The sequence below is a fragment of the Myotis nattereri genome (genome assembly GCF_964212035.1).
Source record: "Myotis nattereri genome assembly, chromosome: 21".
Taxonomy (NCBI): domain Eukaryota; kingdom Metazoa; phylum Chordata; class Mammalia; order Chiroptera; family Vespertilionidae; genus Myotis; species Myotis nattereri.
In genome coordinates this window covers 9,547,022-9,607,969 of record NC_138097.1, presented here as the reverse complement: position 1 = coordinate 9,607,969, position 60,948 = coordinate 9,547,022, and the positions used below count along the sequence as shown (strand labels likewise).

Sequence of the window (60,948 nt, the reverse complement as noted above, 5' to 3'; positions counted from 1 at the left end):
CAAAATGGGTTTATTTGGGAAAAACAAAGAATTGCCATTCAGGACAATTGCTGCCTAGCCTAATAGCAAACCATTCGAAGTTCCAACAAAGGGAGGAAATTCTTTCGTAGAAGAGGAATTCTGGAAAGCTAAGATAAACAGAGACGTCTTCCCGCTGGGCTACAGGAACCCACGAACCCACGCCCTTTTAAATGAGTTCCTGTTTATTACTTTTAATAGAATCAAGACAGCACATTGCCACCCCCCCCCCCCCCCGCCCCGAGTGGGCAGGGCAAAGTGTGGATGTCTGCCCAGAAAAGCAAGTTGCAAAAAAGCTGGTATAGTCTGAGCCCCTTTTGTAAAATGAATGACATTTAGTAGTATTCACTTAAGAAAAAAGTCTCGACAGAAAATGCCACAAACTCTGTGGTGGTCATCTCTGAAAGTTTCACATTAGGGGAATTTTTAACTTCCTTTGTTGTGTGGGACGCCCAACCCACGTCAAATCTGAACTCTGCCCCGGAATTCCCCTTAAAATGAGAACTCAGGCTAAAGTGAAAGCACGTTGCACACAGCCTGTCTTCACAGAAAAACACGCTGCCGCCTGCCCCGGAGAGTGGCTTGTTTACCACAGATATGTGAGTAGGAAGAGGATCTTGCCTCTCTCCGTGCGGCTGTGTGTCTGTGTCTGCGTGTGCATGGGTAGCTGGGCTTCCCCAGGCTGCACGTGTGGGTGCCCTTCCACAGCTGTTGCTGCTCTTGTGTGCACACCCCTGGTTCTGTGAGCTTAACCGGGCTGCTGTTTGGATAGTGTAGGTTGCCACCCAAGGGGAAGAAAAAAAGAGGGAAGATATGGGGAGATATGGGGTCTCAGGGCTCTCACTTAAGGTGAGTTTAAGCCTATGAACTGAGCTTCAGTTAAAAAAAAAAAGAAAGAAAGAAAAAGGACAGTATTGGCTCTTGTAATCGAAAGATCAGACAGAGGCCGAAAACAAGGACTACAGGCTTTATTAGAGAAGACCTGCAGGGCTGTCTCGCAAGGGGAGGACAGCAACTCGTGCAGAGGTGAGCTCGCCTTTTGAGGGGCGGAAAGGGAAGGAATGGGGGCTTAGTATACTCGGCACGTGCTGATTGGTCGCTTAATGTATGTTCCATATAGGAACAAGGGCTTAGGGGATTTGGCAGGTGTTGATTGGTGGTTCAATGTATCATCCATATAAGGTACATGGTTAGTCGCTCAGGTGTTTCCAGGCTGCAGGTTAAGTCATACTCCGCCCACCAGTTGGGGGAAGGGAGGTACTATCAGTAATTGCAAAGTCCCTCTGGGGTAGGGCTGATTTCAGGTACAATTGGGTACAAGGACTAGAATGAAGTCTTCAGGACATTGTGTCTCCACCTTTCAGAGGTGGGACAGTACAATACAATGAAAATATCACTTAATGGCAATGGTGTTGTTTTTTTTTTTTTATATAATGTATTTTTATTGATTTCAGAGAGGCAGGGAGAAGGAGAGGGAGAGAGAGAGAGATGGAAACATCAATGATGAGAGAGAATCATTGACTGGCTGCCTCCTGCACGCCTCACACTGGGGATCGAGCCTGCAACCTGGGCATGTGCCCCTTGATCAGGAATCGAACCACGACCTTCTGGTTCATAGGTCGATGCTCAACCACTGAGCCACTCGGCTCCAGCTGGGCAATGGCAATGGTTTTAACCTATTGTGGGGAGCATTGAAAGCTAGGGCCTCTCTTCACAAAAATACCTGTATCAGGAACACCTATGTGCTACGCAGAATTCCTTCCTTCTCTTCCCTGTGCCGGGGGGCAGACTTTCTTCGCTTCTGCCTGGACTCGGGGTTTCTGAGAACTTGCCTCTCACAGGTTCAGAAGTGAGTGCAGGAAGGGATGCCTTCCTCTGTCCTTGGGGAATCATGGCCATGGCCCCCAGCCATGATGAGGGTTGAGTTCTGGGATGGTAGCAGCTATGCTAGTTGTCTGGTCCCCCCTGCCAGCCCTCTCCCTTCCCATCCCCTTCCCTTCCTCAGGCCCCTCCCTGGGTCCTGCCTGGCCTTCCCCCTTTCAGCTTTGGGCCTCACTCTGTCTTTCAGCTGGAAGGTCTGGCACATGGAGGACGACACAACAAGACCCAGAGAGTCTGTCTCTCTCGCAGCCGTGGCCGACATGGGGGATGAGCTGGTCTGTCCCCTTCCGCAGTCCCATTTTGGTCCCCTAGTGGGAAGGGCCTTTGTTCACCATATTCTTTCATTTCCTCCCCACACCTCACCTTGTTACTTCAACAATTAGGATCCCCACGCCCCCCCACCCCACTCCCCTGTGTGCTGGCCTCCTCAGTGCAGAGCAGCCCCTTATTTCACTTCTTAAACACTTGTTGTGTGCCCACCACATGCCAGTAGGGCCTGCCCTAGTCTGAAAGGTCAGGAAGGTCTCAACAAGGAGGAGCCGTCGGGCTGTGATTTAAAGGATGAGGAAGAGAAAGCATGTGGGGGTGGGGGTGGCATGGGGGTGAGGGTCCCTGAGGAAGTCTCAGCCTTTGAGGAGCTGGCAGGCTTGTCCTTGCTGTGGAATGGCCAGGTTGGGGCCCACCACCCAGAACTCTGGAGCCTAAAATGACACCCTCTTCCCTCCCCTAGTTCCCTCCCCTTCACCACTTGCACAACCCAGGGTGCACCTTTCACATCGTAATTTGCAAGAGTAACCCCGCTACATGTCAGAACCTAACTCCACAGACTGTGAGGTTATTTGTGTCCTGGGGCTGCGTGACCAGGAGGCCCTGCTTGGGACTCCCACCAGCCACAGCTCAGGCACAGCTGAGTGTCCCTCCCTAGCACAGAGCCCAGCACACAGTAGGTGCTCAATGCATGCCCTGCAGAATTTCAGTTGCCCTCTAATTACTTCCTGTGCAAAAGCCCACCCCCCACCCCAGCCCATTCCTGGTGGCAGCCAGGGCCTCTCCCACTATGGGCCCCCAGCTGCAGTTCTCACTTGGGGTGGCGGGGACACTGTGGTCACGCTCTGGTGGCTTTAGGAGGAAGGCCAGCCCCTGGGCAGCGACTTGAACCATGCGGAAGACAGGAACAATTTGAACGGAGCCAGCCAGGAGCCCCTCTCAGGAAGGTAGGTGGTCTCCAGGAGGGGACGCAGGCCGGGTAGGAGAGGAGGCCACCACAGGGAGCAGGGGTGGGGAGCAGGGGTGGGAGCATGCTCTCTGCCAGGGAGAAAGGCAACTCCCTGTATCTTTGCTGGAGGAAGGAGAAAACACGATTTAGCAAATGAGTGCGCCAAGCCCAAGGCTCCCAACCTGATTTGAAGCAGCCAGAGTGAAATCCCACTGGAAACCCCAAACTATGCTGCGGGGCTGCTCATGGTTTAATTTGGATGGGGCCCCCAAACCAGACTGGCCCCCCTCTTAGCCATTCAGTCTCTGGGTACCTTGGGAACCTCGAGGCTTAGTTTGAAAACCCCTGGACTTGGGCAGGCCCCCCTTTTCACATGGGAAGGCTGAAGGAAAGGGATGGGCCCAGGCCACACAGGCAGCAAGTAGGAGCCGAGAACTAGGCTTCCCAATACCTAGGCCCATTGGGGCCCTCACTGGCCAGTCCTGAGTTGAGGAGAACAGGAGGCGGGGGTTCCATCTGTCTGTCTTGGAGCGAGATTGGGGAAGATGCACTTAGGAGGTGGGAGATGGGACAGAGAGAGGGAAGAGAGGGTCCTTAAAACAGCAGCTGATGCCTAATGAGCTCTGAGTGTGCAGCCTGTGGGACCCCATCGGCTATTCAGATTCCAGCCTCTACTGCAGGGCTAGGCCAGTGACCAAATGACCAGGCAAGAACTGGCATTGCACTGGGCCTGGAAGGCAGTGGGGTCACAGCTGGAGCATAAAGAGGGCTGTCCCCATGTCTCCGGAAGGACTACTGACTCAGCGAGGAGTGTCCCGGGCCCCAAGGGAGTAAATGCAGAGGTGAGAGCCTCTCCACCTTGTTCCATGGGACAGGAGGGAGGCAGCCGGCATGATTTGTGCACGTTGTTTGGTAGCTGGTTGCTGGTAAGTTCTTCCTGTTGGCAGGTCATTCCCCTCCAGCTCTGCAGGCAGGGTTATCACTGGGGTGGTGCTGAGTAGCCTGAGCCTTTCCTTGGTTTGCTCTGGGCTGGGGTTGCTCTTCCTCACTGTGGGATGTCAAGGCCAGTGCCTGGCTCACCCCAGGTCACCATTTTATTGGAGCAGCTTCTACCTGGAGGTGCTGAGGATCCCCATGGGGACGGGAGTCTGGGGGCCACTTGTGGACCCTCTGGTCTTCTCCCTAGGAGTACCCTGCAGGCCGCCCTGAGAGTGAGGCGCTTCTACAGGGAGCACGCACAACTGTTCCGATGGATCTGCATAGGCCTGCTCTGCACTGGTGAGCCTGGGCCCAGCCCCACCCACCCCGCCCACCCATTTCAGCCATCTCCACCCCAGCCATCCATGTCTCAGGGCAGGGTCGTTCACTTACCCAGTAATTCAACAGAGCTTTGTTGAGCAACAGCTCAGGGCTGAGCATGCCAGCAGCAGGGCCAGCAGAATTAAGGCAGACCAGATGTTGTTCCCAAGGCACTCTGATCAGTTAGGGAGAGGACAGCAACTATGTCCACATAGTGCAGCTTGCCCTCTGGGAGCACCAAGGAAGGATGGGGTGATCAGGGAGGACTTCCAGGAGGAGGTGGCATCTGAGTCTCACAGGTTGGCCAGGTGGAGGGGAAGGACAACAAGGAGTGAGAGGTAGTCCATGCAGAGGAACCCCAGGAGCAAGAGTGAAAAGGGACAGGCTGTGAACAGGGAGCTGATCAACAGCCTAGTGTGGCCAGAGGGTAATGTTCTAGACAAGGAGCCAGAGGATGAGGCTGGACAGATGAGAAAGGGCTGATATTGCATCGATGTAAGAACATCCAAACCTGTAGAGTGTTTTTATGATACTTTATTTGAGTCAAACAGAGATATGCCTGCCTGCAAGCAAGATCTCCACGGACTGAGAAAAATACTTCTGAGACTAACAGTTTGCAGTTTCTTTTATGCATTTGAGATTAAGGAGGGAACGAAAGGACGATTACATAAATGTGGGAGAAAGCCAAGTGCAGACTCTCCAATTAGTCTGGTAGCAGAGGGGGTCGAGTAGAGCTTACACTTACAGTGTTTCATCTCACATCTGTTATCCAGTGGAAAGGCTACACGTATCTTCCCATTCTTCAAGAGCCCTGGCTTTTGAAACTCATAAGCCAGGGAGAGATATTTCCCCTCTATCTACTATCCACTATCTATCTACTATCTACTATCATATTCCTTTCTTTAAAAAAAAATATTTTTATTGATTTCAGAGAGAAAGGAAGAGGAAGAGAGAGAGAGAGAAACATTAATGATGAGAGAGAATCATTGATCGGCTGCCTCCTGCGCATCCCCTACTGGGGATCGAGCCCGCAACCCGGGCATGTGTCCTGACTGGGAATCAAACTGTGGCCTTCTGGTTCACAGGTCGATGCTCAATCACTGAACCACACTGGCCGGGCTCATATTCCTTTCTGGAGGCATAGCAGACTGGAACAGACTGGTTTAGCTCCTCGAAGGGGAGGAGGGCAAAGGGGGAGAAGGAAATTCCAGGAAGAAAATGTCACTGATTAATACTTCAGAAGGGAATCCTGGCACAAATAAGGGGACGCCTTCCTGGAGTATCTGACTCATTTACTCTGTCCTCATTGGAACCCAGTGAGCTCTGGAGCATAGCAGGCACTCTTTCGACGCTAGAAGAAGCCACACTGTCTAGCAGTCAATGATGGCGAACCTATGACACGCGTGTCAGAGGTGACACGCGAACTCATTTTTTTGGTTGATTTTTCTATGTTAAATGGCATTTAAATATATAAAATAAATATCGGGAGAACCAAGATGGCGGCATAGGTTAACGCCGGAGTTTGCTGCTTTGAACAACTACTTCAAAAGTGAAACTAAAAGACAGAACGGACATCACCCAAAACCACTGGAACGCTGGCTGAGTGGAAGTCCTACAACTAGGAGGAAAGAGAAACGCATACGGACACTCAGAGGAGGCGCAGTGCTGAAGTCAAATTCTGAGGTGCGGAGTGCGCGGAGCGGGCTGGCGGCGGAGGGTGCGGTTGGCGTTTTCAATCGGGAGGGAGTCGCAGACTCTGAACTCCAGATCCGGGCGAGTCTTTAGGGACCCAGACTCAAACGGGCGAAGCGGGACTGCCTGGCTTCGGTCAGAGCGAGTGCAGCTTTCTCTCCGAGCTTTGCAGCGGGTGCTGGGACTCAGAGAGGCAGAGCCCCTGGGGACAGGACTGAGAGCCGCCATCACTGCTCTCTCCTGCCCACCCTATTGATACTGTGCGACCCGCCCCGCCCAAGCCCTGCACAGAGGCATTTGCCGGATAGCCTCAGGCAAACGCCAGATTAGCACCTCCCTAGAGGACAGAAGTTCTCTCACTGCTGACACAGCTGATTCTCATAGCCACTTGGCCTGGAGGTCAAACCCTCCCTGGAATTAGCTACAACAATCAAGATTTAACTATAAAACCACGAACAAAGACCACTAGGGGGTGCACCAAGGAAGCATAACAAAATGCAGAGACAAAGAAACAGGAAAAAATTGTCAATGGAAGATCTAGAGTTCAGATCCACACTTTTAAGGTCTCTCAAGAACTGTTTAGAAGCCGCCGATAAACTTAATGAGATCTACAAGAAAACTAATGAGACCCTCGATGTTATATTGGGGAATCAACTAGAAATTAAGCATACACTGACTGAAATAAAGAATATTATACAGACTCCCGACAGCAGAACAGAGGAGCGCAAGAATCAAGTCAATGATTTGAAATGCGAGGAAGCAAAAAACACCCAACCGGAAAAGCAAAATGAAAAAAGAATCCAAAAATGCGAGGATAGTGTAAGGAGCCTCTGGGACAGCTTCAGGCGTACCAACATCAGAATTATAGGGGTGCCAGAAGATGAGAGAGAGCAAGATATTGAAAACCTATTTGAAGAAATAATGACAGAAAACTTCCCTCACCTGGTGAAAGAAATGGACTTACAGGTCCAAGAAGTGCGGAGAACCCCAAACAAAAGGAATCCAAAGAGGACCACACCAAGACACATCATAATTAAAATGCCAAGAGCAAAAGATAAAGAGAGAATCTTAAAAACAGCAAGAGAAAGAAACTCAGTTACCTACAAGGGAATACCCATACGACTGTCAGCTGATTTCTCAACAGAAACTTTGCAGGCCAGAAGGGAGTGGCAAGAAATATTCAAAGTGATGAATACCAAGAACCTACAACCAAGATTACTTTATCCAGCAAAGCTATCATTCAGAATTGAAGGTCAGATAAAGAGCTTCACAGATAAGGAAAAGCTAAAGGAGTTCATCACCACCAAATCAGGATTATATGAAATGCTGAAAGGTATCCTTTAAGAAGAGGAAGAGGAAGAAAAAGGTAAAGATACAAATTATGAACAACAAATATGCATCTATCAACAAGTGAATCTAAGAATCAAGTGAATAAATAATCCGATGAACAGAATGAACTGGTGATTATAATAGAGTGAGGGACATAGAAAGGGAATGGACTGACTATTCTTGGGGGGGAAAGGGGTGTGGGAGATGCGGGAAGAGACTGGACAAAAATCGTGCACCTATGGATGAGGACAGTGGGTGGGGAGTGATTGCGGATGGTGGGGCGGGAACTGGGAGAAGGGGAGTTATGGGGGGAAAAAAGAGGAACAAATGTAATAATCTGAACAATAAAGATTTAATTAAAAAAAATAAAAATAAAAAAAAAATAGAAAGAAGAAAAAAAAAAATAAAATAAAAAAAATAAAATAAATATCAAAAATGTAAGTGTTTTACTATGGTTGCAAATATCAAAAAATGTCTCTATGTGACACGGCACCAGAGTTAAGTTAAGGTTTTTCAAAATGCTGACACACCGAGCTCAAAAGGTTCGCCATCACTGGTCTAGCTTCTTCCGAACACATCTCCTCGCTCACGCTCATGTTGTTCAGCACTTTGCAGCTTGCAGAGCCCTTATACACCACTCTATCAGTGACCTCGGTAACAACCCTCAGCACAGGAGGGATGATTGTTGGCACTTCCAGGTGAGGAACTGAGGCTCAGAGGGGTTGGGTGAAGTTCCTGCCCTCCAAGTTCTGGATGGGGCAGTTGGAGCCGGAAGGCGGGGCTGCAGGGGCCCGCAGAGACCCATGCCATCACTGACCCCCCCTTCTTGTACCTTCCCCTCCCACTGCCAGCGTTCGGGGCCTTCCTGTTGACTGCTTGCATCCTGAATTTCCAGAGGGCCCTGCCCCTGTTTGTCCTCACCTGTGTGGTCCTGGCCTTCTTGGCCTACAGCCTGTTGAAGAGGCGGCTGGGACCAAACCTGCTGAGGTGTGCCACGCCTTGGGGGCATTCCCGCCGCCGGAGCCTCTGGTTTAAGAGGTGAGTGAGCTCACAGCCCCCAGGTAGGGCGGGGTGAGAAGGAGTGGGGCACATTGACTGAGGGCCTCTGAGTCAGCTCTGGGGGCACAGCCAGGGCTGGGTGAGCAGGGCCTCGGGCCATCCCACCAGCCAGTTCCTGTGCCATGGGGAGCATACTCCACCCTGCTTGCCTTTTGGAAGCCCCAGGGCAAGCTTCGCCGGGTGGCTTCAAAGGTGGCAGCAATCTTTGTGGAGATTTGCCAGTTCCTGTCTGGTCTCTGCCCCAGTTACTACAGCTGACTGACAGCAGAGAACAGGACTCAGCAGTTTCCTAAAGTAAGAGATCCCAGCTCATCCGGGCAGGGAGGGCCTATCAGATCATCAGGGGCCTGTGTGAGACATGTAGCTGCAGGGTGACCACCCTGGAGTCTGAATCAGCAGGCTGGGCTAGGGTCCAGGTGTCATTACTTTTAGGTAGCCTCAGGGGATTTTGTTGTTGTTAATAATCCTCACCCAAGGATATTTTTTCCATTGATTTTCAGAAACTAGAAGGGAGGAAAGGAGGGAAAGAGAGAGGGCAAAGGAAAGGGAGAGAGAAAGAGAAAGAAACATCGATGTGAGAGAGACATACACCCCTACTGGGACCAGGGATCAAACCTGCAACCCATGTAGGTGCCCTTGACTATGAATCGAACCTGAGACCCTTCAGTCCATGGGCCGATGCTCTAACTCATGAGCCACATCGGCCAGGGCAACAGAGAATTTTTTTAAAGTATATTTTTATTGATTTCAGAGAGGAAGGAAGAGAGAGAGAGAAATAAAAACATCAATGATGAGAGAGAATCATTGACCACCTGCCTCCTGCATGCCCCCTATTGGGGGTTGGGCCTGCAATCCGGGCATGTGCCCTAACTGGGAATCAAACCCTGACCTCCTGGGTCATAGGTCAGCACTCAACCACTGGCCGTGCCGGCCGGGCCTAACAACACGTACAGAGTGTATAATGGTGGGATGTGATCTCACTGTATTTAGTATTTAGTCCCCTCCCAACCCTGAGAAATGGGGAGCCTTTGGCCTCCTTTTCCCAGTGAGTAAATTAGACTCAGAGAGGTTAGGTGGTTTTCCTGAAGTCACACAGCTCTCTCCTCCCACCAGACCTGAGTGTGCTTTCCCTGGAGCCCAGGTGGTCTCCTGTGTGGGGTTGGGGAAGATGCTGAGGGTGATGTCTTTCTGCCTTTCCCCTGCAGGGGTCTAGCCCTCGCTGCTTTCCTGGGCCTGGTCCTGTGGCTGGCTCTGGACACCTCCCAGCGGCCTGAGCAGCTGGTGTCCTTTGCAGGAGTCTGCGTGTTCATTGGCATCCTCTTTGCCTGCTCAAAGCATCACCGTGCAGTGAGTGCTTAGTTGTCAGGCGTGAGTGGGGCTCAGCCCTTCCTCTCCCGCTGCCTCCTTGGCAATGCTACCACCCCAATATCAGGACCCCTCCTGGTTTCACAGTGTGGTTAACACCTCACCTCCTCCCCACTCCCCCCTCTCTCACCCCCGGCTCCAGCCAGGCCCCCCAGAGATCCTGATGCACTCCTGAGTTTGGGGATCACCACTAAAGAATCATTAAATGCTGAGAGGCATCCTGCTCCCTGCTGCTGGAGTGAGAACATTGACAGAGGGAGATTAGGGCAACGGGGTCCCTGCCTATGGAGGACGAATGGGGGGAGGGTCCAGGCAGACGAAGGTTACACTGAGGCCCGACCCTGAGGCTACAATTCCGCCCACCCAGTGATGACCTGGGACCAAGTGCCATGGCATGCCCAAAGCTGGTGAAGGCTTACATGGGTCCTCGGTTAGACCTGCCCACTCCTGCCTGCTGCCCCAGTCTCACTGCCGCCAAGGGTGTGGCCTATTATGAACTCCAGGAAGGATGTGACCACTGGCAATAGGTCCAACCCCTGGCTGGGTCCAGCCCTATCCTACAGGCAGGCTAAAGCGCCCGTAGCCCCTCAGAGCAGCCCCCTGGCCTCTGCTCTCACCCCACCCTGTCCCCGGTGGGTGCCCCCGGGGAGCTGAGCTCACCAGGACCTTTCTGTATCGCCGGCAGGTGTCTTGGCGGACCGTGTCCTGGGGTCTTGGGCTACAGTTTGTACTTGGCCTCTTTGTCATCAGAACAGAACCTGGATTTATTGCATTCAAGTGGCTGGGCGACCAGATCCAGGTGTGTACGTGGAGCCCGGCTTCCCAGGGCATCTTGGGTTGCCAGGGAATGAGACACCATTCTGTTGGGGGACAGTGGGAGGTGAGGCCTCAGAGAGGGATTGGGACCAAGATGGTTGGTGTGTAGTGGGCCCCAGACCAAGTGGGTAGCTGGGGGCTAGGCTGTGCAGCTGGTACTTCCCTCAGTCCTGGTGCCCCCGGACAGAGCAGTCCCCTCAGAGGCTGGGTCTGATACCGGAGAGAGGCATGCGGTCCTTGGCAGTCATCAGTGACGTGGAATGTATATTGGGAGTGCTTAGAATATTGCAAATTATTTACTTTGTGTATGTGTGTGTTTAAAGACAATGTTTAGTCTATTGAAGTTATACTTTCTAAATTTCATTTTTTATTCTAGTAAATACACGTAACAGTTACCAATTTAGCCATTTTTATTTTTTAAATATATTTTTATTTATTTCAGAGATTAAGGAAGAGGGGAAGAGAGATTGAAACATCAATGATGAGAGAGAATCATTGATCGGCTGCCTCCTGCACACCTCCTACTGGGGATTGAGCCCGCAACCCGGGCATGTGCCTTGACGGGAATCGAACCCGGGACCCTCCAGTCCGCAGGCTGATGCTCTATCCACTGAGCCAAACCAGCTAGGGCCCATTTTAACCATTTTTAAATGTCATTGAGTTTATTCACATTGTTGTGCAACCATCATGACTTACTTTGTAAAATATGAATTACGGCAGACAAAAGGTTAATCCTGTACTCAGCCCTGAAGGCACGCATTTCCACGTGCCCCGGAGGAGAAAGCCCTGTGTGTCCGGGCTCTGGCTCCGTGCAGGTGTTGGAGCAGAGGAGACAGAGCTGCTACTCAGGTCGTGTTCCCCATTTTATAGATGGGGACGCTGAGGCCTGGACAGGAGAAGTGACTTGTCCCTGCAGCCACAATGCAAGTTCCGGACCTAAATCAGGTCTTCTGTGGAAGTGTGGCCAGATTCAAACACCAAAGCCAAGAGCCTGGGGCAGGGACAGATGGGGGCTGTGCCCTTGGTCAGGAGGGAAGGGGTAGCAGGCCGGCAGGTGAGGCAGCCCTTGACAGCCGTCTCACCTCTCACTGTTTGGCTCCCTTTGTTGTTTATTTATTCTCTAAATAACTCTCATCTCAGAGCATTTCTTTAAACTTTATTGAAAGGGTGTATCTTTTGGAGAGAGTGGCCATCAATGGGGCTTTAACGACATACACTTTCACGTGGTGTCCAGCCCCTACAAGGCCAAGGCCTGGGGGCCTCGTCCTGGGACCAACCTGCCACTGTTTCCTCCCTCCCTCCCTCCCTCATGGGCTCACTCTGGATTTCATTTTGTTTTGTTTTCTACTTTCAGACCTTCCTGGGCTACACCAAGGCCGGCTCCAAATTCGTGTTTGGGGAAGCTCTGATCAAGGATGTCTTTGCCTTTCAGGTCAGCTGACTGTTGGCCCACAGGCCTTTAGCAGCCTCTTCCAGGCACCTCCAGCTAGTGGGGAGCCCGAGCCAGCTGTGTGGCCCAGGCCTGGGCGGGGGTTCCAGAAGCAGCTGTATGGGCGGGGGTTCTGGGCGGGGGTTGCTGGGAGGGGCCCTGGCAGGAGGATGGCTTGGCTTAGCGGTTTGCTTTTAGTTCTGTTAGCTGCATCCTTGCTCTTTTCTCCCTTTCTATAAGAATGTGCACAGACCTGCAACTTGCATCTCTCCCCTAAGCACCCTTCAGAACCATGAATTCATAGCCCATCATAGGCTACGAGGATGCTCAGCGATCTTGGGCCTCCCTTTATACTACAGGGGGTCACCCCAGAGGAGCAGTGACCTGGCCACAGTGGCCCAGCAAGTTAGGGCAGAGCCAGGCCAAGGGCTGGAGGTTTAGGGAGAATATGCAGGGGGTGATTCGGGTGGTACATGCCCACCAGGTACCATTTGGGGTCACCACATACCAGGGGGTCCTGGACCCTGGTCTCTCCGGAAGTCGGAGTGTCTGGTTACAATTTTCTGCATAGGGGGAATCGGGGAGGGAGTAATTGGTAGGTGCGATATACAGCCCAGCTCTAGGAACGTAGCCATCCTCTGTAGTCCCGGAACGTAGTCAGTGACGTCATGCCTCCCTTCCAAAGAGCATGCCTAATCGCAGTAGAAATACATTTAAATCATATTCATGGTTGCTAAACATTTTGAGATTGGATGTTGTGTTAAGAGAGAAAAACCAAGGGAGGGAGGGAGGTTTATCATTAACCAGCCTCAGCATTTTCCTGTCAAACAATAACTGTTTCCTGGCCGCTGTGAGGCCCTATCCTTTGGACAGACTGTCAGTGGATTAGCCAGGGCTTTCTGAGCAAAGATGGGTCAGGCGAGGGAGGACTTCAGACAAATGCCCCTTGGCCACAGAACTCCCTCTCTCACAAGATTCACGAGGCACAAATTTCCCTCCTCCCTGCATTATGCACACACACACATAAACATATACATGCACACATGCATACATGCACATGAACACCCACACTTGCCAGGCTTGGGACTTATCCTCAGTGTAGGAGTGGCTTTGTTGCTGAGTCGAATAGAAGACTCAGAAGCTTTCTTTTGGTTCTTTCCATGAATCATGTGGACCTGGTCCAAGGCCCTTGGCCCATGTCAGCCTGGGGAAGTCTTCTCTGGGCTCGCTCAGATTTTTAGAATCCAAGCTGCTTCCAGCTGGGCCACAGTCCAGCTCATCACTCCTCCAGGAAGTTGAGCCCCTGCGGGAGGGTCCTTCAGTCCCCACTGCCCCTGGCCTGGAGTCCAGCACAGTGGAGGTGGCAGCCTGGCTGGATCATTTTGATTAGTCATTCCACCTTGGCTCTATTTCCCTTCTGGTAACTTTCCACCCACATGATGGCCTCCCCTCAGGGTCCCGCATCCTTCCTGGGTCTGGCTGAGCTGGAGCACACGTCCGCTCATCCCCTCACTAACACTCCAGCCTCTGGAACGTGCACCGCTTGCTAAGCTCAGCAGTGCTGCTTACATGGTCTTTCTGAGAAAGCCCTAGGGAGGTGGTTCTCAACCTTCCTAATGCTGTGACCGTTTCATAGAGTTCCTCATGTTGTGGTGACCCCCAATTTCATTGTTACAAATTGAACTATTGTCTAGTATGGAACGGACTGAAGGGGTTGGAGGATGACAAAGCCCCTCCCTTCGGTGGGTCCAGAGGGAAGACAATTGGCCTCGGGGAGGCAGGGGCTCTGGGTCAAGAGCTGGTGGTGTGGCCTGGGCCTGAGGCCGGGGCTCACCCAGATCCGAGCTGGGGGAGCATGGGGGGGGGGGACAGCTAATGGGTTCTTCCTGCTCTCCCTGAAGGACCGGGGGAGCCTTTCCCTTCTGGGGCCCAACCAAAAGAATTGTCTGTCTCTGTCCCGATTTTCCCCTCGGGAGGCATGCCCTCATCTACCGGGGTTTCTCGGACAATACGTCAACCCAAACCCAAATATAAGGAATTTGATCAGGATGCCCTGGGCGCCCGTATATGATATGATGGACCCGGTAGGCAGTGGTCAGATCGAAAGACCCTGCATCCGGCCACCCCACCTGGAAAGTGGGCCACTCCCGTTCACAGAATCACTGTAAATCAAAAGCATTAACATCATATCCGTAGTCTCCGGCTCTCTTCTTGAAGTCCTGAAAATTCTTAAGACAACATTGCAGCGGGGAGCACACAGAAGCAGACAACGACTGTCCCATTTTGACAACAAACACCAGACAGACAAGTCCTGTGCAACCGAAAGTCACACTTGTCAGATGCCGTGGTCACCGTCGTGGCCACCGGCTGGAGTCAGGAGGTAGTGCTGCGTCCAGCCCTCCCCTTGACTCCCCTGTGAGATCTCATCCAGACGCCTCCTGTCCTTACCTCCTGCAGGATTTTTCAGTAAGTCCTCGCCGCTTGCCCGGTGATGGATGGGAGAGAGCCTCCTGCCCTAGAGAAGGGGGCCCTCTCACCCCTGTCGGTGGGTGAGAGCCTCCTGCCCTAAAAAGGGGGTCCCTCTCACCCCTGCCAGGTATCTCACTGTGGCCTCCAAATGTTGTGGACCAACATTTGCGAGAATAAGACCACCGACTCCAATTAGGTCTTAAACAGCAAGTGAGGATTTATTGAGCTGGCCAGCGTCTGCCACAGGCCCCTCCTGTAACAGCCCCGAGCTTTGTGCTCGACGAGCTTTTATTCACAGAAACCACAAACGTCCTGATTGATAGTTACAAGTGTCTAATCAGGACCTTGACGTGCAGATGTCTAGGAGTGGGAGACTTGGAATTATGCCTGGTTACCTATCCTTGACCCCCATCCTTGTTAAAATTTTTTACTGACATTCAATTCATCACAGAACATAATTAAAGCATAGTGATTAATCACAAAAACAATATGTAATTATAGATGTGTTTTCCGATGGTCTTAGGCGACTCCTGTGAAAGGGTCATTTGAGAACCGCTGCCCTAGGGAGAAGGAAATGTTCTCATTTCCCAGGGGTTTCAGGTGTCTGCCTGATGCAGCCTCTGCAATCCCCAATGGCCAGCAGTGCCACATTTTGGGGAAAAAAAAAAAAAAGATAGTAAGTAAGACAAGGACAAAAAATACCCCAAATCAAATAAGGACTGAAAGGTACCATTGGATTGCCCGACTGCTGTGGCTCAGTGGTTGAGCATCGACCTAGGAACCAAGAAGTCATGGTTCAATTCCCTGTCAGGGCAGTTACCAGGTTGTGGGGGTCTATCCCCAGTAGAGGGCATGCAGGAGGCAGCTGATGGATGCTGTTTCTCTCTCGTCAATGTTTCTATCTCTCTATGCCTCTTCCTTCCCCCCAACCCCCCACCTCTCTAAAATAAATTTTTTAAAAGCATATTTTTAAAAAAGTGCCATTGGATTTAGTAATGACCATGTTCAGGGGAGGGGCTGGGAAATAACTGGAGACCAAGTTGGGATGCAAAGGAGGGAGTTGGGACCTCTGAACCAGGAGAGCTCTGAGAGAGTGAGGCAGGGGCAGGGTAAGGAGTGGGTGTGAGGTCGGCAGGAAGTCAGGAGGCATGTCCAGTTTATCTGCTTTTCTGTCAGTTGCTGGGGTTGCAGCAATCAGCCTGAGGCATCTTCTCACTTTGGGTCATTGTGGTTCCTCGCTGCCTGGGGCTGCAGTGCTTGGGCTTGGGGGCTGGGGGTGTAAGGTTTGCTCAGCTCTCTCCAGGGAGAGGAAGCAGCAGGGCTCTGTCCAAATGGGTTCAGTCCTGCCTTTGGAATCTGTTTCCCGGTGAGGACATGACATCTGCTCAGAGGTGTGGTCCTCAGAGGGCGGTGTCCAGATCAACAGCCCCAGCAGTGTCTGGAGAGGCCCACTTTGGACAGGTGGTGGGGGCGTGTTCCTCAGAAATTGCATTTCTAATGAATTCTCAGGTGGTGCTGCTGGTCCGGGGACCACACTTTGAGAACCATTTGCTGAGAAGAGCTAGAAGTACTTCTCCCTTGAGTTATGGGTGAACATTGGTACTAGCAGGCACAGCATGCTCTGAGTTTCCACAAAGCGGTGGTCAGGACTTACTGGGGCAGCTACACCCTGGGCTCAGGCTACCCTTGGAGGGGATGGGTGCTGCCCCCGAAACAGGGAAATGAGGCCCCAGGGCTCGCACAGAGCAGAGCTCCTCAGGGTCACGCAGGGTCTGGGCAAACTGCTTGGTGGGCAGGGGGTATTCTGTCTCTTGGCAGGTGTGTGACCTTGGGCAGGTAACCAGCATCTCACAGCCTCAGTGTCCCACTGGTGGAGGGAGGTTTCCTGGCTGGGAGGTCCTATTGGCCTCAGGGACCTTGCTTAGTATTAAATGTCCCACCTTAGAAAGATCAGGCCCATCTCTCTTCTCTCCCATGCATCTTCCCTCCCTAGACAGTCACCATTTAATCCAAAACACAGCCTCCCTTCCACCATCGATTCCCATCTCTCAGAGAGAAATGTCTCTGATTGCTGCCCCGAGAAAGCCATTCTGCAGTTGGGTCCAGCGCCCTGGGCACCCTCCTTCCTGGCTCCTGCCTTCTCCGCAGCCCTGCCAACCTGCAGAGCAGTCGCCTCGCATGCTAAATTGGACAAGCTGTCTAGACAGTACGTGCTCCTCCGTGCATTTTACTCCAAGGGTACGGCAGAGTGATGTCAGCACCCCTCGTGCTGAGGGTGTGTCCAGCACCAGGCAGTCACAGGGAGTCACGGGGCAGGAAAGGGTTTATCCAGACAGTGCCCGTGTTCCCTGTCAGGCGACATCCCCCACGGCAGTGACGCCGGTGACAGATGCCAAGTGGAGCAGGTCCAGATAAATCCCACAGCCTCCTTGGGAAGGGAAGGGAAGGGAAGGAAAACCCCTCATCTTGTCTGGTCTCCAGGGGAGCTGCCCGGGGCAGTCTCTGTTCTCACAGGGCCATTCTGTCATCCCCGTGCATTTTGAACCAGAGCCTGATTCTGATTGCTCAAGATTCTCTCTTCTTAAAAACAACAACAACCCTTCCTCCACCCCTCTCTGCTCCAGCCCCTCTTCCTTTCCACATAGCAGCTTCTCCGAAAAGCTTTTACCCTTGCTGTTTCTTTCTCCTCCTCCCCCCTCCTCCTCCTCCTCCTCCCCCTCCTCCCCCCTCCTCCTCCTCCTCCCCCTCCTCCTCCCCCTCCTCCTCCTCCTTCTCCTTGCTGTTTCTTTCTTCTTCTTCTTCTTCTCCTCCTCCTCCTCCTCCTCTTCCTCCTCCCCCTCCTCCTCCCCCTCCTCCTCCTCCTCCTTCTCCTTGCTGTTTCTTTCTTCTTCTTCTTCTCCTCCTCCTCCTCCTCCTCCTCCTCCTCCTCTTCCTCCTCCCTCTCCTTTTCCTTTTCCTTGCTGTTTCTTTCTTCTTCTTCTCCTCCCCCTCCTCCTCCTCCTTCTCCTTCTCCTTGCTGTTTCTTTCTCCTCCTCCTCCTCCTCCTCCTCCTCCTCCTCCTCCTCCTCCTCCTCCTCTTCCTCTTTTTTAAATCCTCACCCGAGGATATTTTTCCATTGATTTTCAGAGAGAATGGAAGAGAGAGAGAAAGACAGAGAAGTATCGATGTGAGAGAAACACATCAAATGGGCCAGGGAGGTGCCTGCAACTGAGGTACGTGCCCTTGACCGGAATCGAACCTGGGACCTTTCAGTCCGCAGGCTGATGCTCTATCCACTGAGCCAAACCGGTTTCGGCTGGGTGAACTGCTTTTAATGTTTTCAATGGTTGTGATATTCCAACTCTCCCACTTGCCATTTTATCATAAGAATGCTCCCGTGTTGTTACCAACTCTGCCCGACTTACTATTTTAAACCTGTTTGGAACAGATCACACATTCCAACAGAACAAAAGGGGATATAGTAAAAAGTGGGTCTCCCTCCCACCCCCCCAACACCCCCCCCCCACCCGCCCCCAAGTCACCCGTTCCCTCTGCAAGGCAGCTGCCATCCCAGGCACTCGCAGATCCTTCTAGTGATACTGCGTGCCCACACAGGAGCGCACACAGTGCCACCCACCCTTTTCTACACATAGAGCAGCACCCTGTTCTCCACCTTCCCTTTTTATTTAACGACTCTCTTGGAAATGATTGCAGAGAGAGCTGCCTCGTTCTCGCTTCCCAGCCTTAGTGCTCCACTGTGTGGCCGTACATCAGGTTATTAAACTCCCCCTCCCCTGAGACACATGTGCGTTATTGCCTGTCCTGGTGACTAGAAATCAGCCTGCAGTGAGGCAGCCCTGGGGTGGGGCCCTGGGGTGGGGCCCTGGCCAGGAGACGGGGTGATGGATGGGAAAGAAATTTTGAAGGAAGAATTGGTGAGGCTCAGAGTGAGAAAAGAGAAGTGACAAGCTTGGGAATAGGGAGCGAGGTGACAGGAGGAAACGCTGGTTGCAGGTCCATGAGGAGTCTCATTCTGAGCCAGATAAGGGGCTCCTAACTCGGGCCCAAAGCACAGGAGGGAGGTTGAGGCCAGAGTCATGGGCCAGGGAGTGAGCTCATAGCCAAGGACAGACACTGTGCAAAGAGAGAGAAAGAACACTAGCCATTTCGGCTCAGCAGATAGAACGTTGCCCTGAAGACCGAAGGGTCCTGGGTGTGATTCCGGACAAGGGCATGGACCTCGGTTGCAGGCTCCTCCCCGGCCCAGGCCCTGGTCAGGGCTCGTGCAGGAGGCAACCAATCAATGTGTTTCTCTCACATCTGTATTTCTCTCTGCCTTTCCCTCTCTCTTCCACTCTCTCTGAAAATCAATGGAAAAAATATCCTCAGGTGAGGATTTAAAAAAAAAAAAAAAGAGCGAGAGAAAGACATCTTATGCTCGTTTTACAGGCCATAAAAAGTGGTGGACTCTTTCCTGCCTCTCTACCACAACGCAGGCCTCGTCTGTGGTGAGGGGAGGAGGAGGGATGGCTGGGCAGATGGTCAATATTTATAGGGGACAGACGTGCCTCTGGAGAGGCCACATATGTAATCCCATGCACTGAATGCAGAGCTGCTTCCCTGACGCTGTCAGGCCTCTGAGAGGCAAGGCCTTGGGTGGAGAGGCTGCCTGGTAGGTATCCCTGAGGCCCTGCCTGGTCCCAGCCACCCACCTGCCCCTCACCCGGGGCCTCCGCTCTTCCTGCAGGTTCTGCCCATCATTGTCTTCTTCAGCTGTGTCATGTCCATTCTCTACTACCTGGGCCTCATGCAGTGGCTGATCCTGAAGGTGAGTCCCAACACCGTGGCCTGGGCTCTCCCAGAGACACCTGCTCCGGGGGTTCACACTCTCCCAGAATGCCTTGCTCCCATGGCTCAAACCCTCCCCCAACCCCCTAGCCTTTCTCAAATCTACTGCTAACCAAATATCTTTTCACAGAGTCTGTTGTCATGATACTAGGCAGACATGGCACCACAATCCAGGGTAATCTTTGTGGGAGGGAAGTTTGTAGAATTGAGGGTGCATTGAGAAGAAATGTTAGAGGGGAAAAAATAATTCATACCAAAAAATCTTGTGAGACCGGAGCAGGGGCCACATTGGCCAGACTTAGCTGGTGTAAATGCCAAATCCTGTGCTTATGTTCATAATATCTGCTGCACAAAATCAGGATGCAGGAGACAGCATTGCACCAGGCCAAAGATTATGAGTTTTTAGCTGATTGAGCTCAGAATAAACCAATACCGTCAGGTGACTGCCGGGAATGCAGAAACCGCCTGCGATTATGTTAAGAGTTCACAGAGTGTGGCATGAGGGAGGCAAAGATGCCTCCGTTTGGAGAATGTGTTTAACCAAGGGGCTATGACAAACTGAACCATCAGAGAGAGTGTGCAGGGCCGAACATACGCTCCACGGACTGGATGGAGGAGGTAGGGATGATGGGCCTGGGAAAGAGAAGGCCCGGGTGGAGGAGGTTGTGTATAGGATAGCTGTCTCCAAACATGGAGGGAAGGGGCAGTTTAGGAGGTACCAGCAGTGAGGAGAAATTCCAGAGAAGCAGATTTTATCTTGATTGAAAGGAAGAACTTTCTAATATAGCATTTCCAAAGCCTTATTCACGAAACTCTGGTTCCATAGCAGCTTAATAAATGCTACTAGGTAAAGGGATCCCACAGTAAAATGGTTTTGTGGTTTTTGGGGTTTTTTTTGATGCTAACAAATTTAAACAAGTCTTGTGTGGGACTTGTCAGAGCCTTTACTGAGCTAATATGTAGTAATCTCCAAGGTGTGTGTGTGTGTGTGTGTGTGTGTGTGTGTGTGTGTGTGTACAGTAATTCTCAAATATATTTGACCAAGGAATCCTTTTTTCATGGATGGGAGGTCCCCATCAATGGAGGTTTGGAAGGGGAAGATGAATGGACCTTTTGGAGGAAATGTAGGGGAGGGGGCTTCTGCGTGGGTTGGGAGTTGGAAGGAAGCCTCGTAAGGTAACTCCTGACTCTCTCTGCCTCTGGGACTTGCTGATGCCAGCCCTGCTTGCTCCTAGATTGCCTGGCTGATGCAGGTCACCATGTGCACCACCGCCCCTGAGACCCTGAGTGTGGCTGGAAACATCTTTGTGAGCCAGGTGGGTCCTGCACCTCCTGCTGTCATGCCTGTCAGCAGCCTCCCCATGGAGACCAGCTGTTCTGGGTCCCTGGAGCTCTGATTTAGTCAGTAGAAGAGCCATTGAACCTTCTCCCGGGGTCACCAAAGACGGCTGCCTCAGGACGCACATCTGAGTCATGCCAGGGAGTATGCTATCTGGCACCTCCTACTCCTCTGGGCCTAGGCTGCCTTCATCAGCTTAGAGACGCACAAATCCTAGAGATGGAATCTACCTTTCCCCTTTTGTACACGAGGAAACCGAGGCTCAAGGGTAGGAATGACTGGCTAAGATCCAACAAGATAAGCCAGGACTTAGAATCCCATTGTTTTTAGTTCCTGACCAGGGTTCTTTCTACTACATCCTTTTGTCTTTCTTTTCCCTTCCTCTTTCTGAAAATGTATTTTTCATAGTAAGTGTGACTCTGAAGGCACAGTTAGTCCTGAGTCCCTCCCTTTCAGAAGGCCTGACCCTCCTGAGGGCGAGTCTCTGCAGACCATTCCAGGATCCAGGCCCATCTGTCACCAAAAGACATACTTGCCTTTCTTTCTGGCAACCCCCAGGCTTCACTGAAAGCTCAGCCTGGCTGGCATGATTCAGTGGTTTAAGCATCAACCTATGAACCAGGAGGTCACATTTCAATTCCCAGTCAGGGCACATGCCCAGTTTGTGGACTCGATCCCAAGTGTGGGACGTGCAGGAGGCAGCCAATCAATGATTCTCTCTCATCATTGATGTTTCTTTCTCTCTCTCTCTCTCTCTCTCTCTCTCTCTCTCTCTCTCTCTCCCTCTCCCTCTCCCTCTCCTTCTCCCTCTCCCTTTCTCTCTGAAATCAATAAAAATCCTATATAATAAAAGGGTAATATGCAAATTGACCCTATCAGCAGAACAACCAGAACAACTGCTGGACCAGTCACTCTGGGGCGCACTGACCACCTCTTGGTCCCTTTCCCCAGCCAGCAGGCTCCAATCGCACGCTGGCCACCTGTGGCAGGGGCAGGGCTGGCAACTGGGTGGGAAAAGCTGACCTCTTGGTCCCTTCCCCCAGCCGTCAGGCACCGATCACCTGATGGCGAATAGGGAACGGGGGGGTGGGGGGGTGAGAAAGTGGCAGCGGGGGGCGGGACCGGCTGCGGGCAGCTGGGGAAGATGGCCCTGATCGCAGGTCAGGCTTCGGGACTGTATCCGTGCATAAATTTCATGCACCGGGCCTCTAGTATATTTAAAAAAAAAACAAAAAGTTTAGACCCAAGTTACATCTGCTCCTGGCCCTTTGCATGAAAAGAGGTCATTCTTTGAACCTCTCTTATCCTCTATTTGCACTCATGAAAAAAGGGCATGATGTCTTCCTCCTCACAAGGTTGTGAGTAATAACTGTGAGGTGCTTGGACGTGGTAGGAGCTCGACACAGGAGCATTATCAGGCCAAGTGGCAGGGCTGGGGGTCCTTGTACAGAGCCAGGCCGACACGGATGTTCAGAGCGATTCAGTCAAGTACAGACGACAGTCTTCACCCCACCTGCTGTCTCTTCCCCTGGGACCCCCAGCACTCACTGGGAGCTGCCCACTCCAGTGGGGAGGGAACTCCCCAGGTTCCTGTGCTGGCCCGGCCAGTTCTGTTTGTCTGATACCTTTCCTGCTTGCAGACCGAAGCTCCTCTGCTGATCCGGCCCTACTTGGAGGACATGACGCTCTCTGAAATCCACGTTGTCATGACCGGAGGCTATGCCACCATTGCCGGCTCCCTGCTGGGTGCCTACATCTCCTTTGGGGTATGAACACACTCCTGAAAGGGAGTGTAATTTGCTGTCAGTTTTAAAATACTTTCCCTTGATCCAGTTAGAAATATCGGGATACAGAAATATTTTCACAAGTGGTCAAATATGCAAAATTCTATTATTATTTGCAATAGAAGAACAAAACAAAACAAGAAACAACCTAAATGTCAAGCAGTGAGGGGATGAGTTGGGTGAATTTATCCATACAATGCCATGCCACAAGCCCCTAGAGCAGCGGTTCTCAACCTGTGGGTCGCGACCCCTTTGGCGGGCGAACAACCCTTTCACAGGGGTCTCCTAAGACCATCCTGCATATCAGATATTTACATTACAATTCATAACAGTAGCAACATTACAGTTATGAAGTAGCAATGAAAATAATTTTATGGTTGGGTCACCACATGAGGAACTGTATTTAAAGGGCCAGAAGGCTGAGAACCACTGCCCTAGAGTGAGGTGGGCCATGGTCTGCCTTTCACTGTCCCTGATGCTGTGTATGTTTGAGTCGAGGGATGACAGAATGACCCCCACTGTCCTCTCCTCTGGTCCCAAATTCCACCTCTCATCTCTGTCCTTGGGGGTGGCCAAGGGACAAGCCAGACTGCCCCTCAGCACTTTCTCCCTCAGGACACTGGGCTGCACCAGTCAGCTCAGCTCCACACCCCACAGAGCTGCCTGGGCAGAGAGGTGGCTCTGTGACCTCAAGAAGTTCTCTTGTCTTTGTCTTCCGGCCTGGCACCCTCCCATCTAGAATTTTCGAGGTCACCTGCTTCACACTGAGGCTTAGAGAAGGTCCATCAGAGCTGGTGCACCCCCCACCCGCTCTACCTCCAATTGATTTAGGAAGGTGTTTGATATTTCAAAACTGGAAACTCGAAACTGTTCCCGAAGCTTTTTTTCATGGTGGCGTATTAGGGGCGGGAATGCCATAATATTTTCAGGACTCATAATATTTTCAGGACTTAGGGCCTTTGACTGTCTTCACCTGGTTCTAGGTTTCGCAGCCAGTTAAAAGAATGGTCTTCTGCCGAAACCGGTTTGGCTCAGTGGATAGAGCATCGGCCTGCGGACTGAGAGGTCCCAGGTTCGATTCCGGTCAAGGGCATGTACCTGGGTTGCGGGCATATCCCTAGTAGGAGATGTGCAGGAGGCAGCTGATTGATGTTTCTCTCTCATCGATGTTTCTAACTATCTCTCTCCCTTCCTCTCTGTAAAAAATCAATAAAATATATTAAAAAGAAAAAAAAAAAAGAATGGTCTTTCTGCTGCATCCATGTGGCTGCCCTTACTTCAGGCTAAAATCCTGGAAGAACTCTGTCCCTTTTCCACCTGCCTTACAACTCATGCTGCTCTCCTTCCCCTTCTCGGGCAGGAGTCCAGGGCGGCCCCAGGCAGCAGGGGCCTGGGTGCCCACTTGCCTGTAGCTCTACAGAATGTGCAGAGGCTGCCAGGACCAGCCAGATGACCAGGGCCTCCATTCACAGCCTATATCTGGCAGCCCCCAGGCTACCGCCCAGCTGGCCCAGGTGAAAAGCACCTACTAGAGAAGTCTGGTATCAGAGAAGCTCTCTTCTGCCCCCACCTGGCTCTTGGCCGCCACTGCAGCAGCCTCGGACCTTCTCCCACAGCCCTGCCTTCTTCCCACCCTCTCCCCTCTCCTTTCACTCCCTCCTCAAGGCACTTCCTCACTGTATCCTTGCTCTGCCCTCAGCCTCTGACTTACAGGAAGATCCCTCTTGTTCTCTCCTCCTTTCTCATTGTTGCTCAGCTTCTGGGTCCCTCTGTCCTGCACCTTCCTATTGCTAATATCTGGATATTTCTAGACCCGCATTGTCCAACCCAGTAGCCATGAAGCCACACATGGCTGGCTATGGAGCACTTGAAGTGGGGCTGGTCTGAAATGAGATCTGCCCTGAGACTTAGTATGGAAAAAGTCCATATGTCGTATTAATAAGTTTAATTTGATGACATGGGTAGAGAGATAATATTTGGGATAGAGTGGGTTAAATAAAATGTATTATTAAAATTAATTTTACCTGTTTCTTTTTAATTGGCTACTAGAAACTTTAAAGTCAAAGATGTGGTTCTCACTGTATTTGCCTTGGACAGTGCTGATCTAGACCTTCTCTCTGGTCTGGGACCCTAGGGTTACTTGACTGAATTATTTCATGGTGGCCTGCACATGGTACATCTCCCTCTTCACCATATTTTCCAAAACTCTAAAGCAGGCACCCACTCTCTTCACTAATCCTGGGAACCGGTCTCTCTACCCACCCCTCTGGTTCAGGAGCCACCGCGAGAGGAGATTAAGATGTGTACCAGGCCGAGACCGGTTTGGCTCAGTGGATAGAGCGTCAGCCTGCTGACTGAAGGGTCCCAGGTTCGATTCCGGTCAAGGGCATGTACCTGGGTTGTGGGCACGTCCCCAGTGGGAGATGTGCAGGAGGCAGCTGATCAATGTTCCTCTCTCATCAATGTTTCTGGCTCTCTATCTCTCTCCCTTCCTTTCTGTAAAAAATCAATAAAATATATTTTAAAAAAAAGATGTGTGCCAGGAGCTGTGGACACGGCCGGGCAGGGTGACACTGAGGAGCGGGCAGTGCCACTGATGCCCCTTAGTCAGTTGTGCAAGAGTTGGGCACAGGTCAGCGGGGTCCTGAGTGAGGCCAAGTGAACATCCACTACTTAGTTTTAACACCTGTAAAATGGGCGAGATTACTGCCCACCGCACAGCAGCTTAAGAATTAAATGCGATATCATGCAATTAGCATGATATTGAAGACATGGTAGTTACTTCTCTGACATAGTAGGGTCAGAAATACCTCCTCCTGAAGCAGGCCAGCGTCATGCTCTGTAGTTGTCTGGATGTATTTTCTTTCTCAGTAAAGATCTTTCTTAAAAAATATATTTTTATTGATTCCAGAGAGGAAGGGAGAGGGAGGGAGTGATAGAAACATCAATGATGAGAGAGAACCATTGATTGGCTGCCTCCTGCACACCCCCTACTGGGGATCCAGCCTGCAACCCAGGCATGTGTCCTTGGCCGGAATCGAACCCGGGACCCTTCAATCCCCCGGCCGATGTTCAGCCACTGAGCCAGGGCCTCAGTAAAGATCTTTTTGAAAATTCAAATGGAGAGCTCATGCCCTGTATCCCTCTCTGACCTGGGCCTTGGGGGTTGGAACAGAAGGCATTCCTGCCCGGGTATCTGGGATGTCATGGACCTGAGAAGCAGCTGGCCTGGCGGGGGCCGGGGGTGGGGGGGAGCGTGTATGGGCTGGCCCAGTGGCCCAGGGAGCCCTGCCTGGGCAAGACTCACCCCTTTTCAAGATGAGCAGGACATGTCCAGCTGGGGCCTTTGAGGCTGTGGCCACGACTGCCTCACAGCATTGCGGCTTAAATTTACCTCCCCTCCTTCTTGTCCTTTTTATTTAAAATTTAAGAACTGCAGCCCTAGCCGGTTTGGCTCAGCAGATAGAGCATCACCTGCCGACTTAAGGGTCCCCGGTTCGATTCCGGTCAAGGGCATGTACCTCGGTTCCAGGCTCTGGTGTTAGGCAACCAATTGATGGGTCTCTTTCACATCGATATTTCCCTCTCTCTCTATCTCTCCCCCTTCCTTCCACTCTCTAAAAAAATAATAAAATAAAATTTAAGAACTGCAGTTGACTTATTATAAAATTTAAAAAGAAGTCTATTTTACTTTTCTGTTTATAAAAGCAATATATATCCTTTTGAAATTTTCAAAACACACAAAAAAGCAGAAATAAAAGAAAATCACCCTTGGCTTTCCAGGGGCAGCAAGAACTGGTTGGCACTGTGGTGTCTTTCTTTCTGGTCTTATAGCTCCAGAGCCTGCTTTCCCACATCATTGAGGTTATGCTCTATATGCAATTTTGTGGTCATTTTCCCTGTGATTGTGAAGCTTTGGTAACCATTGTTTTCTATGGCAGCTTGACAATGCTTAGCCACTCCCCATTGTTGTGTGTTTGGCTTGGCTCTAATTTCCCCATTTGGTCAATAACACGGTGGAAGAGAACAGGGAAGCAGAGGGGTTGGGGCCACCACAAGGATAGAAATCCAGGAAGGGACAGTCCTGGGGCTCAGGTGGCTCTGCCATCTTGCTGGGAAGGGTTTCGAAGCATGGCTCCAGAGACATCAGGACCCAGGGCCAAAGGGTGGCTGTGGTGGGAGGTAGATTTCCTGAGAAGAGCTCTCCAACCCAGGAGGGGGTGTGATGGGCTCCCTTGAAGAGGTGAGTATTCAAGAAGCAATCTTGCCGCCCTAACCAGTTTGGCTCAGTGGATAGTGTCGGCTTGCGGACTGAAGGGCCCCAGGTTTGATTCTGGTCAAGGGCATGTACCTGACTTACAGACACTCTGGGGGAAATATGAGCTCTGTACTCTAGCCTGGGGCCCGCTGCACATAAAAGGAATTATAATGGACAAAGGTGGCAGCAGTTCTGACAATAATGACAGCCCAGTGGGGCTGAGTACAGTGGCCCCTGCTGCCCTGGGCCGCACTGCTTGGCCCCCACGTCCTCCTGTAACCCCCATCTCCCTCTTGCAGATCGACGCCGCCTCTTTGATTGCTGCCTCTGTGATGGCCGCCCCGTGCGCGTTGGCCCTCTCCAAGCTGGTCTACCCGGAGGTAGAGGAGTCCAAGTTCAGGAACGAGGAAGGAGTGCAGCTAAGCTCCGGGTGAGCACAGCAGGACTCATGCTGGTGGGGAGGTGGGGACAGGAGCAGAGGCAGGAGACAGCAGTGGGTCCCGTGTTCTCTGCCCTGCCACCAAGCCCAGGCTCACCTCTTGCCTTAAACTGCCCTCTTTGTGGCTTCGCTTAGAAAAACGGGAGCTCCAGTTCTTGCATCTCAATTTCCATCTTGGAACAGCAGGAAACAATGGGCTGGTCAAGGCATGGGAGGGTCTTGTGTGGTGAGGAGGGTCTCGCCACCTTCTCCACAAACCTTGAGCTCTGACCACCAGTGTGTCAATCACATATTCACTTACTGAGCGCTGTCCCGGATCTCACTCACCTCCTAACACCTCTTCATCATGTTCTTAACAGCTGCCGAGTAACATCTATCCTTTAAAAATGTTGAAAAGGGTCCTAGCCAGTTTGGCACGGTGGATAGAGCGTTGGCCTGCGGACTGAAGGGTCCTGGCTTCTATTCCGGTCAAGGGCACATACCCAGGTTGTGGGCTCCATCCCCAGTAGGGGGCCTGCAGGAGGCAGCCAATCAATGATTGTTTTTCATCACTGATGTTTCTATCTCTCTCTCCCTCTCTCTTCCTCTCTGAAATCCATCAAAATATATTTAAAAAATAAATAAAAATCTTGAAAAGATATCACTTTTGACAAATGAGCGTGGGGATACAGTATGCTCACAGCGCCCTGAAGGTCGAGAGCAGCACTGCCCTATAGAAATATGATCTAAAATTTTCTAGTTGCTGTCTTTTAAAAAGTAAAAAGAAGCAGGAGAGTTTAATAAAATACTTTATTAACCCAATATATCCAAAATATTATCTTCTCAACATTTTTATAAAATGATTTGTTTTCATATTGAATATTTTGATACTAAAACTCTAAAAACCTAGTGTGTGATTTCCATTTACCACACACCTCAGCTCTGAGCAATCTCCTTTCAAGTGCTCCGAAGCCACATGTGGCTCGTGGCTCCTGTCGTGGTCTGCTTTGCCCTGGAAACCTGGGTCTCCTTCTGGTGCTGGGACCAACCCTTCTCTCTGTGTGTGTCAAAGGGAAAAAACAAGGACCTTCGGCTCTGAACTACATTGTCCAGGGTTCTTCTCTGACCCCAGAGGACAGTGATGGCGAACCTATGACACACGTGTCAGAGGTGACACGCAAACTCACTTTTTTGGTCAATTTTTCTTTGTTAAATGGCATTTAAATATATAAAATAAATATCAAAAATATAGATCTTTGTTTTACTATGGTTGTAAACATCAAAAAATTTCTATATGTGACACGGCACCAGAGTTAAGTTAGGGTTTTTCAAAATGCTGACACGCCGAGCTCAAAAGGTTCGCCGTCACTGCCATAGGATGAGAGGCCTTGCTGTGTGTGGGGTCAGGCCAATAAGATGACTCTTGATCCCAACAACAGAGATGCTCAGAACATCTTAGAAGCCGCCAGCAGCGGGGCCGCCATCTCTGTGAACGTCATTGCCAACATCGTGGCCAACCTGATCGCCTTCCTGGCCGTGCTGGACTTCATCAATGCTACCTTCTCCTGGCTGGGGCACATGGTGAACATCCAGGGGCTCAGCTTTCAGGTACAGCCCCAGCCGACCGCACGGCCTGGGGAGGGGGCAGTCCTGGGCAGTGGGTGGTGGTGGACATTCAACAGAGCCCAGGCCAGCCTGGGTCCCAGCAGCTCCCCTTGCCTTGTATCTCAGCTCATGTGCTCCTACATCCTGCGGCCGGTGGCTTTCTTAATGGGAGTGGCCTGGGAGGACTGCCCGGTGGTGTCCGAGCTGCTGGGGATCAAGCTGTTTCTGAATGAGTTTGTGGCCTATGAGAAGCTCTCCAAGTACAAGAACCGCCGCCTTACTGGGGTTGAGGAGTGGATCGACGGCGAGAAGCAGTGGATCTCCGTGAGTGTCTGGTCCCCTTCCTGAGGCAGGAGCATGACCCAGCTCCATGGGCCCTGCGTTCCACCTCCCACATCCTACTGACCTGGGCCCAAGACGGCTTCGGGCCTCACAGCCATCACCTTGGGTCCTCAGGAGGCTGAGGTGCATTGTGGGAGATGTGGGAGATCTGGCCGTAGATGGGCTACCATCCTGTGCGGCCTTGGGCCAGCCGCTGCTCCTTGCCTCTCTAGAAAAACTGGTGTAACACCTGCTATATCTACCCCGAAGGAATAGGTATGAGCCTCCAGCGAGCCCTGAGGGTGAAGTAGGGAGACCTTACCTCTACAGCCGCTGTCAGTACATTGCATTCAGTTCAGGGGTTGGCTCTTTCTGTTAAAGTTTATTTTTAAAACTATAAAAGCTATAAAATGAACCTTTGTAAAAGAATTCAAGCTCCATGTCACATCATCAGGAATGAAAAAGTTACCAATCTCACACCAGCCTAAAATAATAGCTATTGTTGTATACAGTTTCTTCTGTTCTTTTAAAGATAATTTGTATAGTTTTCATTTTAGTATTCAAACTCTATTGTAGCCAGCTTTTCTCACCTACTATTATGACATAAGCATCATTTAAAAAGTATACTGTATATATTTTTGTATTGATTTCAGAGAGGAAGGGAGAGAGATAGAGAGAGAGAGAAACATCAATGATGAGAGAGAATCATTGATTGCTACCTCCTGCACATCTCCTACTGGGGATTGAACCTATAACCCGGGCATGTGCCCTGACCAGGAATCAAACCATGACCTCCTGGTTCATAGGTTAACACTCAACCACTGAGCCACACTGACTGGGCTAAGCTTCATTTTTTTAAAAAAAAAATATTTTTTATTGATTCAGAGAGGAAGGGAGAGGGAGAGAGGAATAGAAACATCAATGATGTGATAAAGAAAATAGAGGGAGAACCAAGATGGCGGCATAGGTTAACGCTGGAGTTTGCTGCTTTGAACAACTACTTCAAAAGTGAAACTAAAAGACGGAAGGGACATCACCCAGAACCACTGGAACGCTGGCTGAGTGGAAGTCCTACAACTAGGAGGAAAGAGAAACGCATACGGACACTCAGAGGAGGCGCAGTGCTGAAGTCAAATTCTGAGGTGCGGAGTGCGCAGAGCGGGCTGGTGGCGGAGGGCGCGGTTGGCGTTTTCAATCGGGAGGGAGTCGCAGACTCTGAGCTCCAGATCCGGGCGAGTCTTTAGGGACCCAGACTCAAACAGGAGAAGCGGGACTGTCTGGCTTCGGTCAGAGCGAGTGCAGCTTTCTCTCCGAGCTTTGCAGCGGGTGCTGGGACTCAGAGAGGCAGAGCCCCTGGGGACAGGACTGAGAGCTGCCATAACTGCTCTCTCTGGCCCACCCTGTTGATCCTGTGCGACCGCCCCGCCCCGCCCAAGCCCTGCACAGAGCCATTTGCCGGATAGCCTCAGGCAAACGCCAGATTAGCACCTCCCTAGAGGACAGAAGTTTTCTCACTGCTGACACAGCTGATTCTCATAGCCACTTGGCCTGGAGGTCAAACCCTCCCTGAAATTAGCTACAACAATCAAGATTTAAATATAAGACCTCGAACAAAGACCACTAGGGGGTGCACCAAGGAAGCATAACAAAATGCAGAGACAAAGAAACAGGAAAAAATTGTCAATGGAAGATCTAGAGTTCAGATCCACACTTTTAAGGTCTCTCAAGAACTGTTTAGAAGCCGCCGATAAACTTAATGAGATCTACAAGAAAACTAATGAGACCCTCGATGTTATATTGGGGAACCAACTAGAAATTAAGCATACACTGACTGAAATAAAGAATATTATACAGACTCCCGACAGCAGAACAGAGGAGCGCAAGAATCAAGTCAATGATTTGAAATGCGAGGAAGCAAAAAACAACCAACCGGAAAAGCAAAATGAAAAAAGAATCCAAAAATGCGAGGATAGTGTAAGGAGCCTCTGGGACAGCTTCAGGCATACCAACATCAGAATTATAGGGGTGCCAGAAGATGAGAGAGAGCAAGATATTGAAAACCTATTTGAAGAAATAATGACAGAAAACTTCCCTCACCTGGTGAAAGAAATGGACTTACAGGTCCAAGAAGCGCGGAGAACCCCAAACAAAAGGAATCCAAAGAGGACCACACCAAGACACATCATAATTAAAATGCCAAGAGCAAAAGATAAAGAGAGAATCTTAAAAACAGCAAGAGAAAGAAACTCAGTTACCTACAAGGGAATACCCATACGACTGTCAGCTGATTTCTCAACAGAAACTTTGCAGGCCAGAAGGGAGTGGCAAGAAATATTCAAAGTGATGAATACCAAGAACCTACAACCAAGATTACTTTATCCAGCAAAGCTATCATTCAGAATTGAAGGTCAGATAAAGAGCTTCACAGATAAGGAAAAGCTAAAGGAGTTCATCACCACCAAACCAGGATTATATGAAATGCTGAAAGGTATCCTTTAAGAAGAGGAAGAGGAAGAAAAAGGTAAAGATACAAATTATGAACAACAAATATGCATCTATCAACAAGTGAATCTAAGAATCAAGTGAATAAATAATCCGATGAACAGAATGAATTGGTGATTATAATAGAATCAGGGACATAGAAAGGGAATGGACTGACTATTCTTGGGGGGGAAAGGGGTGTGGGAGATGCGGGAAGAGACTGGACAAAAATCGTGCACCTATGGATGAGGACAGTGGGTGGGGAGTGAGGGCGGAGGGTGGGGCGGGAACTGGGAGGAGGGGAGCTATGGGGGGAAAAAAGAGGAACAAATGTAATAATCTGAACAATAAAGATTTAATTAAAAAAAAAAGAAATATAAAGAAAATAATAGAACTAAAAGCATAAAAAAAAAAAAAAAAGAAACATCAATGATGAGAGAGAATCATGGATCGGCTGCCTCCTGCACACCCCCCACTTGGAATCAAGCCCACAACCCAGGCATGTGCCCTTGACTGGAATTGAGTTAGGGACCCTTCAGTCCACAGGCCGACGCTCTATCCACTGAGCCAAACCAGCTAGGGCTAAGCTTCATTTCTGATATCTGTATTCTCACACATTACACATATCAAAAATGATATTGATTTATCGTCAGTTAAGGTGAATTCCGTTATTTGGCGATCATGCACAATGCTGAAGGGGATAGGTTTGTTTACAGAACTTTTCCCTGCTCTCGGATCATTCCCTAGGGAGCTTTTCCAGATGTGGGATGACTCAGTCAAAGGGCGTGAGTCCTGTGGTTGCTGCCAGTAACTTTCTCAAAGGGTTATAGCAACTGAAATCACCCCCAGCTGTGCCTGTGAGCAATGCCTTCACCCCACACTGAGTCGCCTCTTAAAAAAAGAAGTTCTAGTTGAATGGGCAAATAATAGCTCATGGTGTTCATTTATGTTTCTTGGGTTACTAGGAACTTTTAACGTGAAATATTCTTTTTGTCTTTTAATTGTAAAGGAATGTACTCTTTCTAAAAAAAACTTTATATGGAGTAAAAAGCAGTTTCCCTCTCACTCCTCATCCTCAGCTCCTCTCTCACTCTCTTCTGTAGAGATAGTGGATGGTACATTCCTTCAGGACCATTTTAAAAAATCCTTACCCGAAGATATGTTTATTGATTTTTTGAGAGAGAAAGGGAGGGAGAGAAACATCGATGTGAGAGAGAAACATTGATCTGTTACCCCCACACACACACTCCCCCTGACCGGGGATCGAACCTGCAACCTTTTGGTGTATGGTAAGTATGTACCCTGGTCGGGAATCAAACCCACAACCTTTTGGTGTATGGGACGATGCTCCAACTGAGCTACCCAGCCAGAGCAGGGTCATTTTTTCATGAACTTCATTCCTTCAGCAAGTATTTGTTGAGACTTCTGAGGTGCCATGCATTCTGTGAGGTACCAGGAATAGAAAGGGGAGTCAGACAGATCCTGGTGTCATGGAACTTATATCTAGTGAAGGACACAGGTAAAACAAAAGAAAGCAAAAGAATAAAAAATAAAATAACGACAATTCATGGTTTTATGAAGGAGACACCAGGAGGAAATGGGGGAGAGAGGGAGGTCTTTATTGGCTGGTCAGGAAAGGACTCTCTGCAATATGGAATTTAGGCCAAGACTTGGAGGGAGGAGAGGGGGCCAGGAGAAGCTGGGCAAAGCATTCCCGGGAAAGAGGTATGTGCAAAGGCCCTGAGGTTGAAAAGCACTTGTTTAGAGAACTGAGAGGAGAGAGTGCAGGTAGAGAAGGTGGTAATCATAAAAGACAGTGGAACAGGCCAAGGAGCAGTAGGATATTACTGACAATTTGACATTTCACATTTTAAGAGTACTTGGGCTGCTATATGGAGGGTGACTATAGGTGAGCAAGCAGGATGCAGGAGTCTTAATATTTATTATTTTTTTAAGTCTGTTTTTTAAAAAGTATATATGAATATATATATATGTATATATTGATTTCAAAGAGGAAGGGAAAGGGAGAGAGAGATAGAAACATCAATGATGAGAGAGAATCATTGATAGTCTGTCTCCTGCACGCCCCCTACTGGGGATCAAGCCCGAAACCCTGGGCATGTGCCCTTGATCAGAATCGAACCCGGAACCCTTCAGTCTACAGGCGGACACTCTATTCACTGAGTCAAACCAGCCAGGGCAGTAATGGCAAACCTATGACATGCATGTCAGAGGTGACACGCGAACTCATTTTTTTGGTCGACTTTTCTTTGTTAAATGGCATTTAAATATATAAAATAAATATCAAAAATATAAGTCTTTGTTTTACTATGGTTGCAAATATCAAAAAATTTCTATATATGACACGGCGCCAGAGTTAAGTTAGGGTTTTTCAAAATGCTGACACGCTGAGCTCAAAAGGTTCGCCATCACTGACTGCTAGGGCTATATTTTTTATATTAATTTTAATAAACTCTTTATGGTATAAAGACATTAACCGTTTTCTGTTACATTGTCTACATATATTTGCCTCCCCCCCCCCACTTTATTTTGTATTCAGTGATTTTTCTTTTATCACACATTTTACACCAAATCTTTTCCTTTGGAATTTCTTCTAGTATTTCTAAACTTAGACAGTTTTCTCCATTCCAGAAATCTGCTAATTGTTAAATTTCTGGAACGTCATGGTGTTGTTAAAAGCATGAGCTCTGAAGGCAGAACTGAGTTCAAAATCTGACACAGCCGCATTCTTGCTATGTGGACTTCCTCAGTTACCTAACCACTCTGAGGCTCGGCTTTCCCCTCTCCAAAATGAGAGTAATAACACTACATTGTAACTATAATAATTATCCTATATTTTGCATTATTTGCTGTTTAAAATATCAATATTTATCTACTTCAATGATCTAGAATTTATTTTTTTATATGATATGAAGTATGGGTCTAAGCCAATCCCTGTCCCCTCCTCTCAAATTGTTGCATTTTGACTCAAAACACCTCTTTCCGGAAAATTAAGTAACTGTGCAGAGCAAAAGAGAAGAATTACTTTGCTTAAATTTGTACTGTGTGCCTGGTGTTTCCCATAGATGGTACGATCCTTCCAAGCTGGTACTGTCTTCCCCACCCTCCAGACGGAGGAACGAAAACATAAAGAGGCTATTGACTTGCTCAACCTGATCATACCTGGGGACAAGCCTGGAACCCAAGCTGGTTGGGTTCCACGTCCCTCATTCTCTTCACGAGGCCACAATCCCTCCACCCTCAAAGTTCTCAGCAGAAGAGTCCACAGGAGTCAGGAGTGCAAGACTGTAGAGTGTTGGGAAGGGGCCAATCACCCAAGTGCCCCCTGGGTGCAGAGCTTGGTAGGACTGAGCCCGCCTGAATCACGTCCAGAAGGGCTGGTGATTAAGCTGAGCAGAGCGAAGGGCGCCTGAGGTGGTGCAGCTTGACCTGCCTTAGAGGTGGGTGTGCAAGGCCTGGCGGGGCCGCACCGAGTGTTCCCAAGGTCAAAGACACAGAACAGCCCAGCAGGTGTAACTCAGTGGCTGAGCATCCACCTATGAACTAGGAGGTCGAGGTTCCATTCCTGGTAGGGGCACATGCCAGGGTTATGGGCTCAATCCCCAGTGTAGGGTGTACAGGAGGCAGCCAATCAATGATTCTCTCTCACCATTGACGTTTTTATCTCTCTGTCTCCCTTCCTCTTTGAAATCAATAAAAATTTATCTTAAGAAAACACACAGAGCAAGTGGGTGATGTGAAGGCCAGGGAGCCGGGTGGTGTAGGGTGCTCCCATCCCGTCTGAGGGAGCCCCTCGTCACTCATCCTCTGTAATTCCAGGTCCGAGCAGAAATCCTCACGACATACGCCCTGTGTGGATTTGCCAACCTCAGCTCCATTGGCATCATGCTGGGAGGCCTGGGTGAGTCTTGGGGGGCATCCCGGGCGTCCTGGACTGTCGGGGACCTGGGCTCTAGTCCCGGCTATGAAACAACTTCCTGGGGACCTGTAGGTCTCAGTTCCCTGCCTTTGTCTAAGGCGAGGTCTGAATGAGATGGCCATGGAGGTTCCTCCCAGCCCAGGAATTCCATGATTTCTTGGCTTCTGGTGCGGCCCAGGCCGAGCCTGGCTCTGGGATCTGGGGAGGGACCGGAAGCACGGTGCTGGTCTCTCTCCCCTGAGACCCTGGCCTGCCATTTCCCACTCCCAGTGGACAGGCAGGCCTTGGGCACCCAGGGAGGCAGGCTCTGCCCAGCTCTCAGCTCTCTGCAGAAACCCCTTCCTTCCACTCTTCGCAGTCCCCCTGCCTGGGCTTGTAACCACCCCATTTTACAGAGGAGGACACGGATTCGTGGAGAAGTGAAGTGACAGCCTAAGTCACACAGCTGGCCAATGGCTAGGCCTGTATTTAATCCCAGGTCCTCCTGACTCCAGACTCAGGTTCTTTTCCTACATCTGCCTCTGGTGAGGTGTGTGGAGAGGTGTGGGGTGCTACCTAGTGGCCCAAGTCAGGCCAAGGACTCCCCAACTCAGCCAGTGTCAGGAGGACAGTGTCCATCCCTGGCCGCCTAGAAGAGAAAGGGGAGTCAGCAGATGCAGCAGTGGTGCAGAGCGTGGGCAGAGAGGCCCTCGGCGTCCTGGCCCTGAGCGTTCCTGTCTCCTTGCAGCCTCCATGGTCCCCCACCGGAAGAGCGACTTCTCCCAGATCGTGCTGCGGGCACTCTTCACAGGGGCCTGTGTGTCCCTGATGAACGCCTGTGTGGCAGGTGAGTCCCTGCCTGGCAGAGCCCTGATTTCTCGCTGGGCTGGGCACTGGGCTCTGGACTCTTCGGAAGTCCCCGAGGGTGGGAAGTGAGGGGATAGACCCTGCTTGCCATCTGCTTTCTCTGCACAGGGATCCTCTATGTGCCCAGGGAGGCCGAGGTCAACTGTACGAGCCTCCTGAACACAACCCTCAGCAGCACCAGCTTTGATGTGTACCAGTGCTGCCGCAAGGCCTTTCAGAGGTGAGGGCCAGGGGATGCCATGGGCACCTGGGCAAGGAATAGAAAGGTCATGGCCATGGTTGATGTGGCCAGGGGAGGAGGAAGTGGGGCTTGAGGACCAAATTTGGGGAAGAAAGATGGACCAGAGACATGGAGCAACTTTTCCAGGGTTGCACAGCCTGTAGGGGCCAGCAGAGCCAGTGCTGGGGGTCAGACAAGCTTTTGCTTTCTTTCAGCACCAGCCCGGAGTTCAGCCTGGACAACTGCTGCCGATTTTACAACAATACAATCTGTCCATAGTGGGGCAGCATGACTCGGTGCCTTCTGGGGGCTGTTCTTCCCCAGGAGGCAGCTGACCCCACCTTTCCCTCTCCAGGCCTGTCCTCGGGGAAGCCCACTGGGAGGGAGCGGTGGCGTGAGTGGGCGGAGGCTGCCTTCTCTGTTCTCCCCTCCACATCCAACAGCACCCTGGTCTTTTTAGTCCCTTCCTACCATGGATCTCTCCCACGCACCCTTTCCTTCTCTTATGGCCTCTTGCCCCTGGCATCTAGGCCCCCATCTTCCCTCTTCTCTGGCACTTGGGGCTTACTGAGGCTTACCCCTGACCATGGTTTCTCCTGAAGGCCCCTTCCCCTACTTCCACAGACTCCCCACTGCCTTCCTTCATTGCACTCCCCAAACTGGGGTCCCGTGGAACACTCCCACAAGGTGTCCAGAACTTCCATGGTCCACCAGGTTTGGGAAACACTAGGCTAAATAAAGTTAGACAGGGGTTTTTTTTTATTGTTTTATTGCTTAAAGTATTACAAGGAGTTATTATATATGTCTCCTTTTTTTTTCCTCCCCTTGACCTTCCCCTAGCCTCCCATACCCCCTGGAGTCTTGTGTCCATTGGTTATGCTTATATGCATGCATACAAGTCCTTCGGTTAATCTCTTACCCACCCCCCCAACCCTCCCTGGCCTTCCTGCTATAGTTTGACAGTCTGTTAGATGCTGCTCTGCCTCTGTATCTATTTTTTTTTATCAGTTTGTAATGGTCTTAATTATCCATAAATGAATGAGATCATGTGGTATTTTTCTTTCATTGACTGGCTTATTTCACTTAGCATAATGCTCTCCAGTTCCATCCATGCTGTTGCAAATGGTAAGAATTCCTTCTTTTTTACAGCAGCATAGTATTCCATCATGTAGATGTACCACAGTTTTCTAATCCATTCATCTGCTGATGGGCACTTAGGCTGTTTCCAGATCTTAGCTATGGTGAATTGTGCTGCTATGAACATAGGGGTGCATATATCCTTTCTGATTGGTGTTTCTGATTTCTTGGGATATATTCCTAGAAGTGGGATCACTGGGTCAAATGGTTTCATTTTTAACTTTATTTTATTTTATTTTATTATTTTTTTTATTGCTTAAAGTATTACAAAGAGTATTACATATGTCTCCTTTTTGTTTTTTTCCCCGCCCTTGACAATCCCCTGGCCTCCCCTACCCCCCAGTGTCTTGTGTCCATTGGTTATGCTTCATTTTTAACTTTTTGAGGAAACTCCATACTGTCTTCCATAGTGGCTGCACCAGTCTGCATTCCCACCAGCAGTGCAAGAGGGTTCCTTTTTCTCCACATCTTCTCCAGCACTGTCAGAATGGCACCTCATTGTTGTTTTGATTTGCATCTCTCGGATGATTAGTGACTTTGAGCATGTTTTCATATGTCTCAAGGCTTTCTGAATGCCCTCTTTTGAAAAGTGTCTATTTAGGTCCTTTGCCCATTTTTTGATTGGATTGTTTATCTTCCTTTTGTTAAGTTGTATGAGTTCTCTATAAATGATGGAGATTAAAGCCTTATTGGTGATAACATTGGCAAATATGTTCTCCCATGCAATGGGCTTTCTTGTTGTTTTGTTGATGGTTTCTTTTGCTGTACAGAAGTTTTTTATTTTGATGTAGTCCCATTTATTTTCTCTTTAGTTTCCAATGCCCTAGGAGCTGTATCGGTGAAGAAATTGCTTCGGCTTATGTCTGAGATTTTGTTGCCTTTGGATTCCTCTAGTATTTTTATGATTTCCCATCTTACATTTAAGTCCTTTATCCATTTTGAGTTTATTTTTGTGTATGGTGTAAGTTGGTGGTCTAGTTTCATTTTTTTGCATGTATCTGTCCAATTTTCCCAACACCATTTATTGAAGAGACTGTCTTGACTCCATTATATGTTCTTGCCTCCTTTGTCAAATATTAATTGAGCATATTGGTTTGGGTCGATTTCTGGGCTCTCTATTCTATTCCATTGATCTATATGTCTGTTCTTGTGCTAGTACCAGGCAGTTTTGAGAACAGTGGCTTTGTAATACAGCTTGATATCTGGTATGGAGATCCCACCTACTTTGTTCTTCTTTCTCAGTATCGCTGCAGCTATTCGGGGTCTTTTTTTATTCCAGATGAATTTTTGGAGAGTTCATTCTAGGTCTGTGAAATATGCCGTTGGTATTTTAATGGGAAGTGTGTTGAATTTATAGATTGCTTTGGGTATTATGGACATTTTAATAATGTTGATTCTACCAATCCATGAACATGGTATGTTCTTCCATCTGTTTATGTCTTCCTCTATCTCTTTTTTCAACGTCCTGTAGTTTTCTGAGTAGAGGTCTTTTACCTCTTTGGTTAAGTTTATTCCTAGGTAGCTTAATTTTTTTGGTGCGATGGTAAATGGGATTGCTTTTTTAGTCTCTCTTTCTGTAGGTTCACTATTGGTGTATAGAAATGCCATAGATTTCTTGGCGTTAATTTTGTATCCTGCTACATTGCCGAATACATTTATTAAGTCTAATAGTTTTTTGATGGAGTCTTTAGGGTTTTTTATGTACAATATCATGTCATCTGCGAATAAGGACAGTATTACTTCTTCTTTTCCAATTTGGATGCCTTTTATTTCTTCTTCTTGTCTAATCGCAATGGCTAATACTTCCAGTACTATGTCGAACAGGAGTGGTGAGAGTGGGGATCCCTGTCTTGTTCCTGTTCTTAGGGGAAATGGTATTAGTTTTTGTCCATTGAGTATGATGTTGGCTGTGGGCTCGTCGTATATGGCTTTTATTATGTTGAGGTATGATCCTTCTATTCCCACCTTGCTGAGAGTTTTTATCAAAAATGGGTGTTGGATTTTTTCAAATGCTTTTTCTGCATCAATTGATATGACTATGTGGTTTTTTTCTTTCAATTTGTTTATGTGATGTATCACGTTTATTGATTTGTGGATATTATACCATCCTTGCATCCCTGGGATAAATCCTACTTGGTCATGGTGTATGATCTTTCTGATGTACTGCTGGATCCGATTTGCTAAAATTTTGTTGAGGATTTTGGCATCTATGTTCATCAGCAGCACTCACCTGTTCAGTCCCAGTCTGCCAGGTGCTGCTTCTGCTCCCTCAGTGTCAGTGCTTTACTGGACAACATTGGCTTTGCTCCTTGCAAGCCCCACAGGCTAGCCTGGGGTCCCTGACCTTAGGGTCGAAGTGCTTCCACTTAGCTCTGTATAGTGGCGTCTGGGCCTGATTCTCATACCCCATGGCCAGATCCTTGCCTTACTCGTTGCAGTCCCCCACTTTGCCCCTATCCTTCCCCAACTCTCCTCGGGCCGTCACGGGACATCCTGCTGATGTGGACTGCGCAGCTGTCTCCCAGCATTGGACCCTGGTCCCTTTCCTACATGATTATGGGGTCATGAGCTGCCTACGGGCCCCCTGCCCTCCTTCCCTCCTTCCCTGGACTCCCTGCTCACTCAGCACATGGCTGGTGTCATTCCCAGAAGACTGTAAGCCCCGGGAAGACAGGGCTCAGTACCCAGTACCCAGTACCTCTCACAGTACCCAGCCCAGTGCTGGGCCCAGGAAATGTGCTGGGTAAATGCTCGTGGAATTGAATCGCACCTTCTCTCAGAGCCAACAGCGTATGCACCATCATAGGAAACAGAGTGTAATGTGGTGTTACAGGGAATCGAATTGTGTCCCCCCAAAAATATCTCCAAATCCTAACCTCGGTACCTGTGAATGTGAACTCACTTGGAGATAGGGTCTTACAGGTGCAGTTAAGCTAAGTATTGCAGGATGAGATAATCCTGAATGTAGGGTGAGCCCTAAATCCAATGATTTATAAGAGAAGGGAGAGGGCGATTTGAGACAGGCACCGAGCGTACAATGAAGGCCATGAAGAGATGGAAGCAGAGACTGGAGTCATCCGCTCGAAGGCATAACTCCACGTGGGACGCCAGGAGCCGCCAGAAGCTGGAGGAGATGTGGAAGGATTCAGATGGAGACGCCCTACAGGTTTTGGACTTCCGGCCTCCAGAATTGTGAGAGAATACATCTTGATTGTTTTAAGCCACTACGTTTGTGGTAATTTGTTCTGGCAGCCCTGGGAAACTTATATGGGTACTTTGAATGGGATCCTGAAATGGAAAAAATTGACATCAGTGGAAAACTGATGAAATCCAAATTAAGTATGGCATTTAGTTAGTAACATATTAATATCGGTTTGTTAGTTGTGAGAGTGTACCATCGTCATGTAGGATATGAACAACAGAGGAAACTAGGTGTGGGCTATATAGAAACTGTGTATTATTTGCCCAGCCTATTGAAAATGTAAAACTATTCTAAAATTTAAAAGTTAATTTTAAAACTGCATGGGAAAAATCTGCATTGACACAGGTGGAGTGTAACTTGCAATTCAGCCAGTGGGTGGTTCTGTCCCACACACTGTGTGTCTCAGTAGGCAACCTGCCAAGGCCTGTGGGTTGCCCAGTGGGCTACGTCTACTCCCTTCTCACCACTTCTTCCCACGGCCTTGCCCTCACCTCTCCTGTCCCCTCACTTACTTTTTTTTTTTAAATCCTCACCCAAGGATATTTTTCCATTGATTTTTAGAGAGAGTGGAAAAGAGAGGGAAAGACAGAGAGAAACATAGATGTGAAGGAATCACATCAATTAGTTGCCTCCTGCACGCGCCATGACCAGGGCCCGGGCTGGGGAGGAGCCTACAACTGAGGTACATGCGCTTGACCAGAATTGAACCTGGGACCCTTTGGTTTGCAGGCTGATGCTCTATTCTCTGAACAAACCAGCTAGGGCTCCCGTCCCCTCACTTTAATTCAAGTGTACACCTTCAGTTGAATAGGAATCAGTCCTGACCTCTTTATAACCCCATGAAAAACATCATCAGCTTGGAATTATTTTTGACTCAGAATGAGTGAGCCCTGAGTTTGGACAGGACCCTAACCATCATTTTGAGGGTGTCTGCCCCTCCCAACTTTTCTGAGAATTTTTACCCCCACAGCATGGGTGTCTCTGTCACCATACTCTTATGTTTGAATCATGACACTCCACCCCCATGACCACCACTGATTGAACCAGGACTGAACGCCTGACTCAGAGGAGGCCAAATCCAAAGTCTTGCCAATGGCCTTCCAGATTCTTGGGAAAGAATATGAACTAAAAAACACCAGAATCAGAGCTGAGAGCGGAGTCACCACGGTGGGGCTGGCCTGGAGCTGATCTCATCCCCTCCCCACCCCCCGCCCTCCCCTACCCTCGTTCCGCAGCCAAGTTGCTCGGGTTTTCCTTGGGTCCAGTGAGAGCTAACTTCTCTCCAGAAACCCCACCTAACCTGAGCTGCCGCGAGAAGGCCACTCTTACTTTGTAACCAAAAGGACACGGGCTGGGAGAGCCACTCTGTTAAACTCCCCATTCCGCTTGGGATCAAGTAGTTGTGGTCGTTCGCCATTTGCTTGAATACCATTAGAACAAGAATCTCACTTCGCCACGCAACCCGTTTCGTAGTGGACAGCCCCGCTTCTTAGATGGGTCTTTTAGATTTTGCATCAAGAAGTGTTCCTTTTCGTCCCAGTTTTGCCATTCTGGGTCCTTTAGAACAAGACCCATATTGTGTGTCTATCTTTATTGTTCTATTTTTTATTTATCAAAGTAATACTTGGTCATGGTTTTTAAAAAGTCAAATCTTACAGAAACCACCCTAGCTGGTTTGGCTCAGTGGATAGGACTCCTCCTGCAGACTAAAGGGTCCCGGGTTTGATTCCTGTCAAGGCACATGCCTGGGTTGCAGGCTCGATCCCCAGTAGAGGGCCTGCAGGAGACAGCCGGTCCATGATTCTCTCTCATCATTGATGTCTCTCTCTCTCTCTCTCTCTCTCTCCCTCCCTCCCTCCCTCCCTCCCTCCCTCCCTCCCTCCCTCCCTCTCCCTTCCTCTCAGAAATCAATAGAAGTATATATTTTTTAAATCTTACAGAAACCTTGCACAGGCATTCTAATCCCTTTCCCACATGACAGCCCTTCCAAGGTTTGATGACAGTGACCATGCAGCCTTCTCTCTGAGCTGGGAGCCCTCAATTCTTTCCTCATTTCTCACTCAGTCCACAGTAATTCCAGATTTTGCCCCAGGTCTGATTCTCGGTTATTCTGCAGTCAGCCAGAACCCAGGGAGGTGAATATGATCTCATGTGTGTAAATCAAGATGTTGTGCTGAGACTAAAGATTGAATACAGCCACGGGAGGGTATTTGAAAGAGGCAGACCAACGAGGAAGGAAGAGTGTTAAGAAGCTGCATGCCTGCTTCAGGAGGCCTCAGAGCTGAGGGTTTGCATGTTAAGGTTGAACCATGAGGAAGAATTGTCACTGAGGGAGAGAATGTGAGAAAGTCCTGGCCCGGATCACAAAGGCGACCAGCGGTAGGATATGGCACGAAAGGAGGGGGTGGGACCTTACCTCTTGGGACTCCTGCTTGGACTCCTGCTCACCCCCCATCCACAGCACAAGTGCCCAACTGGCCTGGGAGGTGCTTTCCATTCTCAGAGTGAAGGAACATTTCTGCTTTGGACCCAGGCCAGACAGAGATGTGGGATGGTGGAGTGGACTAATCACGCCAACAGAGGCCGTGCCTGGGAGTGAAGGGGCGGCTGGCACAGCCAGGCACTTGTTCTGCACTTGCAGACAAAGGCACTCAGGAAGCAGCCTCTGAGAGTCAGTCAGCTCTTGAGTGGAACTCTGGTTCTGATGTGGCAAAATATCCCAAGGAGGAAAGGAAAGCACAGGTGACAAAAGAAATCAACGTGCTGTAAATGCACACAGGAACCCGGCTTAAAAGCTCAGAATTTTAAAATAGCAGGCACCGCCCCAGCTGGTTTGGCTCAATGGACACAAGTGTTGGCTTGCGGATTGAAGGGTCCTGGGTTCAATTCCGGTCAAGGGCACATGCCCAGATTGTGCGCTTGATCCCCAGTAGGGGACTTGCAGGAGGCAGCCAATCAATGATTCTCTCTCATCATTGATGTTTCTATCTCTCCCTCTCCCTTCCTCTCTGAAATCAATCAAAATATATTAAAAAAAAAATAACAGGCACAAAATCTGGCCAAAGGATACATGATCCAGAATAGGGAAGATAACTGGTTGTCCTGCAAAAGTCATTCTCCCTTTTTCCCTTCTAGAAATAACTGATCGTATACAGATGGGCCACTGGCCACCTAGCACAAAGACTACACTTCCCAGCCTGCCTTGCAGCTAGGTGTGTCCACGTGACTAAGGTGTAGTCAATGGAGTGTGAGCAGAAGTAAACAGCCTCTGGATCTTGCCTTTAATGAAGGATCTTGCCTTAAAGGGCTAAAAAGTAAATATTTTAGGTTTTTGTTAGCCATATTATGTTATCTCTGTTGCAACTACTCAACTTAGACAATACTTAAGCAAATGAGAGAGGCTATGCTCCAATAAAACTGAGTTTACAGAAACAGGTGTCCAGCCCACAGGCTGCAGTCAGGCAAAGGGACTCACCCTCCATGTCCCAGGTCCATTTCACAGTTCTGCTCCGTGCCAGTTGGAATACAAATGAGAAGGTGAGCCCACTTGGACCATGGAGACAAAGGTAACGCCCTGGGGATGGGGCAGCCATGAGTTAGAAGGAGCCTGGGCCCGTGATGTCTTTGTAGAGCAAGGCTGCCCTGATAGGGCAGACCTCGTGTGAGAGACGAACAATGTCGATCTTGTTTATGTCCCTATTCGGGATCTCTGGTGCACACACCCTGCCACCGGTGACAAGGAAAGCAAGACAGGCGGTCTGACCCCTTCCCTGTGGGGTTCCAGATGAACAAATAGGAAATGAGGTATTATTAACCAGGGGCCCACCGCCTGTTCTGGCATCCCCGGGCCACTCCTGTTGACAAAGTCCACATCTAAAATATACCACCCACTGGCCACCAAGACCTAAGAGAGGAGAGTCCTGATACACATGTGAAGAGACAAGGAGAGAGAGAGAGAGAGAGCCAGGTGGCCAAACTGCAAAGTTTTCCAATTTCGCTTCATGACAGTGATAGAGGGACTTATAATCGGATAGAGCACCTGAATTAATCTGAAAAAATAATCATATTATTTTAAATCTTAGAACACATATACTTATGTGACTAGGGAGTCAAGTTTCTTATATGTGAATAGGGAGTTAAGTTTTTCTTAAGTTTTTTTTTCAAGGCCTGTGCGAAGCGGTTAAGGAAGTGACTCAGCTATGAATCCAGCAAGCAGAACCGATGAGCAGGGTCAGACGGATCCACCATGAGTCAAAACATCATCTCATCAACATCATCTCATTGCCTGATGGCTAAGGGCAATAGCTGATGTCTGCGGACCCCCAGGGCCGCCCATAGCTGCACTCTGGTCCCAGCCTCACCTAGCCCCTTCCCCTTTACAGTCCTGTCCCCTGCACCTTGCTGTAAGACAGGATTTGAATGCTTGTAAGCGCCCTGTCTTCTTGGTTGGCTGGCCTTCTCAATAAACACCTTATGTGATTTGTTATTGGACACAGCGGGGTGGGGTGGGAGTGGGGGGGGGGGAGAGGAGGTGGGGTGTTCCTGGTAACAACAGGAGAACACCAGAGAGAGCAAGCAAGAAAGAAGGGTCCTATCCTATTGGCTCCATGCCTCAGGCTCACAGAAGCAGGAAATAGAAAAGAGGCAGATGTGCTACGCATAACCTGTCATAGTGGCCTCGCCCACAATGTGGACTCAAACCAATCAGATCCTCAATAGCAGGAAGGTGGCACTAGGCGAACACTCCCCACCCCTCAACCAGCAACTCTCCCACCGGCCAAGCCTTGCCAATCATGTTCAGAGCAGAAAAGAACAAGGAAGAGATAATCCCATAAGGACTGTTTGGAACCGATTTTAAATCATTATACAGGTTATGTTGCTATCTGATTTCTCTCCATGTGGACATATATCTTTTCAAGATGGGACGCCTTAGTTCTCATCTACAAGATCGGCAATAGCCGACAGGTCAAGGCTGCTCACGGGAATGGAACAATGTCGGGTCACAGCCCCTCTGCTAGGGCCTGGACCTCCGTGGGCGCTGGGAATTGGAAGAGGACATGAGGAGCCCCAGGCATAGAGGAGAGACTTTACTGTAGACCAAGCAGTCATTGCAGATACAGGAGTCATCAGACAAAGTTGTTTTCAAAGTAGTCCCACAAAGCAGCCATGCACCGGCTGGCCAGCAACACAGTTTTATATCAACTCAGACAAAAGAGGCTTCTTGCTCTTTGGTATCAATACTTGGGTTGTAGAAAGGTATGCCTGTGCAGTGCATACAGCAGGCATGTCAAACTCAAAGGCTCACACGGGCCAAATAAACAAGGTTTAAGTATATGTGGGTCGCACAAAAAACAAAGCTTCAATTTTCATAGAAACGTGAGTTTATTTTGATAGACACATGCTGGATACAAAGGGCTGAAATAAATGAGTCACCGTTAACATAAAATTGTAGAACAGTTTAATAAAAATTAATATTTTTTCTTGAACAGTAACTTACCAGACACTGAATAACTGCACAAATAAGCGTAACACACATAAACCTATTTTTTCTTATTCTCCGAAAGCAAAATATTTTGTTGCGCACACCAAATAAGTCGGTCCAAGACTAATGACCTGGCAATCAGCTGCTAAAATATCCGCTGCTAGTATTAGTGGAGAGAAATGGTGCGCCTGCACGCGTAAGGCGCGTTAGGGAAATGAATGCAACATGATTATAGTAATCTGTCATTAGCGAGCGTTGTAGTTCGTTATTAATAATTATGTATAACAGGATATTGTAAAAATTAAGTTATGAAATTTTTATTAAAACGTTTCTTGCCGAAACCGGTTTGGCTCAGTGGATAGAGCGTTGGCCTGCCGACTGAAGGGTCCCGGGTTCGATTCCGGTCAAGGGCATGTACCTGGGTTGCGGGCACTTCCCCAGTGGGGGATGTGCGGGAGGCGGCTGATCGATGTTTCTCTCTCATCGATGTTTCTAGCTCTCTATCTCTCTCCCTTCCTCTCTGTAAAAAATCAATAAAATATATTTTTTAAAAAAAACAACGTTTCTTACATACCGTTATATTGGCTGGGCCGCAAAAATATTCGTTATGGGCTGCATGCAGCCCGTGGGCCGAGAGTTTGACATGCTTGGCATACAGTAAAACTGCTGTGTCAATGCTTTGCACAAGCGTGTGGCACATGGGCCTTGAACGTCCAGTGTACTTAGGTCAGGGTTCCCCCTACACGGAATGCTACAAACTCTCCTAGATGTCACTCAACACCATGTGTCCAGTGCCTGCAGGTGCTCAGACCACGGTGACGGAGCTTGGTGGGGCTTGAGGAGCCATAATGTAGGCTGCTTCTGTCACTCAGCTTCAACCGACAGAGGACATGTTTTCTCCCAAGCAAAATTATGTTTTGTTTTGTTTTCTTTCTAAGAAAAAAGACAAGCCATTCAGGGATGGGACAGGAAACTCACTTTATAAACTAAAGATTGCTTTTATCTCCTGAAACTTAGTTTCACAATAAGATTCTTTTCTGCTTCTAGAGATAACACTCGCTCATACTCTAACCAAACTATTTTGTTTTTAAAAGCCAGTACCTCAATTAGAGGAGAAATAAACTGTATTAAAGCACGCAGCTTTCCAGGGGATCTTTTCTTCGGCAGTGCGCCCGGGGCAAATATCTCTCATCTCCTCTCCTCTCTCGTGTTTGGGCTTGGGGCCTGATGTTATTGCGATGTCAGCTGCTTTGAGCCAAAGTCAGAGGCTGGGACCAGCATCATCTCCGTAGGAAGAGAACCAGGCGAGAGACAGTCTAGTGGCTGGTTTTCAGAAGGCCCTCCTTCTGGAAGTTTCCATCAGAGGGCTTAGGAGGAGAGGCATGAATGGGCTGCTGCGTGTCAGCAGGGAGGGCAGGGCAGCAGCTGCAGGCCACGGGACCCAGGAGCTCCACGGCTGCAGCACTCTCTGCTTCTCGTTGTGTTTGTGTCTTTCTGCTCGGCGACCTTCCACTGAGTTGGCTTTCTCCATCAGGCTGGGCTCATGGCTATCAGAAAATCATGGACTCACATGGTAGTTCACGTCCCTGACAGCCAATTGAAAAGGAAAAAAAGAGCAGAACTCCAAGAGTGTGATCAATTCTCCAGAGTCATGCGCCTCCCCTAGACCAACCTTTAAGGCCCAGAAAGTGGGATGTGCTCTTTCATATATATATATATATATATATATATATATATATATATATATACACACTAGAACCCCAGTGCATGGATTCATGCATGGGGGGGGTCCCCCTCAACCTGGACTGTGCCCTCTCCAATCCGGGGCCCCCTGGGGGATGTAGCAGTGCACAAAGTGGCAGGCAGCCTGGGAAGAGCCGGAGCTGGGCTCGGTGCTCAGCGCTCGGTGCTTTAAACCACTCGGGGCTTGCTCCCTTGCTGCTTGCTCCTTACCGCCGCTGCCGCAGAGGCAGGAGAGGCTATCGCCACCACTGCTGTGCTCACCAGCCATGAGCCCGGCTCCTGGGCTCCAGCTGTGGGAGCACACTGACCACTAGGGGGCTGAGTCACAGGATACCTTGAACTCGGTTGCTAAAACAACAAGGCCAAGATCAAGGTGCTAGCTAGCTCAGTGTCTGTGAGGGCACTCTTCCGTGTTTTCAGAGAGCCACCTCACGTGGCAGGGAGGGAGGGAGCTCCAGTCTCTCTTCTATTTTTTTATTTATTTTTTATTTTTAAATATTTTACAAACTAGAGGGAGGGAATGAGGGAGGGAGGATTCATTCACAGCAGGATGTGATCAACAGATACATGAGTAGTGGGACCAGGAACAGCAGGGGGGAAGGGCATTCCTGCCACTCGGGCCTCTCCGCCTGCTTGGGGGTGCTTCTGCCACAGGTGTCTGTCCAGGGTGGCCCGCAGGCGGAAGGGCACACGGCAGTGGGGGCCCCAGACCGTGTATGCGGCGGCTAAGCTTGCTCCTCTGGACACAGGCAAAGGAGCAGAGGTCGCAGGTACAGGGCCGCTCCCGGGTGTGTGAGCGCCGGTGCACAGTCAGGCTGCTGCTGTGGGCACAGGCGAAAGGACACTGGTCACAGGCGTAGGGCCGCTGGCCCGTGTGCGAGCGCATGTGCACCTTGAGGCTGCTAAAGGTGCTGAGGCCCTTCCTGCACACAGGGCAGGTGGGGCTCCTGTGCGCCCGGGAGCCCTTGGCCTCCACTTCCTGCCCGGCCACCGCTGACCTGGCTGCAGCCACCTCTGCCGGCCCAGCAGCGGAGTCTCTGGGGCCTCGGATCCCGTCCGGTAGATGGACAGTCCATGGTCCCACTGGGCATGGCGCAGCACTTTCCAGGCCTCGGTGAATGGTCGGCCACAGCGGAGGCAAGTCAAAGCCTTCAGGTTCTCAAGTTCTGAGTCCGGGCCAGGGCTGGGGCCGCCAGAGGGCGGAGAGCCCTGCTGCTTGTGGTCCATGGAAGCCTTGATGGCCTCCAGCGGGAAGGTCTGCAGGCAGAGGCCGCAGGTCAAGGTATCGGGGTGTTTGTCAGTCCAGGGCTGGCGATCATGAGGATTAGGGACCAGAGAAGTCCACGGCGCAGACTGGTTCTGCAAGTCGAGGACGAGGATGGTACGGGCCGTGGGCACCAGGGTAGGGCAGGAGCGGGGTGCGCCCTCGAGGCTGCCCGGTGCGGGCACCACCTTTGGGGAACGCTGCCGCAGCCCCGCGGCCTGTAGGGGCCACGGATGTGGCTCAGGCTTCACGTCGATGACCAGGTCCCCCATCTCCATCTCGTAGTTGGTGTGGGCGGCAGACTCGGGGTCGACTCGGCGGGGCATGCAGCCGGCCTCTCGGTGGGACCTGGGTCGCGGTGCGGACAATCCTGAGAGCTGGCGGGCGGAAGGTGCGCGAGGCGTGTGCGCTTGGGCTGCGATGCTCACGTGACTGACGGAGGCACCTGGCCTCGAACTTTTATACGTGCTGGCCTGGCCGTGGCTCCGCCCACGGGGCGGGGCCTGATGGGAGCAGAAGGGGCGCCTGCAGGCACCTGGCTGGAGGCCAAACTCAGTCTGAGCCTTGCCCGCGGGGATTGGCTGAAGGACTACCCCTAAGGGCACCTAGCTCAAGCGGCCAGCATAGGAACAGCGACTTCAGATCCCTTTTGGGGGGCTGCTGAAACTGAGGCACAGCACCCCCACAAACACCCAGGAGGGAGAAAATGGTAGGGGCTACATTTCTCACTGTGTCCCTAACAGTATCTTGGACTCTTTCAGTAAATACATCATAAAAATTCCCTGGGCAAACCTCTATTGCGTGCCTGTGGTGCACCAGGTACTGTTCTAAGCACTGGGGACACTGCAGCGAACCCAACAGACCATAATCCCTGGCCCCCAAGTTGACTGGTTCAGGGAGACTACGCTCAACAAGATAACTATGCAAAAGAGAGTGCCTTCCTGGGTGACCTGTGTCACCTGGAGCCAAACAAGGCTAGGAAGGGTTATAAAGGGGCAGGGTGAGTGGGGGGGGGGGGTGGGGCTCAAATTTCTCCCCACCCCACGGAAAGGTATGGTGGCGCTGAGACCTGAGGGATGTGAGGGAGTCAGCCAGTCTCTATTCAGGAATAACTAGGAGACACAAGATGGCGAGGAATAGGCAGATGCGTCCCAGGGCTTGTCCCAGAGCAAAAGGAGTGAGCAGCTGAAACTAATAAGACCCACCCCCAAATTGGCGAAGGAGACTCAGCTGGTGAGACAGTTTGCAGCCGGGAAGGGCAGCGTTCCCCTGGAAAGGTGAAAACCAGGGATCTGGGCAGGAAAGTTTGCCAGACCTCTGAGCCCAGAGGGTCCGAGGGAGACCACGCGGCACCCAGCCGCGTCCCTTGGGACAGGCACAGCCCCTGACTGTGAAAAGGCGATTCGAGGGATTGTTGGCGCCAGGGGATTTGAGATCTGGTTTCTGTAATTACGGAGGATTGAGCCTAGAGCGGGCAACCTGAAGCGCTGACCGGACCATGCAGTGCAGGTGAGAGAGGAGCTCCCAGAGACTCAGCCTTCCCCCTTTCTGTGGCCGGCGTTTGTGTGTTTGTTTTCACTGAACGCTGTTCATAGGACATTTCGGATACAGACACTCACCCGTGCTGAGGAGCGGGAGAAGGTGCGGACGGGTGGAATCTGGGGAGAGGCTGGGGGGAGAAGAGGGGCCAGGAGAAGTGGCAGCAAATTGAGTGCTGAGTCACGCCTGAGCCCAGGACCTGGGCAGCCATTTTCTCCCTCTCTTCTATTTGTTAAAAAATATTTTTATTGATTCCAGAGAGAGGAAGGGAGAGGGAGATAAAAACATCTCGGCGTGTGCCCTGATCAGGAATAGAATCAGTGACCAGGAAAGGTCAAGCTGGTGCATGGGATGAGGCTCAACCACTGAGCCACACCAGGTCACGGAGTGCTTGGAAGACGAGAGAGATGAGACTGAAGATTGTCTTGTATCAATATAGTAGCAAAAGTAGTGATTCTTGCCGAAACCGGTTTGGCTCAGTGGATAGAGCGTCGGCCTGCGGACCGAGAGGTCCCAGGTTCGATTCCGGTCAAGGGCATGTGCCTGGGTTGCGGGCACATCCCCAGTGGGAGATGTGCAGGAGGCAGCTGATCGATGATTCTCTCTCATCGATGTTTCTAACTCTCTATCTCTTTCCCTTCCTCTCTGTAAAAAATCAATAAAATATATATTTAAAAAAAAAAGTAGTGATTCTTAAAAAATATATATATATGTATGGAACTGGAAAGCATTATACTAAGTGAAATAAGCCAGTCAGAGAAAGATAAATATCACATGATCTCACTCATTTATGGAATATAATGAACAACATACTCTGATGAACAAAAACAGACCCAGAGACAGACAAGCATTGATCAGACCGTCAAACCTCAGAGGGAAGGTAGGGGAGGGTGGGGGTAAGGGGAAGAGATCAACCAAAGGACTTGTATGCATGCATATAGGCCTAACCAATGGACAACAGGGGGGTGAGGGCATGAGTGGGGGAGTGTCAGGGGGTAATGGGGGGATAAGGACACATATGTAATACCTTAATCAATAAAGAAATTAAAAATATATATCTATTTGTATTGATTTCAGAGACAAAAGGAGAGGGAGAGAGAGATAGAAACATCAGTGATGAGAGAGAATCATTGATCAGCTGCCTCCTGCACGCCCCACACTGGGGATGGAGCCTGAAACCTGGGCATGTGCTCTTGACCCAAATAGAACCTGGGACCCTTCAGTCTGCAGGCCGACAAAAAGCAGTGATTCTTCCCAGCGGGGAAGCTATTGCACAAAGTACACACAGCATCGGACTGCAATCTCTCTTCCTCCACCAGGTGGGGTGGATGCACTGGCCGCTGCCTCTGTGCGTTCTCGGTGGGAGCGGACCCGGTGCCTCCGGACTGTGGATGACCTACCCCAGCTGGCTCCCTGGCCCCACTTGGCCCGGAGGCTGCAGAGGGCAGAGCCCCAAGAGGTCAGAGGAGGTCACCGCCTTGATGGAAGGTAGGACCTGAAAAGGAAGTTCTGACAGGGATCTGCATCCCACTGCAGGAGTCACGAGCCCCAGGACGGGAGCCCCTTTAGTAGAGCTAGAAGGAGGACACGGTGGGTCTTGGGGAGCAGCAAGGAGGAAGGGGAGACCTCTACTCCAGAGGGAAAGGGGTGGAGAGTAATGAGGCAGGAAGAGGGGAAGGTCCCAGGCCCTGTTCCCAGGTAGAGTCCAGGAGGTGACAGGCTTGGGGTGGAGTGGCTGCCAGGTATACCAGGGTGCGGTGGGGTGGGGTGGGGGGTGGATCCCGGACACAGAGCTCACACCCCTCCCCCACAATCCCCAGCAGCAAGGAAAGGTCAAGCTGAGTGAAAGGCCTACATATTGTGTGACTGCCAAAGAGCGTCCTTAGGGGAGGGTCCACGCCCTTCTTCTGGGGTGAAGCCCTTGTTTGCCTGAGACTCTCCCGGTTTTATTTTAGTATTATTATTTTTTAATGTATCTTTATTGATACAGAAAGGAAATGAGAGGGAGAGGGAGAGACAGAAACATCCATGATGAGAGAGAATCTTTGATCGGCTGCCTCCTGCACGCCCCCTACTGGGGACCGAACCTGAAACCCTGGCATGTGCCTTTGACCGGAATCGAACCCGTGACCCTTCAGTCCACAGGCCGACGCTCTATCCACTGAGCCAAACCAGCCAGGGCTATTTTATTTTTCAATTACAATTGTCATTCGATGTTATGTTAGTTTCCAGTGTGCCGCTCAGTGGTTAGACATTTATTAAGTTGCGAAGCGATGCAGTTTGAAAGCCCCTGCTTCTTAAAGGAACGGTGACAGCCCGACCCGCTGTCCTCCTCTGATCCTCCCCTTCCCTGCTGTTTGGCCACTTCTCACCCCCTTACCTACGGACTGCACAGAATCCAGCCAGACACAGGCAAATAAACATAGAGGCCAAAAAGAAAAGGATTAAATCTTTTTTTTTTTTAATATATTTTATTGATTTTTTACAGAGAGGAAGGGAGAGAGATAGAGAGTTAGAAACATCGATGAGAGAGAAACATCGATCAGCTGCCTCCTGCACATCAGCCCAGGTGCATGCCCTTGACCGGAATCGAACCTGGGACCTTTCAGTCCGCAAGCCGACGCTCTATCCACTGAGCCAAACCGGTTTCAGCATGGATTAAATCTTAAGAAAAGTTGCAGCTCTGGCTGGTTTGGCGCGGTGAATAGAGCACCAGCTTATGGATTAAAGGTCCTAGGTTCAGTTCTGGTCAAGGGCACATGCCCGGGTTGCAGGCCTGATCCCCAGTGTGGGGCGTGCTGGCGGTAGACAATCAATGATTCTCTCTCATCATTGATGTTATTCTCTCTCTTTCCTTCTTCCTTCCTCTCTGAAATAAAAAAAGTATATATGTTTTAAAAAGTTGCGCTGAAACCGGTTTGGCTCAGTGGATAGAGCGTCGGCCTGCGGACTGAAGGGTCCCGGGTTCGATTCCGGTCAGGGGCATGTACCTTGGTTGCGGACACATCCCCAGTGGGAGGTGTGCGGGAGGCAGCTGATCAATATTTCTCTCTCATCGATGTTTCTAACTATCTCTCTCCCTTCCTCCCTGTAAAAAATTAATAAAATATATTTATAAAATATATTTTATAAAATATAATAAATAAAATTAATAAAATATATTTTTTAAAAAGTTGCATAAGCCTAAGCCCTCAGGAGAGAGCTAGCACCAGCCGGTGTCGCTGGCAGCAATCCTGGGGGACTGGCTGCCACAGGTTCCACTCCAGGAAACCTACTCCCGGGGGTGTTGCATCAGGCCCCACGTGGCCTTGCTTCTAACAAAGCATCGCTGTTCCTGGAAATACTGGCCTCAGCCACACCTGTGCAACCCAGGAACTGTCTGGGTTTGTGAGTTAGACTAAGGGTGGGGCTGAGGGTACAAGGCAGGTTTATGTACAGCAGGCATGTCAAACTCAAAGGCTAACACAGGCCAAATAAACAAGGTTTGAGTGTATGTGGGCCAAAAAAAAACAAAGACTTCAATTTTCATAGAAACGTAGCTTTATTTCAATAGAGACATGCTGAATACAAAGGGCTGAAATAAATGAGTCACCGTTAATATAAAATCATAGAACATTTTGATAAAAATTAATATTTTTTCTTGAACATTAACGTACCAGACACTGAACAACTGCACAAATTAATAAGCGTAATGCAAGTAAACTCTTTTTTCTTGGTCTCCAAAAGCAAAATATTTCCTGTTGCGCACACCAAACAAGTCAGTCCAAGACTAATGATGTGGCCATCAGCTGCTAAAATATTTGCTGCTAGTATTAGTGGAGAGAAATGGTGCGCCTGCACGCGTAAGGCGCGTTAGGGAAATGAATGCAACACGATTATAGTAATCAGTCATTAGTGAACATTGTAGTTCGTTATTAATAATTATGTTTAACAGGATATTGTAAAAATTAAGTTACAAAATTTTTATTAAAACGTTTCTTACAGCCTTAGCTGGTTTGGCTCAGTTGGCCTGCAGACTGAAGGGTCCCAGGTTTGATTCCGGGCAAGGGCACATGCCTGGGTTGCTGGCTCGATCCCCAGTCGGGGGTGTGTAGGAGGCAACCGATCAATGATTCTCTGTCATCACGGATGTTTCTATCTGTCTCTTCCTTTCCTTTCCTCTCTGAAATCAATAAAAATATTTTTTTAAAAATAAAAAAAACATTTCTTACATACTGTTACATTGGCAGGGTCACAAAAATATTCGTTGTGGGCTGCATGCGGCCCGCGGGCTGCGAGTCTGACATGCTTGCTGTACAGACACAGATTGAGTGAACCCGGAAGCCACAGTTTCCCTCTGGCCCACTGTTGGGTGGTTTGGAGGCCTGTATAGGAATACCAGGGCCAAGGCACCCAGGACAAATGGCATGGAATAGGGGTTTTTGTTTGTTTTTTTCTAATATATATTTTATTGATTCCAGAGAGGAGAGGAGAGAGAGAAAGAGATAGAGAGATAGAAACCTCAATGATGAGAGAGAATCATTGATCAGCTGCCTCCTGCACGCCCCCTACTGGGGATTGAGCCCCCAACCCAGGCATGTGCCCTTGACCCGGACCCGTGAGTCCACAGGTCGATCGATACTCTATCCACTGAGCCAAACCAGCTAGGGCCCAAGTTCCTTTTTGGCTTAAGGTAGCCAGAGATGATTCTCTGACTGACACCCGGAACCCCTGGCTGATACACAGAGTAGGCCTGGGCTGTTGGCCTTGTTTAGGGAAGAGGGGACGGTGGGCTCTTGGGCTGTCACCCTGAGCCCCACGGGTCTGGCCTGGCCTTCCAGGACCCGAGAGCAAGCCCCGGGAGAGGAGAGAGAGCCTGGTGTCAGCAGGCCTAAGGAGTCCTGATGAGTTAAAAATAAAAACAGAGGAGCTGAAACCGGTTTGGCTCAGTGGATAGAGCATTGGCCTGCGGACTGAAAGGTCCCGGGTTCGATTCCGGTCAAAGGCATGTACCTGGGTTGCGGGCACATCCCCAGTGGGAGATGTGCAGGAGGCAGCTGATCGATGTTTCTCTCTCATCGATGTTTCTGACTCTCTATCTCTCGCCCTTCCTCTCTGTGAAAAATCAATAAAATATATTTAAAAAATTATTTAAAAAAATAATAATAAAATAAAAACAGAGGAAGAGAAAGGCTTGCTGTAAAGACGTGACTAGCTCTGTCTGTGTCTCCAATGAGCTCTGTGGCCGGCCGACTCTCCGTGGAGGAACTGAACCCTTTTTCTTCTTTCTCTCCTGACTAGGCTTTCCTGCTGACTTTTGGGATTGGACTCTTTCCAGCAGGAATTCCCAGGCTCTGTTCCTCGGATGGCCAGCAACCAGGAGAACCTCTGCAGTTCCCACCGGGGCCTGGGACAACACTGAATTTATACGAGACTGTTCTCCTCCCCAAGGTAGGCCAGCCCAGCCCAGCCAGTGCGGCTCAGTGGCTGAGCATCCACTTATGAACCAGGAGGTCACAGTTGGATTCCCGGTCAGGGCACATGCCCGTGTTGTGGGCTCGGTCCCCAGTGTGGGGTGTGCATGAGAAAGACAATCAATGACTCTCTCTCATCATTGATTTCCTCTCTCTCTCTTCCTCTCCCGTCTTCTCTGAAATCAATGAAAATATTATTTTTAAAAAGGTAGGCCAGGAAGCCCAGACGTACTGAGCTCTGCTGCCTTCATGTGGGCACTGGCGGCCTCTCACATTCCAGAAGGACGGGGAGCCTTTTGAACTCATCCTTTCTGATCCTCTGGCTCAGCTGTAGCCGGGCGCACAGGAGCTGGGTGCCCACAGGCGCTGGCATAGCCCCAGACCGCGCATGCTAATTATGTGCTAGGGAAGCGCCCTGCCCCCACCCACACTTCGGTATTCTGCTGGGCCCAAGGGCACACATGCAGAGGGGCAGGCTGCAGTGTGGGAAGTGGTCTAGGGCAGTGACTCGCCCAAGGTCACAGGGCAAGCTGGCCAAGGGGTGCATGAGGGTACAGTCTGGAGTCTTCACAGGTCTCTCCCTGCACAGCAGAGGCCTGGCTCTGCTCCCACAAGCAGGAAGCCCTTGGAGCAGCGGTTCTCAGCCTGTGGGTCGCGACCCCTTTGGGGGGGTCGAACGACCCTTTCACAGGGGTCCCCTAAGACCACCGGAAAACATATATAATTACATATTGTTTTTGTGATGAATCACTATGCGTTCATTATGTTCAATTTGTAACAATGAAATTGGGGGTCACCACAACATGAGGAACTGTATGAAAGGGTCGTGGCACTAGGAAGGTTGAGAATCACTGCCTTGGGGCCTCCAGCGCCTGGAGCAACCAGTCAGTCCTTCGGTTAAAACGCGAGGAAGATATATGCACCCTATGTTCATAGCAGCACAATTCACCATACCTAAGATCTGGAAACAGCCTAAGTGCCCATCAGCAGATGAATGGATTAGAAAACCGTGGTACATCTACACGATGGAATATTATGCTGCTGTAAAAACGAAGGAACTCTTACCATTTGCAACAGCATGGATGGAACTGGAGACCATTATGCTAAGTGAAATAAGCCAGTCAATGAAGGAAACATACCACATGATCTCACTCATTCCTGGATAATAAAGACCATTATAAACTTATGAACAAAAATAGACACAGAAACAGAGCTTCCTCGAACAGACTGTCAAACTACAGCGGGAAGGCCGGGGAGGGTTGCTGGGGGGGGTGTGTGTGTGTGTGTGAGGGGGGGGTTGGTAGGAGATCAACCGAAGGACTTGTATGCATGCATATAAGCATAACCAATGGACATAAGACACTGGGGGGTAGGGGAGACCAGGAGATTGTCAAGGGCGGGGGGGGGGGGGGAAGGACACATATGTAATACCCTTTGTAATACTTTAAGCAATAAAAAAATAAAAATAAAAATAAACGCAAGGAAGAGGGAGTGGGTGGGGGGAGTGGCCTGCCACTAACGCAGCTTCTTAGCAGAGCAGCCTCCCGGTGGCAGGTGCATGGGAGGGGGGCAGCTTCGTAAAACTCAAAGGAACAAGATGGAGTCTCCCGGTGGCCATCGGGGTTTCGGGGGCTCGAGGTCACCGCCCTCCGCGCCGCCGATGTCCTGGGGCGAGTCCCTGCCTTGCTCCCCCGGGCGCCCGCGGCCGCCCCTGCCCCTCGGGCCGCGCATGCGCAGTGCGGCGCGCGGGAGGCGGCGGCGGCGCCCCAGGTGCTGCGCCCAGACGCCGGCCCGGAGGCTGCCGCTCGGCGCGGGGCGTGGCGCCGCCTCCAAACCCGCGGAGCCCGAGCCGGAGCCCGCCGGTCCCGGGGGCGCGCCGTGTCTGCGGTTCTCGACGGCGTGGCCCGGGCCGCCTGGGTCCGCGCTCCCTGCCTCTCAGCGGGCGACCGCCCGACGGGCTCCCCTCAGCCCCGGCCTCAGGGCGGGCGCGGCGAGGCCGCCGGGGCGCTTCTTTCGGGGGTCGGAGCCGCGAGGTGTCGGGCGCCGCGGGCTCCCGGCGGGGAGAGCGCGAATCTCCTCCCCGGCGTTTCCCGGAAGCGCGGCCGGCGAGTGGGCGATGTGAGGGCGGCCGGGCGCCTGGGGAGGGCATGTTCGGCGGGGCGTCCGCGGCGCCCCCGCCCCAGCGCCCCCTCCGCGCCGCCTCCGCCTCGTGATAAAAGCGGCGGCCGCGCTTCCTGACGTGAGACCCGCGCTCCGGCCGTCCGCCCGCCCGACTGTCCGCCCGCGCGGCGATGACACGGCGCTGGCGGTGGCCGCGAGGCGCCGGGCGGGCCGTTGGCTGACCGTTTGCTGACCGGAGAGCGGCCGCCGCCAGCATGGGCTGCGCTTCGAGCATGTGCAGTTCCGGGACCCAGACCGTGTACCCGGGCGCCCGGGACGCCGAGGACGGGAAGGACCCCCCGGCGCTGCTGCCCCCGCCCGGCGGGGCCGCCCCCGGGCCACGGTGCCCAGGCCGGGCTCCGGGTGACGGACGGACGCCCGCAGCCCGTCCCTCCGGGCAGCGACCGGGCTCCGGGCCCTGATATAGGGTGTTGTGGGGTGAGTTTCGGGGAGGCACCAGCCATCCGGAGCCCGGGGTCCTCTGTGAATTGTCGAAGGCGTTGGAGGCCGTTCCCTCCCCCCAGCGGGACGGGGATCCCCGAAACCGGGTCGGGGTGGACTTGGTTCCCGGTGGAGGGAAGGGGAGGGGAGGGGTAGGGAAGGGGGCGCCGCGGGCCCGCGCGCTGCGTGGGGACCACCCCCCGCGGCGGGTGCATTTGAGGTTCCCGTCTCTCCGCAGACATGTGTGTGCAGTGCGCGGATTTACAGAACCCGACCGGGAACGCCGGCTTTGAAACAGTCATGAGAACAAAGCTAATTTTTTATATTAAGCAGTCGACTGGCGGAACACATTTGTGACTTTCTTGTCCTTTTTTTTTTTTTTTTTTTTTTAAATAATTGAACATCTTCTCCAAAGTGTATTGCCTCGGCTATGTTTTCTCAAAGTTTCTGGGCCTTAATCTTTGCTAATTTTTTTTTTTTTTTAAGAATGATCATCTTTTCTTTTTTTAAAAGGGGAAATCAAATAAAGTTCCGTAGGGCACACAGCAGCAGTTTCCCAGGGCTCTGACTTGAACTGTGACAGCTGGAACGCATGCGTTGTTGATGTTTTACTAAAGGAGGGAAGGCAGATTGGTGCGAATGGTCACAGGTGGTTGAAGAGCAGCATCCCTCTCCCCGCAGCTGCTCAGAGTCCAGTCGTTTGCAAACTTAACCTGCTTTTCTGTGCAAACTTAACCTGCTTTTCTGTGCAAATTTAACATGCTTTTCTGTGCAAACTTAACCTGCTTTTCTGTGCAAACAATCTGCTTTTCTGTGCAAACTTAACCTGCTTTTCTGTGCAAACTTAACCTGCTTTTCTTTTCAACTGAGGACTGCGATTCCTCCCGAGCTTGAGGGCTGTAGCTGGGTTCACTTTCTGTCTTAAGTTTGCATCAGTAGTCATGAGATATATATATAAAATTTTATATATATATATAAATATATATATATAAAATTTTTTTTTGTATAACAGGTGGAGGTGATTTTCCCCACCCCTCCCCGTATATCACGTGAGAACTCACCTTGTTCTCATTATCCGAAGGTGTGCGCTCTCTGGGTAGATTCTTCAAAGACGCACACACCAGCAGTGGTTTTAGACCAGCCGTGGGCAAACTACGGCCCGCGGGCCGGATCCTGACGGTTTGAAATGAATAAAACTAAAAAAAAAAAAAAAAAGACCTTACCCTTTTATGTCATGATGTTTACTTTGAATTTATATTAGTTCACACAAACACTCCATCCATACTTTTGTTCCGGCCCTCCGGTCCAGTTTAAGAACCCATTGTGGCCCTCGAGTCAAAAAGGTTGCCCACCCCTGGTTTAGACTGTTGACCCAAGCTGCTCCGCATATCCGCGTAATGCTTATCCATTAAGCCTACCTAACTGGCTTTTTTTTTTTTTTTTTTTTTTAAAGCATTACAGCAAGTGACGTTGAATCTGGAAACTTTTAACAGCTTTCAAGTTTTTTTGGCCCGAGTCTAATCTCGGTTTGTCTTGCATTAACTGATATTAAGCTTTTAGGCCATGACAGTAGCCTTTTTAGCGAGAGGCCTTTCTGTCTTCGTGGCCTTTTTGTGGCGGTGCGGCTGTCTGAAATGCCCCTGGTGTCTTATAAGCCTCTCCAGCGCAGCAACTTACTCTAAGCCTGTTATCCACCGTGCCCGATGTTCCCTGAGTTTCCAAGAGTCTTAAATTTTCTGTCCTGCTGTCAGACCATCGTCTTGATTTGGGTCCCACAAAAGTACATTTACCATGACAGTGCTTAATCCAGTGGCATGCGTATAGTAGGTGTTAAAGAAATGTTGACCGAGTTTGTATGTGGTTTTTTTTTATTGGTAACTGAATGTTGAAACATTTTCAATCACTGGAATTTGA

The 60,948-nt window shown here is 50.2% G+C and overlaps 1 protein-coding gene across 2 annotated transcripts; it reads left to right on the top strand.

The window, feature by feature from the left end:
• Positions 1-506: 506 nt before the first annotated feature.
• Positions 507-37,666, top strand: SLC28A1 (solute carrier family 28 member 1). Of its 2 annotated transcripts, none has more exons than XM_081114728.1 (18): positions 507-617; positions 2,087-2,174; positions 3,025-3,113; positions 4,302-4,393; positions 8,287-8,473; positions 9,700-9,841; positions 10,545-10,658; positions 12,030-12,107; positions 19,301-19,381; positions 20,637-20,717; positions 22,381-22,506; positions 27,082-27,212; positions 28,640-28,808; positions 28,932-29,129; positions 35,448-35,529; positions 36,275-36,373; positions 36,502-36,613; positions 36,829-37,666. In XM_081114728.1, exons 2-18 carry the CDS (start codon positions 2,103-2,105, stop codon positions 36,890-36,892), a joined length of 1,917 nt encoding a protein of 638 aa, XP_080970854.1. In that variant the 5' UTR covers positions 507-617; positions 2,087-2,102; the 3' UTR covers positions 36,893-37,666. The 2 variants fall into 2 exon arrangements, with proteins under 2 accessions (XP_080970854.1, XP_080970853.1); XM_081114727.1 differs by lacking the exon at positions 507-617 and adding an exon at positions 854-1,044.
• The last annotated feature ends 23,282 nt before the right edge of the window (positions 37,667-60,948 follow it).

Bases quoted from the DNA above. Each gene is read 5' to 3' on its own strand.
- SLC28A1 (XM_081114728.1), top strand. From the start codon at position 2,103: ATGGAGGACGACACAACAAGACCCAGAGAGTCTGTCTCTCTCGCAGCC. The intron at 9,842-10,544 runs GTGAGTGCTTAG...TATCGCCGGCAG, and splicing joins GCTCAAAGCATCACCGTGCA to GTGTCTTGGCGGACCGTGTC. The intron at 35,530-36,274 runs GTGAGTCTTGGG...GTCTCCTTGCAG, and splicing joins CATCATGCTGGGAGGCCTGG to CCTCCATGGTCCCCCACCGG.